This window comes from Gekko japonicus, unplaced genomic scaffold, assembly GCF_001447785.1.
Source record: "Gekko japonicus isolate JY-2015 unplaced genomic scaffold, Gekko_japonicus_V1.1 scaffold1206, whole genome shotgun sequence".
Taxonomy (NCBI): Eukaryota; Metazoa; Chordata; class Lepidosauria; order Squamata; family Gekkonidae; genus Gekko; species Gekko japonicus.
Window position 1 is genome coordinate 454,654 of NW_015176008.1, and position 71,801 is coordinate 526,454.

At 42.8% G+C, this 71,801-nt stretch overlaps 3 protein-coding genes across 5 annotated transcripts in view; all 3 read right to left on the reverse strand.

Annotated features, from left to right (window-relative positions):
- GYG2 (glycogenin 2) overlaps positions 1 to 3,856 on the reverse strand; it is a 16,328-nt gene extending 12,472 nt beyond the window's left edge. The window contains exons 1-3 of the mRNA XM_015426519.1: positions 3,721 to 3,856; positions 2,850 to 3,104; positions 502 to 643 (exon numbers count right to left, since the gene is read on the reverse strand). Coding sequence (XP_015282005.1) covers positions 502 to 643; positions 2,850 to 2,856 — 149 coding nt within the window. The 5' untranslated portion in view covers positions 2,857 to 3,104; positions 3,721 to 3,856. The remainder of the gene's footprint in view (positions 1 to 501; positions 644 to 2,849; positions 3,105 to 3,720) is intronic.
- Positions 3,857 to 9,920: 6,064 nt separating this feature from the next.
- Positions 9,921 to 46,799, reverse strand: XG (Xg blood group). Of its 2 annotated transcripts, none has more exons than XM_015426521.1 (10): positions 46,360 to 46,799; positions 35,819 to 35,854; positions 33,836 to 33,856; positions 31,928 to 31,990; positions 26,887 to 26,925; positions 22,665 to 22,730; positions 19,499 to 19,555; positions 17,504 to 17,542; positions 13,952 to 14,074; positions 9,921 to 10,290 (listed from the first exon to the last, which is right to left on the reverse strand). In XM_015426521.1, exons 1-10 carry the CDS (start codon positions 46,415 to 46,417, stop codon positions 10,274 to 10,276), a joined length of 519 nt encoding a protein of 172 aa, XP_015282007.1. In that variant the 5' UTR covers positions 46,418 to 46,799; the 3' UTR covers positions 9,921 to 10,273. The 2 variants fall into 2 exon arrangements, with proteins under 2 accessions (XP_015282007.1, XP_015282006.1); XM_015426520.1 differs by having other exon boundaries at positions 26,881 to 26,925.
- An 8,056-nt stretch (positions 46,800 to 54,855) lies between these two features.
- The window catches only part of LOC107123288 (CD99 antigen-like), a 41,502-nt gene continuing 24,556 nt past the window's right edge, over positions 54,856 to 71,801 (reverse strand). The window contains exons 5-11 of one of the 2 annotated variants that reach the window (XM_015426516.1): positions 70,669 to 70,734; positions 64,903 to 64,959; positions 62,641 to 62,664; positions 61,047 to 61,088; positions 58,953 to 59,060; positions 58,465 to 58,518; positions 54,856 to 56,162 (exon numbers count right to left, since the gene is read on the reverse strand). In XM_015426516.1, the coding sequence (XP_015282002.1) occupies positions 56,134 to 56,162; positions 58,465 to 58,518; positions 58,953 to 59,060; positions 61,047 to 61,088; positions 62,641 to 62,664; positions 64,903 to 64,959; positions 70,669 to 70,734 (380 nt within the window). In that variant the 3' untranslated portion in view covers positions 54,856 to 56,133. The remainder of the gene's footprint in view (positions 56,163 to 58,464; positions 58,519 to 58,952; positions 59,061 to 61,046; positions 61,089 to 62,640; positions 62,665 to 64,902; positions 64,960 to 70,668; positions 70,735 to 71,801) is intronic. The other variant, XM_015426517.1, reaches the window with a different exon arrangement.

Genomic DNA, 71,801 nt, shown 5'->3' on the forward strand with positions numbered 1-71,801 from the left:
TTATCTACTTGCAATTTCTTGCGTTCAAACTGCTAGGTTGGCAGGAAGTGGGGCCAGAGACTGGAGCTCACTCTACATGCGGCACTATGGTCTCAAACTGCCGAACTACAGACCTTCATGTCTGCAGCTCAGCATCTTAACCTCTGAGCCACTCCATGAGAATCTGGAAATCACTGCTGAGATTCAAACACTTTCCAGTGGTGTTCTGCAGTTCATGCAGCTATGAAGGTACATTGGCCTCTGCTCAGTTCCAGCACAAGAAGCAGTTACAAGTACAGGGTCACAAGTGGAAGGATACCTTTACAAGAGAGTTAAACCAAGCTTGCAACAAGAAAGAAAATAATCCATTCAGCCACACGCTATTTAATTACCCTGACTAGCTGGGAATTACAATATCAATTCAATATGCTGTAAGCTGTTATTTTGCAATCATGTAATTGCATAATTCCCATTTCTACTTCATTGCTATCATGTTAATTGCATCTGGGAATCTGGTTTTACCTCATTACTCTGGAGACTTGGGGTGTGATTAGTATTGCCAGCATTCTGGATGTCCTGTGGTTCCTCAAGGACTGCCCAAGAACCAGAGCTCCATGGCAGTAAGCATCATTGGTACCAAGGGTCACAAAGGCCTGGTCAGTCACTGCAAACAAACATCCAGAACAATCATCTAAATGCAATGCAAAGAGGGTTAACTGGGCATCTTCTTACTAGGGGTGCACAAGAGCAAAAAATTCAGTTGACTTCGGATTTGGGTACTTCTGACCTTGAAAATATTCAGTATTCCAGAATGTTCCCTAATACCAGTATCAATATTGTGCTGGTATTCGGGTTAATACTCGGGAAACCTGAAAATATTCAGCTCCATTACACCCTATGGGCAGCGCCATCCCCATAGGGTATAATGGAGAAGGAATTTAAAGTTTAAATCCCTGCTGGGTTGACTCATCTCGCACCAGTACTGCAGCACGACTCAGCAACTCAACCCAGCAAGCCTCTAAAGTTTAAATCCCTGCTAGGAGAGCTTCTTCTGAGGGATGGTTTAAACTGCCCCGCAGAGGAAGCTGGCCCCAGGATCTGCATGCATGGGGATGGCTCTCTCTCTCCCTGACATGGTAGGCTCCTCAAACAGCAGACGTGTATGAATGTAGACATCGAGAAACAGAGTAAAGTAAAGGTAAAGGTTCCCTTGCTCGAAAGCCAGTCGAGTCCGACTCTAGGGTTGCGGTGCTCATCTCCGTTTCAAAGCCGAAGAGCCAGCGCTGTCTGAAGACATTTCCGTGGTCATGTGGCCAGCATGACTAAACACCAAGGCACACGGAACGCTGTTACCTTCCCACCGAAGTGGTACCTATTTATCTACTTGCAATTTCTTGCTTTTGAACTGCTAGGTTGGCAGGAGCTGGAACTAGAGACGGGAGCTCACTCCGTCATGCAGCACACTCGGGTCTCGAACTGCTGAACTACCGATCTTCCACAGCCTACAGTTCAGCGTCTTAACCACTTGAGCCACCGCAGCGTGAGTTAATTCTTAAGAAAATGAACCAATTGTCTCTGTCTACAATTCAGTACAATAGTAATAATGCTACACCATTTTGGTAATATGTTCCAAGAACCTGGGCCTGAGACAGCAGTGGACACATCACACCCAATGCCAAGCCAATCACCCTGTCCAAGCAAGTCTTGGGCCTGAGCTGTAAAGAAAAGAATTATCTACAGATGGAGGACGCGTGTGCCATCAAGTCACAGCCGACTTCTGGCAACCCCAGAGGGTTTCCAAGGCAAGAAATGTTCAGAGGTGGCTTGCCATCGCCTGTCTCGGCATTGCCACTAGGGTTGCCATGTCCGCCCTGGCCATTGGCAGGGGATGGGGGCACAGGGTTGCCATATTCAGGTTGGGAAACTCCTGGAGATTTGAGGGTGGAACTTAGGGAGGACAGAGACCTCAGTGGGGTGCAATGCTATAGAGTCCACCCTCCAAGGCAGCGATTTTCTCCAGGGGGATAGATATCTGTGGTCTGGAGATGAGCTGTAATGCCAGGGGATCCCCAGGTCCCACCTGGAGGCTGGCAACCCTAATTGTGACCCTGACTTCCTTGGTGGTGGCTCATCCAAGTACTATTAACCAGGGCCAACCCTGCCTAGCTTCCGTGATCCGATGAGATCAGGCTAGCTTGGTCTATCCAGGTCAGGGCGTATATATGGTGCCAAACACCCAACAGAATGCAGAAAATATACAGAAAATGTATTAATGTCTGCTTGAGATGTAAGACAAGCCTGGGTGCTTTTAAAAAACACTTTTGGTGGACCTGTGAAAAAGTGAAATTTTACTGGAGAAGAGTAATTTCTTTTATTCAGTTAATTACATGGTACAGAACTTCTGTGAACCCACAGGTCGTTCTCTTGGGGTACCTGTCCTGAAATGAGGGATAAAAAAAGGAGCACAGGTTTTTAGTTATGATAACGTTTGCTTCTGCAAGAATAGTCTTGGACAGATTTGGGAAGCAGGTATACAAACTCCATCAGCACCTGAATGGAAAATGAAATAATGGAATGTTGTCATAATTCATAAAAGCACAGCTATAAAATGGTTCTGACATCTCTGAGTTTTAACAAAAAAAAATCCTTGTAACGGGCAAAAGTAAACCACAACCACTAAAAAAAGAACGAATTCATGCTCAGGCTATGTTTGTACCAAGTAATAGGCATACATCCCACTTGCTCAACTGTCCTCAGTATAATGAAAATTATACCTTGCATATAAAAAAAAATTTTTCTACAGAAAAAATTCTACATTCTACAGGAAATTTTTTTAAAGAGAACAGGAGGAGGGTGGAAAATCCACTTACCAGGCATCTTTTATCCTGTAGACAAAGAGAGGGGTTAGCCCTGAAGAGGGGGAGGGAGAAATTCCTCCGTGCTCCTGACTTGCTTCTAACAGGCCCGACTGAGTCAACAAATCAGTAGATGGGATTTGCCTCCTTCTTTCGTACAGAAGGCGATTAGGTGAATTATACTGGACATGCACACATTCTCCAGGTCTCCTGATTGAAGGCTGGGCAGCTCATCTACGAGTCACTTAAAACTTCCTTGAGGGGGTGATGCTGTAGGAAGAAACAAAAAAGATACCTGATTATTTATTCTTCATGCCCCACCACCTTTTACTTTAGAATAACTGGGGGAGGGGATCCTAACAATTCCATGTAAATCCTTTGCAAAACAAAGCATGCGTGTAACACACACACACACACACTCCTCCCTGCCATCCCCTTTCACCAGCAAATTGAGTCCAACAAGTAGTTTCATGTTCCCTTCTTCCGATTCCCTAGCAAACCATTAACCGTTTCATCGCGCACGCTGCTTTTACGCCTGTCGGATACGGCACTGTTTGCTAACATATTTGCAACAGAAAAGGCGGGGAGGCTGCCAGTGGGAAAAGGAGCTACTAGCGACATTGACACGTTAGAGTCAAAGTTAGCATCGATCAAGCGATTCAGAGACAGGGGGATATTAAGAATGAACAGGAATAGTAGTCTCCACATTTTTTTCCTTCTGTAGGGGTTGTATCACCCTTCTTTTGCTCATGTTCATGCACCCCCTTCTTCTTTTCATGCTTAGAGTGTTCCTGTCCCTTGTCAACCCTGCAATGCAGCTTCCACCGCGAGGGCAACAGGACGCTATTTTCCCGCTTGCTTCCCCCACCGCCCCACCCTTACAAACCATGCAAGCACTTTATGACGGCAGCCGCGGTCGGAGGCCACGCCGAGCTGCGCCCTCCATAGGTCCTCCGTCCACCCTTCAGGCTCCACATGCAGCTCAATCACAGATTCGCTTCTATAGAGCAGCCGCCGCCGCCGCCGCCGCCGCCAGCCGAGAGGGCTAAACTCAACCTTGGAGGCGCGCGTCCTGAGAGGGGGCGAGGCTGCCAGCTCATTGGCCCGGACGCGGCCCCTCCTTCGCCAGCTCTCCCAGCGAGGACGGCAACGGCGCTAGAGACGCCTTTACATTCCAGGCGCTGCGGGCTGGCAGGCTCGTGTGTGGCTGCAGGGAGGGAGGCAGTCTCGAAGAAATCGAGTCCTGGTAGCACACTTCCAGGGGGAGGAAGTACGCTGCGATGAACAGGTCGCGCTTATTTCACTTCGTTCCTACCGCAAGGTGTTAAAGGAGGCATCCGCAATGGGCAATCGCAGATGGCTGAGGGGAGGTTTGAACCCATGCAGTGGCAATTTATAACGCCTTTCTCACGACCAGACGGCACTCTGTTCGTGTAGCTTCCAGAACTGAATCCCAGTCTGGTAGAGCCTGAGTCCTGCTGCATTTTAAAACTGTGGAAGGAACTGTGGAAGCTCTTCATTCTGCTGAATTTTCAGTCGCAAATGGCTTGCTTTAGTTGAAATCTCCCAGCCCCTTGATATCCAGAATACAATTTTTTGGCATACGCTTCTGTTGCATCAGTTCACCCCTCCCAAGAGTTCTATTGAGCTTTCATGGTTTCAATTTTCCCCTATTTTTCTCTGTTTATGTCCAAAATATTTCCACAGTCCAAATGCTGATGTGAAAGCTAGGAGATTCTCGGGAGAGGGTTGACTGGTAGTGGAAAGGAGATGCAAAGACAGGACAGCCAAGGAAAAATAAGTTGGCTGTAGTTAGACAGCAACTTACAAGGATGTATCAGATAATCAGCCACCATGACTATGCTACCAGCTTGGTGAACTTGTAGAATGGACCATTGGCCCTGGTTCACTTTACACCCTGCCTCTTCACATTTAAACCACTACCATTCACTGAGTATGCAATATTATCAGATGCCCTTCAACACATAAAAAATTAGGTCATAAGCACAGCATGCCAGCCAAGACAACTTTATTTATAAAGCTATTTTTATTATACATGTATATCATACAAGACCTCAGGCATACATTTGATGAAACCCTTGTTGCCTGGTGGCCATCAGCCAAATTCTTAATGTTAGGCTGATGCCAATTTGCTGAAAGGGCCTGAAGGAGCAATCTAGGACTTCATCCTCTGGGCAGGCTGAGCTGTGTAAACCCCACCCCTTTGTGGCTGTCAGACGCTATTGTGACTGCAAAAAGAGGCTGGTGGGATCTCCAAGGCCCCCCTCCAAAGTTCTAAGTGCCTCCCAAGATTTGTAGATTGCTCTCTGAGGGAGACATATGATTCTTTTAAGAAACGCTGCTCTTACAGCAAATATCAGGTGTGGTATTTTAATGGTTATAACTGCATTGTTTTATGTTTGTACATCCCACCTCCAAATGGCAAGTGGTCTCAGGGCAGTGATACGTGGGCTGTGTTTCCTATGGATGTGAGAGCAATGGAGTTGTTTTTGAAATACAGCAAAGATCAAGTGGCCCTCCTGAGCATTAAGGAGGCCTGGCTGGTAACGACTAGGGCCAGGGCTTTTTTGGTGGAGGCTGCACTCTGGTGGAATGAGCTCCCAGAGGAGATCAGGGCCCTGAGGGACCTGTTACAGTTCTGCAGGGCCTGTAAAACGGACCTGTAAAACAGAGCTCTTCCGCCAGGCCTTTGGAGCCACCACCACTACTACTACCACCACAACCACCATTGCTATCAGTGATGACAATTGACACCTTGTGGTGGAAGTGCCCTGATCTGCTGGACCCTTTAATTTCTGCCCCAGCCAATCCCCCCCCCATGACATCTGAAGCACCTTCTCATGACATCTGAAGCTGAATGGAGCTGAAGTTATAATGTCTAGCACTTTATTATTTATTATTATATATGGCTTTAACATTGTATTTTAATATTGTATTTATATTAATTGCTGTTGTGTTTCTATGTATCGTTGAATTTTATCTGTTGTAAGCTGCCCTGAGCGAGCCAGGCCGGGAGAGTGGGGTAAAAGTCTAAATAAATAAATAAATAAATAGTTGCTTTACTTACAAAGATACAAATGAAGCACAGGCACCCTGACAAAGCAACAGATCTGCTACCCTGCATCAGATTCCCTGAGAGAGACCCTGCCCTACAAGGTTATTCACTTTCAGGCAACTCCATCTTCTACCATCTGTTTATCTCTATGTGCTGCAGTCACACACTGAATAATCCACTTTCAATCTTTCAGTGCACTTTCCAACTGGATTTTCCCAGTTCACACAGTAAAATCCAGTTGGAAAGTGCACTGAAAGTAGAGTGAAAGTATGTGTGACTGCAACCTGTGTGTTCCAAACTGTCCTTTCTTTAGTCTCTCTCACACTTTTTGCTGGGGGGGGAGAGGTGGGAGGGCTTCTGGTGTCCTGGCCCCACTGGTGGACCTCCTGGTGGCACCTGGTATTTTTGGCCACTGTGTGACGCAAAGTGTTTGACTGAATGGGCCATTGGCCTGATCCAACATTGGCTTCTCTTATGTTCTTATGTACACACATTTCCAGACTCTCAGTTCAGGGTGGGGGTTACCTTCTCAAAGCTCTGGTAGGTCCTTGAGCTCAACAGTGAAATGTAGATCATGATCTGGTAATTAACTCCTACTGAGAAAGTCCAAGTACAGTGTATACTTGATTATTCTTTGCATCCTATATATATAATTCCCTTATGTATTGGCCATTTCCAGCTCTCCCACTGGCTGTGCTGTGCGCTCCATCAGTCATTGCCCCATCAACTGCCACTTGAGTACTTGCATGCCATTGGCTGGGTGCTCTCCCCTGCCCACTGCCAGCTTGGCCACTTTCCTGTCAGAATAAACTGAGAAAATGGCTGTCACTCCTGCTTGGCTCTGCCATGGCTGGCTGGTTACTGAAGTGGGCCAGCGGCTATCAAACCATTCTCTCCAACCTCCTGCTGTGTGGCTGACTTTCTCCTAGGGTTGCCAAACTTCAGGTGGGACTTGGAGATATCCCACTGTTACAGTTGCTCTCCAGATGACAGAGATCAGTTCCCATGGAGAAAATGGCTGCTTTGGAGGGTAGACCCTATGGCATTATACCCTGCTGAGTCCTTCCACTCCCCAAATGCAGCCCTCCACAGAATCCACCCCCCAAAAAATCTCCAGGTATTTCCCTACTCAGAGCTGTCAACCTTACTTTCCTCTCAGTGCCTTTTGCTAGGCAACCAAGCTTGGTTCTCTCAATAAAAGGTGGGGGGAGGACACCCTTTCAATGCCTATTTTGGCCTTTGGGAGAAAACTCATTGGGACCACTGCTGACTAGGGTTGCCACCTCCGGGTTAGGAAATTTTGTGGTGGAGTCTACAGAAACTAGAGTTTAGAGAGGGGATGGTTGGCTGGGAAGGAGATAGGATTGCCAATTCCAGGTTGGGAAATTCCTGGAGATTTGAGGGGTGGAGCCTGGACAGTGTGGGGTTTGAGGAGAGGTGGGACCTCAGACAGTTACAATGCCATAGACTCTATCCTCCAAACCAGCCATTTCCTCCTGGGGAACCATTGTTGCCAATCTCCAGGAAAGGGCTGGAGATCACTCAGAATTACAACTGATCTTCAAATGGCAGAGATCAGTTCCCCTGGAGAAAACGGTAAGCTCTGTGTCATTATACCCTGCTGATGTCACCACAGCAAAATGACGCTGAGTGCCCAAGGCCAGGGCACCCGCTCAAAGCCCCTTTCTAGAACTCATTGTATTTATTTCCACAATGGGCCTTATTCCTAGTGTTGAATAATTCTCATGTTACAGGCAAACATGTACAGCTGAATGTGTGATACAAACCACACATGTATCCAGGTACTAGCCCCCAGTTTCATTTGTGAGGTAAACATGCAGTAGCCCTTTCTTACAAACAGATGTATGTACATTCACTGTAACATGTGAACAGGGCTATATACAACAGTAAAAAAACATTAGAATTTTAGGCTTTGATTTCCACCAGGTGTCTTTAAAATACAGTGACATTCATACTAATCAGGCAGCAAATTTACAACACTATTTTTATCCGAAAGGCAAAGAACTGCAATTATACATAGCTCCAATATCATAAAAAGCATATAAACATCTTTGTCATCTTATCTAAATCACAGGTAAGATAAACTAAGAGAAGACATTGGGTGATTCCACATGGAGGGGATTTTCCAGGGCAACCAGGTTGCCAGTTGGTTCAGTCATGCTTACAGCTGAGATTCCAAACAGCATAGGCTAATGCAGTCCCCCCCCCCCCCCATTATTAGCTATGGCTTCCTTTCATACAAGATGCAGATCACATCTGTTATCTGGGGCTATAGTCATACTGTCATGATTCTTCGCCCCTGTAGAATAGCACAATACTACAAATATTTTTTTAATGGGAGGGGGATCTCAGAAGAGTTCGATGCTAGAAGGCACACATACCTATGCACTGCTGTACATGGTTGCCCATGTGTCTCAACCTGCACCAGAAAAGTGAGATTTATGTTTTGTATTGTTGCAGTTGAAGAGCAGTGCTAAGGCTTTGCCCTGTACAGCCTTGTATTGTGTTGTTGTCAACGGTGAGAACAAGAAATCACTGGTGGGGGTGGGAAGGCAAGTTCACTATGAAAATGCACATGAGGGAGGTGTTCCTTTCATTCAAGCATAAGGTCTACCTGCCCTTTCAGACCCATGAAAAACAGCGGCCGAACAACGCCATACCTGAAAAGATGGGGTTCCTCCTCCCCCCCCCCAATTTAAAAACAAGCAAAGTTTCAGGAAAAACCAGGTAATATAGGATTCATGCATGAGTGCAGGGGGCATGGGGGGAGGGAGGACACAATTTGGGTGGCTGAAATGGGGGGAAATGTTGTGAGAAATCATCCACTTTGTGAATGATGGCCAAAGGGGAGGAAAAAGTCCATCAGTGTCTTTTCAGTGTTCTTTTAATATACAATATATTAATTTATTCAAATACTTTATTCAAGAGTTTTATCTTCCTCATAAATTTTACAGGTAATATATACAACACATGGACTAACAGTGACAATGACGATTTATTACTTATGCAAGTCCTTTAAAGAGCTAAACTTTCATTAAAAGAGACACATTAAAGGTGGGAAATGTCTGCGCTTCATATGTTAGTGGAAAATCTGTATAAATCTCAGTGGGTTGGATTCGGCCAGCTTTTTTGCTTAAGCTCACTGAGTGTTCTTCCTCTCTACAGCCCTCACAGCTTTTTTTTATATATAAATTTTTAATATTTCAGAAGACATGAACAATAAATCTTGAGACAGTCATACAAATCACTACGGTCAAGTAAAGAATGAAAGCAGTATAACATGGGGACATAGAATGCCCCAGCTTAGCTTTTACGAGTGATCAAAGGGGATTCCTCCACCTATTTTCACCAATGGAAAAGCTGGTTGGATCCAAGCTACTGTATTCCCATCTTACTTTTAAAAAACAGTGGCCCTAATCCAAAGGCCCTAATCCAATTTCCATGCGGTAGCAGGATATTTTTCCCCTCATCACCAAGGAAATAGTTATACAATCACATGGAAAAAAATATATATGATCAGCATCTCAGAGCTAGCAAGATAGGCCTGTTCACGGAGTGTCTCAATTGGATTTTTTTTTAAAAAAAATATGGCACAACATAATTTGTTCATACAAGGCTGAATCCAGAAAGGGATCTTTATACAAGAGCTTGTACTTAACTGTGCATTTCCCAAGATTACTTGGAATCATTTCCTGGAAATTAGTTTCCATGGAACTTAAATTTTAGTGTAATGGATATGGGCTTATAGGGCTACATATGTTTCTCAGAATGCATGATAAAATACAGTTGATTCAATTAAATAGTAATGTTTGCATGGACTTAAGTGTAGTGCTTGCAAGCAGTGTTCCCTCTAAGCTGAGTTAGTGTGAGCTAGCTCACAGTTTTTTAGCCTCCGGCTCATGCTTTTTTGTCTTAGCTCAGGAAGGACAGCTCCAGAGCAAACTGATTTATGCAGTAGTCAAATCTCTTGCTCACAAATTTAATGCTAGTAGCTCACAAAGTAGAATTTTTGCTCACAAGACTCTACAGCTTAGAGGGAACATTGCTTGCAAGATTCTTTTGATGAGCAGTCGTGTCCTACAGGTTGCACAAAAACAACAATAGATACAAAGTAAGCAAATTCAGTTTACCCGTACATATACAGAAAACATAAGAAAGATTAAACAGATCTTGAATTTGAAATATTCTATGCTATGTTAATAGAGAACTCCTTCAACTCTTTGCATGATTAACGGGTCTGGTAAGGTTTTGAAAGGCTAATTGTTTTTCAAATTGCACCCAAGAAACGTTTCATATTGCACAACACACCACTAGAATCTGGGTCTCTTTCTTGCCTGATGGTTTATGCAGCTGTGTCACCTAAAATGAAAGATGGTACGTCAAATTAGAAGCTAGAAACGCATGATTTAAAATGAGACATCTGCACTGAGCCGCCAGCCTCTCTCCCAGTGTGCTGCAGTGTCTATCTAGAGCAGCTACCTCCGTACCCCTATATTGGAATGCATGGCTAAGCCTTTGCACATTGAAGAATCCCAGATTCAGATCAAAGCCTAGTGGCTCATAAGGAACCATGAATTTCTGCACTGTACGCATTATAAAACAATCATTTGTTGAGGCTATGCTGGTGATTTCTGTAAATTACAAACCCTTGTATACTTGGAATATATAACTAGGAGTCTGGATGAGATGCAGCAGCCCAAGAATGTTCACAAGTGTTTAGGGATGCGTATCTACCAGCCACGCTCTCAGTGCAGCCCTAAACAGAGTTATATACCCATTGAACTCAGCAGACTTAGATGGGTTTAACTCTGCTCAGGTATGATTCAGGTGAGTAGCCATGTTGGTCTGAAGCAGCAGAACAAAGTTTGAGTCCAGTGGCACCTTTAAGAGCAACAAAGTTTTATTCTGGGTATAAGCTTTTGTGTGCATGCACACTTCTTCAGATACGTACCTGAAGAAGTATGCATACAGAAAAGCTTACACTTTGAATAAAACTTTGTTGGTCTTAAATGTGCCACTGGATTCAAACTTTATTCTTCTGCTCAAGAAGTGTGTTTATGAGAGTACTGTGGGAAACATCAGTAAACATGATTATGAATGTAAATTATACATTTGCTCTGGCTAGCTAGATTTTGTCAGCATCCCTTTCTTGTGTCAGTTTCTTTTGTCCCTTTGTCAGTTTCTATTGTCAGCATCCCTTTCTCATATGTATACATTAAAAATAAACAACATATATATTCGTCCCTACTACAGTTACTCAGTTTGCAGAAGAACCTCTTCTACATATTACAGGGTACGTTCAGACGCGGCGTTTCAGCCGGCATAAACTGTACCGGTTGGAACCGGTGCAGTTTATGCCGGCTGAAACCCGATCACACTTACCTCCATTTTGCGGCTCCCATCGGTGTATGCCCGCTCACACGCTGCGGGCGTCGGCGTTTTTTTTTTTAAAAAAAAACAGAGTTTGAGCATGTGCATAGGCAGCCATTCACAGAATGGCGATCTTTGCGCATGCTCAAAACACCCCACATTACATTTAAACTTTAAAGGTAAGGACTTACCTTTAAAGTTTAAAGACCAAACTGGCCTCCCTGAAGTCCCGGACTCCTCCGGATAGTTAAAGTAAGGACTTTTTTTTTTTAACAAACGCTCAGGGCGAAGCTTCGCCCAAGCGCATATCACTCAGTTTTTTTAAAAAATGGCGGGGGGGAAACGGAAGCCTCAGGCTTCCGACGGAAATGGCTAGACACCGGTGGAGAGCGATCAGATGGAGGAGTACATCGAAAGCAACCATTGCACTCAGTATACCACCACTTGGGGACCTAGTGGCAGAGTGCAATGGTTTAAAGGGACGGGTTAGGGACGGGAGGTTAGGGACGGGAGGCAGATGTTCGCCGTCTGAACGCAGGTAAGTACACCAGTTGGAACCGGCACCTATACCATTGTAAATCCCCCGTCTGAATGCACCCACAGTTACTCAGTTTGCAGAAGGACTTTGCTACAAAAGCATATTGGGAAGGATCCAAAGAACTGCCAGTGAAGCTTCACTTACAGAATGGATCTTTCTTGCCCCACCTCACCTAACAAGCTTCTTCAAGTGGAGATCCACAGACCCACTGCCTTTACACAATTATAAATTCCTTCCTCTTGTACAAGGACATCTTTGGACCCAATACTCAGTATAAAGTAAAGCATGATGTTGGTAACTAAATTAGTGCAAAATGCAAACAGTAAACACTCCACTGGTTTTGCTCAATGTAAAGAAGATTGAAGGACACTGTGATTATAGTTTTATTATCTCTGCAAGAAAACCTCATACTACTGCATTTTCTTTATTCTAACATACAAGGCTGCACTCAAACATGCTGGTTTGGATCCACCAGAGTTTTTCCTCAGGCATAAGGATTTCCATCTACAGAGTGTGATTTTTCACATCCCTCCACCCACAGCAGTCCAAAATGCTGTTTCTGGAGGACAGAGGACCCCCAGGAACAGGACTGGGGGAACATTTCAGTCTGCTGTGAGTGGGAAGCTAGAAAGTCATATTCTGCTAGAAGAAATTGTTGCACCCTCAGAAAAACTCCAGTGGATCCAAGCCACTGCCTAGAGTGAACATAATTTTCTGCAAATGCTGCCTATTAACATTGCCTACATTTTAAAAAGAAACTTTAATTTTTTTACTAAACAATGCATTGTATCTTAGAGGGTGTATGGGTGCTACTGAATGAAATCCTCTGGACTATAGTGTGTGACAACGCAGAGTAGAAAATAATGGTGTTGCCTTGCTATAAAATGGAAGATATCAGTATTTCCTTTTTGTTTGTTTTTTTCCAGACTTTTATAGAAGAATTCCTCCTCTATCCATTCTTCAGCTAAGAATACTGTAGGAATGAGAATTAGACCAACTGTGTTCTGGGAGAATTACATTAGAAGATGGAAACCTAAAGAATCTGAACGACAGTAGGTTCAGGACAACAGAAAGAAGCAGTAGTTCACTGAAAGAGTAATTAACTTGTAGAAGGAATTCAGTCATGAGATGTGATGGTCACTAGCTTACCAGACTTTAAAAGGGGGATACACAAATTCATAGAAAATAGGTCTATCAATCACTGTTATCCATGCTGTCAAAATGCAAACTCTGTATTCAAGGGCAGTGTACCTCTTGATACCAACTAATGAGGGGCAACAACAGGAGAAGCTTTGGCCTTCATGTCCTGCTTGTGGGTTTTGATGTTGTCATCTGGGACAACATCAGACCCTCACCCCACCACTTCTTGGCACCCCATGTTGTCATGTCTGGAATCCATGAGGCCCAGCGGAACTAGGTAGGCATCCTGTAAAGGTCCATGTGCCATCTAGCTGATCAATGGCGGCTGCCCATGTAACAGTCAGCCAGTTAAACCTGGCCGTTTGGCAGCCAACTGTCTGATAGTCAGCTGTCAAGAAGCTCCGCCCTGGAAGCAGGGAAGGGGAACAGCAGGGGACAGATTGCTTCAGAAGGTTCTATTGATTCATCATGGGTTTGGCCACACTCCCATAGTGCTTTTGGGCAGAAGGAGGCCATTCACCATGCTCCAGGCTTTAGGGGGGAGGCTGAGGAAGAGGTACAAGTGGGATACAAATCAAATCAGTCAATAAATAGCTCCCTTACAGCTCAGAAGGAAATAGAATTAAGAGAGCTCAGGTGGAGTAGTGCTCAACCCCCCATCCCAAGGCTAAGGGGGTTCAAGGCTTCAACCAAATAGGGCCCTGGCACACAATGGCTGTAGCCAGGGACCTGGCAGTTGGTCATCATGCTGGACTAGATGGACCTCTGGTCTGGTCCTCCAGGACTTTTCTTAAGGTTAGCTGCCAGGTAGAATAAATTACTAGGCTGAGTTGACTGAGTCCGTCAGGACAGCGTTGTCTCTTATAACAACCCAGTTTTGAAATTTCATTGTGGGCAGCTTCATCCATAATATGTAAGATTAGTTTTAGTACGTTACAGGAAATAATTATTAATTGCTTTAGTTGATCTTACCTGTTGGTTTAAAACAGTATCTCTTCTTCTTGTAAGCATTATAGGCAACTAGTCCCCCAACCGCACACAACACAACTATAGACACAACAGGGGATGTTATCTGAGCTGTCTTAGTAGCATCAGCTATAGAGGGAAACAACACATTTTCTTTAGATGTAACAGAAGGCTCCTCTGTTTTAGTGGATAGAAAGGGCAATGATATGGTATTTTGTCTATTTTCCCAATTTTTCTAATAGTACACATTTACAAACTAAGAAAATAATACTATAGCTCTGGATGGTCTATCAGGAAACATTTTAAACTTTTTTTCAAGATTTCCATTTGTCCATTTACAATTTCATTAATTAAATCACATTATAAAAATAAGTGATGTAAAATGTAGTAATCCTTAGCGAACATTAAAATATCAACAAAATTATCTTTCTGATAAATTTTGATTATGTGATATATAAAGAAATACAAGACAAAGATGCTCACTTTCACCTTTAGTTTCAACTTATCAGTCAAGTATCTTACAATAAGACTTAGGAATAATGGGCTGGATCCAAGAACTCCTTTCTGCTGACGAGGTCTTTCTGCATCATAGAAAGATATGAAAGGAGGTCATTGGATCCAACCCCATTATCAATACTTCTGAAAGTGTACATAGTAAATGTAGGTAAATAACATTAAAAGAATATGATATAGCCATTACAGTTCAGATTTTCAGGAACCTTTCCCATACCTTTTACTTCTTCCCTCTTTCAGCACAATTTGGGGGTATTTGGTTATTTTTAAAGAAGTTTTGGATCAGTGGTACCTGATTCCATCATAAACTGAAATTAGATCATGCTAGATGCTAGAGATGAAACACACTACATGGAGTTCTATGCTAGGATGTAAAGTTTCTTGGATAATTATGGTGTTTAAAGATAGTGCAGCTTTTTTGGGCAAACAAACTGCTTGGGCGTTCACCACCTTGCAGCCTTTAGAGATTATGGAGACTTTCTGAGTGAGGTCCCTGCCTGCATACGCAACTGGATATGAGAAAGATCTCACTTCGAAACAGGTTCCTGTTGTCTGATGATTTACTGCCTTTCAATAAGAGGATTGTCTTGTTTCTCTGAGCTCCTGACGGGAGGGCTTCAGATTTACTGTGGATTTATGTACCTTTACAGACATTTTGACATCTTTTAAGAGGATTGTTTTCTTTGACTCTATGGCTTTAAGAGAACTCTTTGCCTTAATACACCCTTGCTTCAAATAATCATTGTGCAACAATATACATTTAGCAGCTGTTCATAATTTATTGTTGTTTTTCTGTTCGGTCACAGTTTTTGTTTCTCTGTTGCTGTCTTGCCTGTGACTTCACCATTTGTTTTGGTAAAGATATTGCTATATTATGTGTCCTCTAAATAATATAAAACATAAAGTGGAAATTGTGACATGGACTTTGTAAAACCAAGATATGCACTGCACTGAATTACAGAAATTTGCCTGCTATCAAGTACTGCTTGTAAAAAGTATGGAAAGTTGCTGAAATATTGAAGCTGTCAAACTATATTAGAATCAGAGAAGGATGAGATCAGAAAAACTGGTGGAAATAGGATTTCCTCTTTTCATTATTGGAACCAGAAACACATTTGCAATGTTCAGTCCTTATTCTGTTTCTTTTTTATGTTATACATTTCTTTGTCTTCTTATGACAGCTATTTATTATAATGATAAAACAAATCACAGTTGTATAAGTACCAATTAGAAGTCAATCTAATGAAAGTCAGAAATCAGTACCATCAGGCTCCTTGAGCATGATGCAAAATTAAAGCCCACTGATTTCAACTAGAATGTTCAGTATTTGAGCCTGAAGAGCAATAATTATGAGGAGCCTAAAGACCATTATTAAGTGGTGAGATGTAGGCATAATGCAATGGTCTTCATTTGTTCCAGACTAGGAATATACTGTGTTGAAGTCATGTGACAGGAAGAGGGGGGAAATTATGACTTCTCCAGTATTGAGACCAGGTCACTTATTGCCACATTGGTGTCAGGAGGCAATTCTTCTCCAGGCCAGTTTGGCCAGGAATCCTGGAGTTTTTTTTGTCATCTTCTGGGCATGAAACACTGCAGATGTGGGGGGAAGTATTTGTGAATTTCCTGCATTATATAGGGGGTTGGACCAGTGTTCCCTCTAAGCTGAGTCAGTGTGAGCTAGCTCAACAGTATTTTAGCCTCCAGCTCACACATTTTTTGTCTTAGCTCAGGAAGGATGGCTCCAGAGCAAACTATTTTATGCAGGAGCCAAATTGCTTGCTCCCAACTTTAATGCCGGTAGCTCACAAAGTAGTATTTTTGCTCAAAATTCTCCACAGCTTAGAGGGAGCATTGGGTTAGACTAGATGACCCTGGCGATCCCTTCAAACCCTAAGATTCTATAATTCCATCCATGGGCAGCAGACCAAAAGACCTGTGTACAGAAAACACAAGCCAAGCACCAGGAGGATGCAATACTGACGAACAAGGCAAGGGTCACAGCCGTGAAGGAATTATCTCAGCCAATGAGAAATCTTACCGTAGTGTCCTACTGCTCTTCTCAGCTTACATGCAGAGAGAGGTAGGAGGCGTGGTACCCTTGCTGTCTACACAGCAAGTCCTTCCAAAATGCAGCAAAAATGGCAGATCATGAGTATAAGACCAGGGGCTTCGTGCATGTGCATTCAGTTTTTTAACTCCACTTGGAACTGGTTGACACTTCTGTGTTTGCTTCATCATAATCCCACTATACCATAAAGAAATGGTAGACCTGACAATGGTGTGAAAAACTGGAATGCACTTGCCAAATTTTTCACATGATCCCTTAATTGCTTGTCCACAAGTGAAAAAATATTAACATGTTGTGAGATGCCAGTGTGGAGTAGGGGTTAGAGTGCCAGGCTAGGATTTCAGAGACACAGGTTCAAATCCCCACTCATGCCATGGAAGCTCACTGGATGACTTTGGGCCAGTCACACACACTCAGCCTAACCTACCTCACAGGATTGTTGTAAGAATAACTTGGAGGAGAGGAAAGCATGTAAGCCACTTTGGGTCCCCACCAGTGTTCCCTCTAAGCTGAGTTAGTGTGAGCTAGCTCATGGTTTTTTAGCCTCTGGCTCACACATTTTTGTCTTGGCTCAGGAAAGACGGCTCCAGAGCAGACTAATTTATGCAGTAGCCAAATCGCTGGCTCACAACTTTTAATTCCAGTAGCTCACAAAGTAGAATTATTGCTCACAGGCCTCCACAGCTTAAAGGGAACGTTGGGGCATGGTATAAATAAATTAAATTTAAATGTTTTAGCTTTAACTGGCTTGAGAGTGATAGTCATCCTTTGATAACGTGATATTCATGGGAAGGGACACATCAGCCAGGAGCTAGATGAAATCTGGCTGAGATGCATCTCTGAGTGAAGGGGGGGAAACCCCTCAGTCTGTGCAAGCACATTACACACAGCAGTATTAGAAATTATATAAATTGAAGAATTTCCTCTCTTCATTATTCTAGTGACTGTCAGCATGAAACCATACCCAACCTTACCGGTATTTCCTCCATTCGTTGAAATATGTTCATTCCCATCTGGAGTAGAGGATGGAATGTTAGGAAAAAGAAAAGTTTAAAAGGTGAATTTTACTCAGTGAAGAACAACCAAGGTTATCGGAACACATTTCGAAATGCCAAACTCAAGGTTTCCCCATCTGAGCTGATGACAAGCAAGCCCTGCAGTGATGCCCCGGAAATGCAGCTGGGACCCGACTAGCAGCAGCTGAGCTCCCGGAAGTGATGATGCCCATTGCTTTCCATGCCACTGATGACCAGGAGCATGCTGAGCCCCTGCAAAGTGCTGGTCCCCTCCTTATTATACCGCTGCAGGAAGCTGCTAGGGTAACATGGCCAGAGAATTGGTCCCGCTGCTTCTTCCCAGTATCCCCAAGTGGTTAATCTTGCAGAGAAGGAAGCTAGTGGCAGAGATGGCTGGCTGGCAACACAAGGCTTCATCCGTAGGGCTCGATACATATACGGCTACTGAACTGCATGAGAATTTTAATTCCCAACTTTTCTGGTTTAGAGGAGTCCACGGTTGTGGACGGCATCACGGCATCACAGACTTATTATTGCTCAATCTCGAGTGGCTGAACGCCACTTGTCCCTCTAAGAAGTTGGACACTGACCGTTCGGGGGTCGCATAACTGCTGGCATTTCCTGGATAAAATATCCACCCTTGATCTGTTCCAGTCTGGCATCGGGCTTAGCTTTGGGACCGAAACAGCCCAGCTGATGATCTCTGGATAAGAGCAATCATCACCACTGAAATTGTTGTATCTGTCAGCAGCATGTGCTATGGTCAACTATGGTATTTTAGGGGGTCAGCTGTAATCAGCATTTGAAATAAAAGGGACAGAACTCTTTGGTTCTGTTCTTTTCTAGTTGTGAGGAAGCAAAGAGTTTACATCTGAGAGGCAGAGTGAGCTAGTTAGAACTGGATGTGTGGGGTGCCCCAAAAGTCCATTTTATCCCCAATGCTTTTTAATTTTTATGTTGGCTGAGATCATCTGGCGATTCGGATGGATGATCCCAGTTTTGCAGTTCACTCTCTAAGCCTGTAGAAGCAGCTATGAGCCACTGTTTTGAAGCCACGTTCAAGTGGCTGAGGGAGAGCAAACCAAATCTTAATCCAGACAAGACTAGAAGGCTGTATGTTTGGCTGGTGTTGACTTGACAGCCTTCCATGGGGTTAAGTTTTCTTCAGTAGATCAAGTTAAGAGTTTTGGGGTGCTCTTGCTGATGGATAAAGAGCTTGCTGCTGTTGCTAGCTGCACCTTCTTCCAATTAAATATAGCTCACAAGCTGCCCACCCCCCCATTTAGACTCTGCTCATTGAGCCATGCCGATCCACATTCTGCATCCTCCACACTGAACTGCCATAACACCCTGTATGAGGGGCTGCCTTTGAAGAGGTTTCAGAAGCTTCCCAAGTTACAAAACGCTGCTGTGAGACTCCTGTCTGGTTTCAGCCGCTTGGTACATATAATGCTATCAGTTCAGCACTATGATTCACAGGGGAAGTTTGTTTTCATACCACAGCCCACTCAGAGCCACTTGCAGGTTAACAGTTTTCTGCCATGAATAACTCACAAGTTATTTCTGTGAATAACTTTGTTATGTGGTTCAGTCATCTACCACTTGTCAGAAAAATACAGGAATTCTCAGCTGCTGTCACATTCCTGGCATACTCGTGTCTTTCTTCAGACAACATAAATGCAAACATTTTGCCATTCAAAACCCCAATGTGTAAAATAGTCTGAACATATCTTCAAAAACAGAGGTGTTCATGACAAACCGTGGTTACCATCAAATTTATTCCCTAATAAGTTTCAACTGTGTTCTTAATTTTTTAAATTAGATATAACAGTTCTCTGTATGTTTACAGAGCTGCAAAGAGCAGCGACCCCTTCCCACCATTCCCTAACCACATTGCTATCCTGTAAAAAGGACTGTAAACTGAAAGAAAGAATTCGGACTGATATACATTACCTGGGGCCCTGGGAGGTAGAGGTTTCCCATCATTAAGATCCAAGTCAGTAAAACTACCTAGGAAGATACAATCAGGATATTAGCTTATCTTTTCAAGATATGTCCCTTCAACTATTTTGACAGTCTTCAGAAACTGCCTGAATAGTAATGGTCTTAAGGCTAGTCCTAGTATATTGCACAAAATTATCCCTGCTTATCTACAGAAGACAAAACGATCTATCTTTGGCTACGAAGTATTCAGCTGAAATCCTTTGGAATGTTAATATTCAAAGCATTTAAACAACAAAAAATCCTTGGTATCTGATCCCTCTCAACAGAGAGTAAATGCTGTCAAGAACAAAATCCAGTATTTAAAAGATTCCTATCTAAATGCAGAGCACAGGAATTAACTGCACTTTTACTTTATGGCAGTGTTAACAGTTGCTCAGGGCTGCAAAACAGCATTCTAAGTAAGCAATGGCATTAAAGGAAGGACTCAAAGAGAGGCATCCCCCCAAAAGGCAGAGCCAGAAGGGAAGAGCTGATAGAAGGATGGATGAGGACTCCATCCCACCCAGGATTGCCTAGCACTTGGGGGGGGGTTCTTCCTCCTCTCAGACCATTCGTGCTAAGAAGAAGAAGAGATTGGATTTATACCCCGCCCTTCACTACCCAAGGGAGTCTCAGAGCGGCCTACAAACTCCTTTCCCTTCCCCTCCCCACAACAGACACCCTGTGAGGTAGGTGGGGCTGAGAGAGCTCTGACAGAAACTGCTCTTTTTCAAGAACAGCTGTGACAGAACTACAACTTGTCCAAGGTCACATCAGCAGGTGCAAGTGGAGGTGTGGGGAATCAAACCCGTTTCTCTCAGATCAGAGTCTGTGCACTTAACCACTACACCAAACTGGCTCTTAGGAAGTCTTCAAGGCTAATGTCCAATTTTTAAGAGTTTATTCATAAGCACACACAGATATGGACAAATGAGGGGAACGGGAAAAGAGAAATGCAGAATTAGAATAAGCAAATAAAAAATAGAGAGTAGGGTAGAGGCTGTGGCTCAGTGGTACAGCATCTGCTTGTCACGCAGAAGGTCCTTGGTTCTATCCCTGGCACCGCCAGTTAAAAGGATCAGGTCTGTAAGGGATATGAAAAAACCTCTGAGACCCTGGATGGCCACTGCCAGTCAGAGCAGATAACACTGGCCTTGATGGACCAGTGGTCTGATCCAGCATATGGCATTTTCATGTGCTCATGATTACTTTCATTGCCCTGATCGTTTCTAGCTAATCCAAAACTTACTAGGATTCTTTTATCCTTCTCCTGCCAGGTGGGTCAGGCATTCCAAGGTTTGTATTAGAAAGCTGACAGAAGCCTCCTCCAAGCTGCTCTTTATTTTAGGGGTTCCAAGGCACCCTCCCTTTTTCTATGCTGTATCCTTCAGGGAACTGGTTTTGCCCTCCCAAAATGTGAGCTGTTGGCAAACCTACCTAGCACTGTTCCCTCTAAGCTGAGTTAGTGTGAGCTAGCTCACAGTTTTTTAGCTTCCGGCTCACACAGTTTTGTCTTCACTCAGGAAGGAGGGCTCCAGAGCAAACTAATTTATGCAGTAGCCAAATCGCTTGCTCACAGCTTTAATGCCAGGAGCTCACAAAGTAGAATTTTTGCTCACAAGACCCCACAGCTTAGAGGGAACATTGCTACCTAGGGTTGCCAAACCTCACAGTTTGCCAGGGGTCCCCCATTTTTTTGGGGAGGGGGGTTCTACCCACCACCGGCCAGATGGCCAGCGGGGGAAGCACCGCCCCCAACACACACAGCCACCCCTCTCCCTTCTCTCTTGAGAGAGAGGGGTGACTGCCTTTAGGTGCATGGAACCCGTGTTTCCTCCCAAGCCCGATCTCCGCTTGAGATCCGGCCTGCAGGGAAATGCCAGCTTCGTGCCCTTAAAAGGGAAACGCGGCTCTTTGCTCTTAAAGGGGAAACACCGGCTCCTGCACTTAAAAGGGAAATGCCGGCTCCTTTAAGTACAAGTAACTGGCGTTTCTGGAGATCCAGCACGCGGGCGGGGGGGGCAGCGGACGTCCCCAACATGACATCATCACCCCGCCCCCTCCAGGAACTACCTCCAGGAATGCCCCCAAAGTCCCCCGCTGGGGGTGGAAGATAGACTTGGCAACCCTAACCCTACCACCTGTTTCCAATGTGCTATCTCACTCTGTGGGGACCAACATGTTTCTTGCTCTAGGGGATTTCTTTCCTCTCTTGTGTGGGACTGGGACACAATCATGGCATGGGATGGCAATGTATGCCAGTGTGCCTCTGGCACAGGCCGGGAGCAGCACCCCTGTTGCAGGCTGCAGTTTGAATGCCATCTCCAGGGCGGCCTCTTATCTCTGGCTGTTTGTCCACTCCATGCTGGCTGCTTGCCTGTCTGTGCCCAGCATGGATTTCCTTTCCCAGCAGGATGCTATTTGTGTGCAATAGGTGTGTGTTATTCAGGAGAAAGAGGAGGAAGAGGAGGCCTTCACTGGGTGGGCCAGAAGCATGTGTGCATTCTCTGCCCCCACTTCCTGATGTTCAGGATATGTGTGCTAAGTGTGGGAGCAGTCTGGATCCCTCCAGGGATTTTGACTGCTTTTCATTGCAAAAGTCCTCTCATGTGCAGCAATGGCCTCCTCAGGGGCAAGAGGGTGGAATGTCTTCTGTTCCCAACCCCTGTGCCATATTCCACATGTGGGCAGTGCTAGGGGGGGCATGCTATATTGCCTAGCTGGCTGCCATTCATGGAGACATCAGTGGCACACTGTGACATCATAGGGGCAGTGCTGCTGTGGACACCTGTGTGATAGCACCAGAGGAGTTAGCCATGTTTGTTGCTGTAAAACAGTAAAAAAGTCCAGTAGCACCTTTAAGACTAACAAACTTTATTGCAGCATAAACTTTCGAGAAACACAGCTCTCTTCGTCAGATGCACAGCTCTGTGATAGCACCACTCTGTGCAATTTTGTGAGGGGTATATCCTGATGCTGACTGGTGGCTCCAGAGACACACTCACATGCCTTAGACTGGGGCTGCGCATCACCATTTTAAACGCCTTTCAGTCTGAAAGCAGTTTGCCTCTGAACTTGTAAGAATGACATAATCAAATACCCTACGCATTTTTTAAAAGTCAGAAACTGTTCTTACCAGAATCACCGTGGCTTCCTGGTCGTGGTGGAGGACGTGGATATGGCTGAGGTTTCGGGTGATCATCTATAGTACAGCAGGTAAATAAACAGAGGACAACTGCATTTTGTGATACATAAATATTTTAATTCCTTTGCTAGCAACAGTTCAGAGATTTTTAAGTGCGCCGGAAAGAAGCAGCTGTATTTTCCAAAATGTATATGCAGAATCTTAACATATAGGTTTTTTTTTAAAATGAAAGTATGAAACCCCTAAGGCTTCATACATCTCCTTTATACATCTCCTTGGGGAAGTATAAACTTTTATCCAGAAAGGAGGCAACACTTGTACTTTAACGTCTTGGTTCCTTCATATTGCCAGTTCCTGAGATCAACTGTAACCTTGTGGTCCAGCCAGCTCAGGACTCCTCACCTCCACCTATTTACATCTCACTGCTAGGGCTGCATTCTCCACCTGGGTTCTTCTTCCAGGTCCTTAAACTCCTGCCCTGGCCACTGCACCCTTCCTACAGAATTAAGCCTCATCTGCCTAGGTCTGGCATGCAAAATTCCTCCTGGCTGCTCTTGGGACCAGGACTGCTGACTTCTGAGGCTTTCATCCAGAGGCCTGGTACCTCTGTCTTGTCCACAAAGGCCCCAATACTGCAAGCCCACAGCCTTCAGCCAGCTGCCTCCTTACTGCCTTCAGCTGGGACCTTTTATCCCTCTTCACCTGGTCACCCTTAGTTCCTGTATCCCTGCTTCTACTTTCAAGCAAGCTCTTCCTTTCAAGAAGTAGGGTTTTATCTGAGAGGAGTCCTGTTTCCCTGCCTGCTCCTATGCCTGAGCAACTCCTTCCTCTCAAGTAGACATTTATACCAGAGGAGTCCTTACTCCACAAGAAGGTAGTACTGGATGGGTCTTTTTTCTGACTGTTCTTCCCTTGCTGTTGCCACCTCACCTGGCTCTCCTTCCAGCCCTGACACAGGGCTGCTGCCCTCCTTAGGGCCAGGCCCTACTCCCCCCCACCCTTCTCCCTCAGAGTCCAGAGAGCCCTGGACTGTGGCAGTAAGTAATTTTTAAATAAATGCCTTATTCTTCAAGTTTAAGTACCTGTGTGATATTATAAAGCCAAGAAAGGACCACAATCTAATTACTTTCTGAGTTTCGATGCACTGAGTCAATAAAAACATAACAAATTTGTTGGTGTTATGTTGTTGCTTGTGTGCTAGGTAAAAATGCTATGAAGGCCATCCTTTGCAGTAAATGTGCAGCACCAAGCTCTCTTCAGGAAATATTTTAAACTCTGGCATGACCCAGGAATGACTTTTGAAACTGGATCACAGAGAGGTTAAAGCAGTGTTTGATCCTACATCCCCAGGCTACAGGCCAACCGGAGCATCACAAACCTGGAACATTTGGATTAGGTCTGGTGTAGATTGTGGTGCCTGTTTACTGAACTTTTGAGTCTTCTCAACCATTATATTTTATTCCAGCAATTTAAAAGATCCCATGCAACAAACAAGTTTTTGTAGTATGGGAGCAAAGGTAGGAAACTTAAACAGCAACAAAAAAAAGTATTTACAACAGAATTCATGAAAATTTCATATGAGATCCACAGAAATATGGACCTGCTTTCTAACTAAAATTCTGCCTTGTGGTTATAGATACATGCAGATAATGTCGTTCAAAGCAAGACAGGCAATTCTCATATTACAGTATGACAGGGATCATTCCCTTCTTTGAAAATAAAGCATGACCTCTAGCCCACATGGCACCTCACCAACTCTACTGGACACAAGATATTAGAGGCTGGGACAGTTGGATGCCATATCACACTAGGGAGAACCCCAGCAAATGACTTTTTATTTGTAGACTGAATAACCAGGGCAATTCTGAGCACAATTACCCCCTTCTAAGTCCATTGAAGACAATGGCTTTAGAAAGGTCTAAACTCCGTTTAAGATTGCCCTGGTACATGGCTGAGGAAAGAATTATCCCCACCCCCACCCCATTGGGACAGTACAGCATGATAAGCAAGACAGACAGATGAGTTTTGGAAGCAAATCACAAGGCCCTTTAAGGAAAGAATTCACATGCAATACTAATGTTGCACTGAAGAGATAAATATAATAGTATTACCTGTGTGCGGTAAAGGATTTCTGTATAGTAACAGATAGAAACACCATCTTTGGGTGTTAAAAACATGTCTTGTGTATTTTCTTGGCTGAGTATGCCTCCCAAATTACTTTTTCCCTTAAAAAGATTGTTCCTGACTCTAGATGAGTGTGATTCCCCCCCCCCCTTTGCCCTGACAAAAAATTAAGTACTTGCAGCCTTATTGCTGAATGGATTCCCTTTTTCCCTTTCAGCATGGTAATTCAACTCTGATATTTCTAGAAACAAAAACCTAGTTTGGAAGCCCAGGTTTTTGCAAAGACAAAATATAAGTAGCATCCTGTATATATTTGAATGCTATTCCCCCGTGACCCTCATTTGTCACAATTTGGCCAGGGTTTACATTGTGTTATTTGTTGACTGACCGGCTTTTACTACAGTAAATACATTGTGTTCGGCAAAGATAAGATTAAGAGGACAACAGAAAGAGTAAAAGGTAGAAAGGGACTAATTAAAGCCAGAGACTGAAGCCCAAATGGATCCTCTCCTCCCGGAGGCAAATAAAAGCAGTGCTTTTCAGGAAGACATTGAGGGGGAGACAGTTTTATGTGTTGCAATCTGCTGTTTTTCTATTGCTGCTAGTACCACATGTGTTTTTAGAATGAAGCCATTTTGTTAATATTTTTAGTCTGGTTTATAGTGGGTCTCATGAACATTAACTTTAAACTGTTTTCATTGTGATGGCATCTCATTGGGTTTATTCTGTGGCATTTTAAGCACCACAAGCCGTATTCCATACTGGATTGTTCCTGCCGTCCTGCATCCCCTGAAAAGTCAGGCACTCTCAAAGAATGGGCAGGAAGGGACTGCAGCTAGACAGAGGCATCCATAAAAATTGCTGACAGTCCCTCCTGCGTGAGTGGAAATGTCTTCTTCTCACACAAAGGCAAGAAGCTCCCAACTTCCTGGCATTTCCCATACCATCAGTTGCCTCAGAAGTCAGTTACCAAAGAAAAGGTATAATACATATGCGTTTCATATCAACAAAAATAAAATAAGTAATTCTGCTATGGATTTAAATCAATATTAATATTCAAATTAAATGTGCTTCTTGAGCAGCCAGTCTGAGGTTAGTCATGCCGGTCATGTGGTATCAAGTTGCCTGATGGATGCTGCAGGGTCTGGCCCTGATCAGTAGTCCCTCAAAGGCCAAAATAACCCTGGAAGAGGGTCTAGCCCCTTCCCCCTGCCTTTTTACAGAGAGAAACCCGAGGCTGGAAGGCTTGGAAATACTGTTGTAGTTGCCTTGCAACGGCTTCTGGGGTGTGTGTGTGATTTCAGATTTTTCTGCAAACCTAAGACTTTTTCCATGTTTGTCCACAGCTCTGGTCTTCAGATTTAAGTATCCACAGATGGGACCACATTAAGTATTAGACATATTGATATAGGTCTAATAGGTTGAAAAGCTCTCCTTTTCTTGCTTTTGTTCAGTACCCTCCCTAATCAGCACCTAGCATTGGGTTGGATCCTACAGACTCCCTGTGCAGTCAGGAGGAGTGGGTGGGTATAATTTTCCCTTCTTCCTCCAACAGTAGAAGTTGTTAGTGGAGAAAACTATCAACAGAAGGGAAAGGGGAGATGATGTCACCCAGTTCTGCCTCTTAACTGTGGCTTCCTCTGCTACATGACACTTTGTATGTGTGTGTCTCCTGACCCTTTGTATCAATTGGGGGTGTTAATCACAGTGGGTTGCTGTGAAAGTGGAATCCAGGGAAGATCTGTTGCTGTAAGCAACTGTCGCTTACAGTTCATAGCACCCAGCCCATAAATCTGAATGTGTGGTGCCATATTCTCAGGACTACAAAAGAATGAACATCTCACCATGTTGGGATTCCCCCCCCCCCCCCCCATCATAGTTTAGTACAGATTCATCCTTACTTCTAAAACACAGGCTGGCTGAATTTTTATCCAGATTACTTGGATTTAGACCAGTAATTTTTATTTCACTTAGCTTATCATAAGTCAAATATGCATTAGTGGTTTAAATCTGAGTTCACTGGTTTAAGGGTAGGGTTGGGGGGGGGGGAGGAAATGCTGCCAACACCTTAAAACATGCTTACCATTACCATTACCACCAAGGGCATCTTCTAAATCAAAATAATCATCTAAAAGAAACCAAAGTGAATTAACGTCATAAACATAGACAAAATGACTTGAACAACAAAAAATACAAGCAAATTTCTGCAAGAGTCAACATGAATAGCTTGGAACCAACAGTGCAATCCTAAACAGAATTACAGTCTTCTAAACCCTTTGACTTCAATGGGTCTAGGAGGGTGTAACTCTGCTTCAGATTGCACTGCAAGTATAGCTGTCATATGACATGTAAAATGTCCAACAGAGCATACTACATCTCGCCATTTCATTTACTGCATACTGAAAATTTGTTTATGGCACCAGTGTCCAATGCCAAATATTCAGTGTTTCAAAAGAGCCGTAATCTCATTGCTAACTAGAGCTGAGCATTTCTCCAGTTAAGTATTAAATCCTGGTTTCATTTTTAAAACATTAATTTTATTCTAACAGAAAGCATACTTTATTCATCAACAGGTTTAATATTTCTGCTGCTTGCAAAAACAAAGTAGTCACATTTTGCGTAAAACACTGCAATAGTAATTTCAAAAACGATAAGGAATTTACAGTTTAATGGTTTGCATCCTGTCAAACAGGTCCACGTGAGCAGAGGGTGGTGATTTTTGCTAATTCCCTCCTCCTGTGGCATCCCTTCTAATTCTACCTCATGTGATCCTTGGGGGTCCCCCCCCCCAGGAGCTACATATGGGGGGCATTTGGGGATGCAGAAGGAGGAAGGATGTGAGGAAGCCATGTTCCATAGGTGGAAATATGACTACTTGCTGTAAATTTTGATGAGACCTTAGTCAGTGAATGTCTCTTTAAAAGGCTCTGAAGTGGATTTTGCTGACAACAGGTGATGTGAGGAGGGGGGCTCCTTACACACACACCCCAGCTGGTTTACTGAGCCTAAAGAACCCCCAGTGAAAAGTTATTTGCATAACTTTGGAGCAGCACATGGAGTAATCCAAGCACTGGCAATCCCAAAGTTATGCAAATAACTTCCCACTAGAGGTTCATTAGGCTCAGAAAACACCTGGGAGGGGGGGAGGAGCCCTCTTCTCCACCCATACTGCTTGTCATCAACAAATGCAGCTTCCGGGGGTTAAAGTGACATTCTTGGAGCTGACCTGTGACTCTGATCCCAGAGACAACTCAGAAACCTATCATGTAGTTTAGCCTTTAGACAGATGTATCTGTGTTTAGGATTGCACTGTTAGAGAATCAGAGATTTTAGAAGTTTAGATTGCTGCTGCTTCAGTTTTGGTTCATATTTCTCCCCACATCTCCATCCTGAGGCCAAGACAAACTTCTGTCTTCCCTTTCTTGGCACCAGACAACCAGGAAATCCCCCCCCCCCCCCCCCCCCCCCCATCCAAAACCAGGAAACCCCCCCCCCCCCCATGGCCACAGTGTAGGCAGGAAAACAGGACTGCAACTAATCTCATCACACTTACTAAGGATAATAATAGCAGCTTCAGAAGGAAATAGAGCCTGGTCTGAGGCCTAGATTTTGACCCATTAATCCTGCCATATTACCACTCTTACTACAGGTAAAGGTAAAGGTTTCCCTTGCTTGAAAGCCAGTCGAATCTGACTCTAAGGATGCAGTGCTCATCTCCGTTTCCAAGCCAAAGAGCCAGCACTGTCCAAAGATGTTTCTGTGGTCATGTGGCCAGCATGACTAGATGCCAAGGCGCACAGAACACTGTTACCTTCCCACCAAAGCGGTACCTATTTATCTACTTGCAATTTCTTGCTTTCGAACTGCTAGGTTGGCAGAAGCTGGGACCAGAGACAGGAGCTCACTCCGTCAAGCGGCACTTGGGTCTCGAACTGCTGAACTACTGACCTTCCACAGTCTGCAGTTAAGCATCTTAACCACTTGAGCCATCGCAGCTTACGTACACCACTCTTACTATAGAAAGGTCTAAATCCACATTAACATCTCTTAGTAAAAGATTCCTGATTCAGATTGACCTGTTTTAGACAGCTTTGAAGTTCACAGCCAAACCCTACTCCAGTGAGGTTGTTGGAGTGAGTGACTCAGCATGCCTGGGCATGGGGGGGGGGAAGGTGTTACATCACTCTAAGGGTTTATAGGTATTATCTCCTTGAATGGGATGCCTCCCTTTGTCTTAACCTGGGATTTGACCTCTGACTCCTCCTCTCTCTTTGTCCTCTCTCTCTTCATGTGGCCTTCCATGGAGACACATGTCTCTGCATGTCTCTCCTGTAGAAACAATCCCCTCATACACCCACACACATGATGCCAGACAAGCTGGCCATTTGTGATAAAGGACTCTTTAGATTAGGCTTCTTTTCTCTCCTTTCAACAGCAACCTGAATGTGAAATGCAGGGCTTTAAAAGAAGAAGTAGTAGTAGTAGTGCTGGAACTTTCAAGAGGGAAATGAAGTTTTCAACCCGTATACTGAAAACTCATGAACTTTTAAACATTTTAAAAATAATTTTGTCAAAGAGATTCTGGAACTCCGTTCCGGCATGTACCCCCAGGAAAAAAGCCCAGAATATATGTAAGTTTACCTTTTTTGCAATATACTTCTTGGGGGATTTATTTACTGTACTCAGTACCATGCTTCTATGACTGGGCAAACTCTGTTATATTAACCAAATATCCCAGTAGAAATAACTGAGACAGCCTCCAAATTCACTCTCTTCCTGAGCACAGACAGCCCCTGCTTTCCCCTTATTTGACAATAGTAGGAGGACCCTTGCTCTACTCTCTTCCTCCTCTGGATTGAATGGCATACCTTATAAACCCACCTTCTTCATTCCCTGCCCATTTCCCAAGCCTACAAATCAGGTGGAGTTAGGTAACTATACTCCCTGCTTTATCCTCTCACTTAACCTGTTTTGCTTCTTGGCTTCCCCTGGTTGTGTGTCGCATACTGCAGAGTGTACTTGGAATAGGTGGCTCTTAATGTGGGCATTCTAATGATTGTGATAGCTTGAGTACATTACTTATCCAGGCCAGGGGCTTCTGACTTCAGTGTGCCTGGATTCTCAGTATTTTTTTTCAAGCTCGCAGAGGAACTTCACCACTCCCATTATAGCCGGTTCCCTTCCTTTTCCATTCCCTTATATGTGTGTGTTGTGTTATTGCCCTGATGGGGGCATTCCTTTAAAATGGGATTAGTACCTCAGCCAACAACTTTAGCATGGGAGTGGAAGGTGACAGGAGGGTTTCTTCCTTATGCTTAGGTATGGGCTATGCTGGAAAGTCAGGTACTTTCACACTGATATGTCATGGGTCTCCATAACCACACACAGTGAAATGCTTGTGTGGTGTAAATGGACTCTAGTTCACTGAAGTACATGCATTCAGACAGCACAGTGAAGCTTGACTAAACTGGGAATGTCTGGGTGCAAAAAGGGGAGCATGTGCACATAGCATTAAAAACTGTGCTTGTTCCCAAATGGACTTTACGGCTTGTCATGAGGTCTGAATGCTATCCCTCACTCTTGCCCTCATTTGCTAAAGAGCAACTGAGGCTGTGATCACATACACTAAATAATTCACTTTCCAACTGGATTTTACTGTGTGAACTGGCAACATCCAGATGGAAAGTGAATTGAAAGTGGGTTATTTAGCGTGTGTGATTGCAGCCTAAATGTGCAAGCAGCACTCGTTCCTGCCCTTGCTGACACATCGCACCATTTAAGAAGTCAATTGATTGATTAATTAACAATATTTGACATAAATGGATAGCTGTGTTAATCTGTCTGTGGCAGTAGAAAAGAGCAAGAGTCCAGTAGCACCTTAAAGACACAAAATATGTGACAGGGTAGGAGCTTTCGTGAGTCACTGCTCACTTCTTCAGGTATGAGCTTTCATGAGTCACTTGAAGAAGTGAGCAGTGACACACGAAAGCTCCTACCCTGCCACACATTTTGTTAGTTTTTAAGGTGCTACTGAACTCCTGCTCTTTTCTACTGCAGCATTTGATCTGTCAATCAACCTGCATATTAAACATCTCACCAACAGATACATTAGGCAGATGAGGTCACCTGCTTCCCAGCCTCCCTCTTCTGTTCCTGCCACCATTTTGCAGGGCAGTAGGGGGAAAACAGCATAAAAGCATGGTGTGATGTCAGTTCTAGCAAATACCTGGAAGTGTTATCGTATCACTAATATGACGCTGTAGGATTCAGCCAAAACTCAAGTTTTGATGCATCCAAGAGTGTCAGGTTGGTGTCACATAGCTGGTGTCACATAGCAGTTCCAGGTAATGACCAGAAGTGATGTTGCATCATTGTCTCAACATCACTCCCCCCCATCCCCACCTCCTCCTCTCTCCCATTATTATAATTAGGGTTGCCAAACCCCCCGGTTTGCCAGGGGTCCCCTGTTTTGGGGTGGTTCTACCCGCTGCCGGCCAGATGGCCGGTGGGGGAAGCCCCACCCCAACACCCACAGCCACCCATCTCTCTCCCTTTAAGTGTATGGAACCCGTGTTTCTTCCCAAGCCTGATCTCTGCAAGCTTGCAGGGAAATGCCAGCTTCGTGCTCTTAAAAGGGAAACGCGGCTGCTCTTAAAGGGGAAATGCCGGCTCCTGCATTTAAAAGGGAAACGCCGGCTCCTTTAAGTGCAGGGAACTACCATTTCTGGAGATCTGGCGCATGGGCAGGTGGGGAGGGCGGACGTCCCCAACGTGACGTCATCACGTCGGGGATGCCCCGCCCCCTCCAGGAACGCCCCTAAAGTCCCCCGCTGGGGGTGGAAGATGGACTTGGCAACCCTAATTATAATGAATTCTTATAAATCTTTCAAATGCTGCTTTAATGTATTTTAGGGTTTACAGCCAATTGATACACTAAGAAAACATTTTTTAAAAAACTTAATAGCATTTCCCTAACACAGTTTATACATTCCTACAAACTTGTTGAAAGGCTAAAATGCTGACTACTGAAATAATGAATAAAAACAAATCCATGAGCACAAACAAAATTTTCAGAATCACCAGAATGAAGACCATCTTTGTAGATTATAACAATGGAAATAAATTCATACCTCTATTTCCATGGCCTCCTGGTGGTGGTCTCAGAGTTGGATATAGAGGTTTAGGACGATTCCCTATAAAGGATATATATTTCCAGATATTTACTCTTATCAGCTCAACAGGTATTTCCTTTCTTTTGAAAGAAATGCATATCATCCTACTTAGGATCACGATGGGAGTGATCTTCAGGCTTGTTTTTTTTCTGACTCAGATGTGGCAAACACATAATGAAAATTGCAAACATGTTTATGTTAGCCAAAGTTTTCCATATAATTTGGCAGGCTGGGGAGGATGTCAACACAAAGTTATTCAGGTCAGAGAGAAACAATATTCTGTTACTATAAAACAAGAGTTCTCCAGAGTGGCACCAATGAGTGCCATGGTACCTGCCACTACTTCCCCTGGCTCCTGTAGAGCTTTTCAGAATGCGGATAGGGCCTTTATAACGGCAGGGCTTGTTATTAACTGTCCTCATTCAAGTGAAATGGTTTTCCATGGTTGCAATAGTAACTACAGCCAATCAAAGATTCTGAGGACTTGTAAACTCCCAGGTTTTCCTTAGTCAATGCAGGATTCCCCCATCAGACCTGAGCAACTGTTGCCATGGAATTATTTTGCAAAGCAGAGAGGGAGCTTTGTTCTAGAGTCTAGGGAGCTGGGTTGTTGCATAAGGGGAGATGAGTGTTCAGGAGTAGAAGCCCAACCAATAATACTAACCTTGACAGATGGATAGCCCGACTCTTGATAAGGCAGCTTCATGTGTTCAGTGAGTCTGCCATGCAATTCTTTTGCAAAGTGAGGAGGGGGGTATTGCATTTGGCTCCACCTTCAGTGGCAGCCATTTTGGGGGAGGCACACCACCACGCCCTCTCACAAGTTAAAAAAAGGATGGGGATATAAAAAGTATAGGATTTGCTAGGTAAGCTGAAGGACCAAAGGTTAACATACTGGGGCCTTTCAGTCCTGCCAGGTGTGTTGCTTTCAGGAAGGGTCTACGTTGCAAACCTTTCGATTTGCTCTGGCAAGGCTGCCTAAATATATCATTTTACTGTTGGATGCTGTATGTTCTTTCTACCATATAGCTTTGTTTTATTATTTTGATTTTTAGATATTTTTACATTTGTGAGATGTCTTGAGTTTTTGGAAAGACAGCATAAAAATGTTTTAATAATAAATTTGAGAGATACATCATTCCGTGCCTTATCAGTACTCTAAAACTGATACATGCACAATTGTTATTTGTTCTGTTTCCCTTAATTAGTTCACATCTCTCCACTCATGCCATGTGTCTCTCTCACCTTCAGGCTAACCAGATGTCTACATATTTATGTATTGCCTACACATACAAAGTAAAATTTGGGGCATCTGGCGGTTCTGAAATTGGCACAGGTATGTGATTCCACTGCCAACCACCCAGCTAAAGAGCAGCTGCTTCTTTTATGGCTAGGTGCCCAAACGTTTCACCTGTGAAGAGTAGTTTGTTTGTTTTTTAAAGCAAAAAGGGATTTTTCATATACTCCTATCGAAAGGGAGCAAAACATACAGCATCACTGCTTCCCATGCCCCAGTTCCCACTGGGAGTTGATAAAAAATTTTCACTCAGTCTTTCATGGCTCCTATCAGTAGTGAATTATTCTTTTTGACCTTTTCCAGAATTTTATATCTCATAAGCCAGAATGAGTACAGCTTATGCTGGAGATAAGCAAGATGGGCACTTCAAAGTCAATATCAAAATTCAGTACAAAATGGACAATTTGGAAAGCCCAAAATAGAAATCTGGAATTGATACTACTGTCCAAAAGCTACTGGAAAGTCCCAGTTATAGGCTTGGAACTTGTATGTATGAACCTCACATTGTGGCTTCATTCACTGATATATGACATGTACGTTTACTTGGACAACTGAAGTCTGGTACTCACCCCCTGGAGGCTTCTTGGTGACTGCGTAAGAAAAACCAGAATTAGTGCATCTTTCCGTTGTTACCTAGCCTATTTTTATCCTGCTCTGTCTCCAAATAAGCTCAGGGTGAGGTACATGGTTCTTCTCCCCTCTATTTGATCCTCATAACAACTCTGTGAGGTACGTTAGGCAGAGGGAATGACTGACAGAAGCTCACCCAATGAACTTCCATGGCAGTGTGGGGACTTAAGCCATGATCTTCCACTCAGATCCCAATCAACAATCCCAGTTATAAAAAGAAGATATTTCTTTCACATTGACCAGATATTTCCCACCCTTACTAATTAAAATATGGTTTTTACTCCCCTTTAAAGTACCAAGAACTCAATGAGTCCCATGGGTTTGTATTTTGGTAGCAGGAGGCATTTTGTCAGGCATTTTTAAAATTCATAAGCCATTAATGTTGGATAACCCTGGAGTCAACAAGGACAATTAAGTTTAGAGTTCAGGGTTTCATATCCATATGAATGCACATGCATGATCTGGAGAAAGAACAGTGGATTTTAATGAATTTTAAAAAGTTGCTACACATGAGTGCTTTTCAAAAGAAGAAGCCATGAAGAACAGCATGTACATGTTATGGCATATGGTTCCACTTGAAAACCTCTTGCAACCAATTGTCAAACTGGTTTTGGAACATGGAATTTAAAGAACCTCTGGGAAGGCACCTTCTGTACCTCTGTAGTCTTCAAGAGCAGCCAAACTTTTATTTAAACCTCAAATTAAAAAGGGGGGAGGGGGAAGCATGTACAGAGTACACATAAACATCTTAGGATCCCTGTCTTAGAGTCTCCTGTGGTCAAAAACAGAAAAAGTAGCTTTCCAGTTAATTAACCTGAATCATTATCAGTTGATTTAATCAAACTGATTATGTTTTGCATTGTACCTTTGCATCCTGACTCCATCTAGCCCTTTTTGGTTACACCTCTCCCACCTTCAGACCTGACTAGAAGGGCTGAAGGATATCCATTCTTATTTGTATCTGACAGAGTGAGCTTTGACTCACAAAAGCTTATACCCTGGAAAATTTTGTTGGTCTCTAAGATCTCTACTGAACTTGAATTTCGTTCTATTACAACAGAGTAGCATAGGAACCCGCCTGAAACTATCTATAAAACGTGCAGAAATTATCATCAGATATGGTAAATATTATTTTGAATAATATATATTTAACTTCATTTGCTTTGTTGTTTGACTAAATATAATTAAAAGGGCTTTTTTACAAAAGAAAGAAAAAAATTGTATTCAGGATTTCGTAGTGACCTTTGTGAAATTAATGGCTATTGACCCGAACAAAAAGTGAGTCCAGTGGCATCTTTAAGACCAATGAAGTTTTATTCAAGGTATAAGCTTCCATATGCGCACACATGTCATACACCTGAAGGAGTATGCATACAAAAGCTTTTTAGAGTTGCCAGGTCCCCTCACCATCGTGGCGGGGGGGGGGACTTAGGGGGGATGTTCCAGGGGTGGGCAGGACATCGTGCTTGACAATCTGGTTTTTGGGCAAAACTATGGGGTTTTGGCTTCAAAACCATAGAGTTTGCCCAAATACCTGAATGGCACTGTGCAACGTCCCAGCATGACGACATCACCTGGAGGTTTGGGGGTGGGGCTTCCCCCACCAGCCAGCTGGCCAGTGGCAGATCAAAGTGGAGGAACCCCCACTGGGGCCTGGGGGATGGTAACCCTAAAGCTTATACCTTGAATAAAACTTTATTGATCCTAAAGAGCCACTAGACTTGAACTTTGTTCTGCCGCTTCAGGCCAACACGGCCACCCACATGAATCTGGCTGTTGAGGATTGTGCTATAAATTTGTTCAAGTTTTTATTTGCTTAAAACCATAAATCATCAGTATTCACTAAAGGAATTTACAGAATAAATCAATATTTACATCTGTATCCCATGGTTTGGCTGAATAGCTTCTCCAGTTATACGTACCTGAATCTAGAGCATCTAACAAGTCAAAGTCTTGGCCTATCATGAGAACACAAACATCACATCAGGGGTTTATAAATACCATGTGCTTTAATTCCTTTGTTAGTCTTTGGGGATTATTGTATATTTTATACTTTTCACATGGAAGCTCAGTAAAAATTCCTTGCATGTTCCACATTGGCAGCTTCAGTGTTTAGAGAGTTGCTACATCAATTGCCACCATAATGTGAACTTATTACTACAACTCACCACTACAAGATCGAGGATAGAGAGCCTCCGTGCATTTGTAACTGAATTGTTTAAATGTTTTTAATATGGATTTTAATGATTATGTACCAACCAATGTAAGCCGCCCTGAGCCTGTTTCCAGGGAGGGTGGGATACAAAGTGAATAAACAACAACAACAACAACAACAACAACAATAATAATAATAATAAGTTGTATCAGTCCATTCCTGAGCAAAGTTCCCTCCTTCTAAATCTATTGAAGTCAGTGTACTTAGAAAGGTGTAATTCTGGTTAGGATTGCACTATAAATCTTTCAAGAAAGTACAGCTGCTGGGTATAGAACTCTTATTGCGCATAGTGAGAGCAGCATGTTTCTCAGCCCTGATGGATGCTAGGATGCAAGTTTTTAGTCATGAAAGCTTCAGTATAAATTTTCCCCATCACAATACCCAACTGACAACTTGTCAGGAAATATGCTACATTTGAGACAGTTGGGCCACTTGACTGTAAATTGAAATAATAGAGCATTTATGAGTCTTATTCATAAACCCACCCTAAACATAGTCAAAAGTATGACTCTTGAAACATGGGATGCAACTACCAGCATCTAAAACCCAACTAGCGTACACTTCTTAAATGCTTGTGGGTAAATTCTCAAAGCAAGGTTAATGGAATTGTTCACAAGTAGTTTTACTTGCAGTATAACCAATCCCAAAGGAAAACAAATACATTTTTCATAGTGCCATTAGGAACACATTATTTGTTCTTGCAGTCCTGACTTTCTCCACCAATTTTTTTGTTTGCCCCTATAAGATCCGGCTCCCATCCTTAAACAAGTTACACATTTCAAGCCGGAGTGTGAATTACTTACCAAAACCTATTTCCCCATGCTATATGGTAAGTCTCTATTGAAACTAAGGCAGTGTTTATAAGCAGTTTATGATATGGAATGTCGATCTGCTGGCCAAGGAAGAAAAAGTGAAAAATTCCATTGGGTGTGTCCAAGACCTTGGGAATATGTAAAGTAGTTCTTTGAATCCTAGCCATCATGTTTCTGATTACTTATCACACGGATCATTATCATCATGTTCTCACTTTTCTAGACCTACTGCACATTTCTAGTTGTTATGAAAGGTGCACGGAATTTCATGTGAAGTCAGTAATCATATGGAGCTGCGGTCCATCAGTGGCTATTAGCCACAAGGTATAGGTAGGAACTCCTGGTCTGGGGCAAGTGATGCTCTGTCTTCTTGGTGCCTGGGGGGGGGGGGAACAGTGGGAGGGCTTCTAGTGTCCTGGCCCCACTGTTGGACCTCCTGATGGCACCTGGTATTTTTAGCCACTGTGTGACAGAGTGTTGGACTGGATGGGCCATTGGTCTGATCCAACTTTGGCTTCTCTTATGTTCTTATCCATGTAAGAAATGTTTGTATACATTATGGTAGGGAATCGGGATCACAGACCACAGAAAACATATTTTTGACTGCATTTCCATGATCAGGGTAATTGTGTGTTCCAGTCCTGGCTTGGGTTGCCAACGTTCAGGCGGTGACTGGAGAACTCTTAGGATTTACAACTGATCACCTGGAGAAAATGGCTGCTTTGGAAAGCGGACTCTATGGCATTATACCTCAAGGCCCTCCCCTCCCCAAACCTGCCTACCTCCACTATCCAAATCTCCAGATCTTTCCCAACCTGGAGCAGGCAGTCCTGGCTCTTTAAAAAACATTTATTTTTGCAGATTTTTGTGACAGTAGCAGGATCTGAAAGTCTTTTTTTTTTCCTTCAGAAAAAAGTATAATTTATATTTTTATCCTTTGAATTTATTTTTATTTCTGTTGGGGGGGAAATGAAGTACCTACTACTGAAAATGAAAATGTGTGGTGGTAAGTGTAGGTTTGCTCAGCTAGAGGACTGACAGGAGACAGAATTCACAATAAACTAAGAAGAAAGGGGCTGATAAAAAGATATACAGAAAGGACAGAGACATGAAGAAGACTGAAGAAAGAAGGGAGCTGAGAAAAGAATGGAAAAGTAAATAGAAACTAGAGGGGAGTCTGTTGATGAGATATCTATACTGTTGATAGAGAAGGAAACCAGGCAGGAAAGGTATGGAGACACGAAGAAGTGGACAAGGGCAATGTGAATAGTGGGAGTGGGCTATTTTTTCCAGGACGATCAGTTGGAGAACCCTGGCTACGCATCTCTAGTGAAACAGGAAGTGCGAAAGGTGGGATCAAAACTGAAATAATGGTGATAGATTTAATTCATACCTCTTTCTTTCTAAAACTGTATTCAGTCTATAGTCTATCCATTACAGAGCTAATCCAGAAAAACGAGACAGTACGAATGATAAATACTGTGACACGTTATATGTTTAGAATAAAATAATTTAACTTTAGATGACAATAGAAATGCTATGGCAGAAAATCTGATTAATGTGCAGTCTTACAAAAAAAGAACAACAACCAGTAACACAGAAACTTGCTTTTAGCACTGTTGCTGACCGAGAAACAGACTTTTTAAAAATCCCACTAAAATTAAAAGGTATAATATAAATATTCTGATCGGTGTCTTGACATTCATGCTGCTTAGCTCATTGTTGTGACTCTTCTTGAGTTAATTTTTTTAAAAAAGTCCATCAGGATAGATACTTTTGATCCAGAAAAAACACCAAGGCTTTTCTCAAACACTTCTATATCAGGACAATCTCTACTGGATTGGTAGGATTCAGAATTCAGTGATCAATGTCAGATCCCCCCATGTGGTGGAATCCGGTATTTACCAAGTGTTGACAATTTGTAATTGTTCTTCAAGACATTGTTAATGACTGCTGCCCAAGAACAGGCAAGATGCTATGTGCAAAACCACCAGTTTTGCCAGGGGCAGGGGATAGGATATCCTGTCACAGCACACCATGATACACTATGCACGCATGGTGAAATCACAGTTCTCCAGTTGTGAAAAGCATATGAGTTAAGACTGGAAATAGTGAGCCATGGCCTTAACGCCCTGACCTGGATAGCCTGATCTCGTCAGATCTCGGAAGCTAAGCAGGGTTGGCCTTGGTCAGTATTTGGAAGGGATATACAAGGAATATCAAGGTTGTGACTCAGAGGCAGGCAATGGCAAACCACCTCTGAACATCGCTTGCCTTGGAAACCTCACGGAGTCACCATAAATAGGCTGTGACTTGATGGCAAGAGAAAAAAGACATGTCATAATACTATAAACACAGCCACCACAACCATAATCCATTATGTTTACATATCTTTAGTCAGGGGTCTTGTTGTAGAAAAAGAGCTGCCGGAGCTCATTAGCATAACTCATTAGCATAACTTATTTGCATATGCCACGCCCCCTGACATCACCGGAAGTGACAGAAGGCCACACCCCCTGACATCACCGGAAGTGTGTCAGAAGGCCCGGCTACTTACCCTCCTGCTTCATCCTCATTCCCAAACGGAATGAGGATCGAAGCAGAGGGCGGGGTAAAGAAGGGGGCGGGGCTTCACCACGTGACCGCCCCGCCCCCTAGAGGTTCTCTTCCGGAGCTCCGTACCTGAGAGCTCCCCCCCGACTAGAGCCCTGTCTTTAGTTGTCCTTCTGAATCTACCTGCTGAAGTCCTAAAATTAGATCTGTCTAACAAGCTGGTTTGACCGCTGATATAATATATAAAGTACCATTAGTTTGGAAGACTTCAGGTCCTGGCCCAATGCCAAGACAAATTACACTAGAGGAAGCACATTATATTTAAAGACTAGGCCAATCACAGGATTGAGGCAAACAGATGGGTAAGCAGAACCTTTTTTCCTACTAAAAATGGTTCCTTATGGTATCCTTCCTACCCTGTTTCCCCGAAAATAAGACCTACCCCAAAAATAAGCCCTAGCAGGATTTCTATGCATTTGTGGTATAAGCCCTAGTGTGTCTTCTTGAGAAAAAATAAATATAAGACAGAGTCTTATTTTCGGGAAAACACGGAAGTTGAAACAGGGCAGGGTTACTAATATTTGTACTGTATAGCTTTGTTCCAGTGAGCGTGCCCAGCGTCATGACGTCACATCCGGGCAGCGCTCAGGACGCCGGGCAGGAGCCCCCCACCTCCAGGTAAAAAAGATTTGGCAACCCTACTTTCCCCAGACTATTTCCTCTTTCTTTTCTCCTAGCAGTCTCTATAAACTCTCCCCTTCCCTGCTTCCTTCTCACCTTTCCACCCAACAACCAGCCTTTTTGAATCAGCACTCAGTTTTCAACTTTATTATTTATTTACTTCATTTATGCCCCACCTATGGGGATTCAAAGCAGCTTATATCATTCTTCTCTCCTCCACTTTATACTCACAACAATGCTGTGAGGTAGATTAGGATGAGAAATAGTGAGTGTCCTATGGTCACGCTTCAGATTATTATCTTCGTTTCAGATATCTTCTTCCAGAATATCATAATATTGTAAAACATCAAGTTCAGAATATCTGAGTTCTTCAGTCAGCTTCTACATTCATTCCAAATTGTTGCAAAGTACTGAAAGAATGGTATAAAGTTTCACACAGCGGGCTACCAGTTCATAATTCCAGTCTCTGGATGTAAATATCCACTAGGGTTACCAGGTCCCAGCAGAGGTTCCTACACATTGGGGGGCTTTGATCCACCACCAGCCAGCTGGCCAGTGGGGGAAAACCCACCCCCAAACAAGGACATTGTTGCACAGTGTCTCCATTGTGATGACATCACTTCCAGGGATGTTGCATGGCAACACTTTAGTTTTTGGGCAAACTGTATGATTTTGTAGGCAAAAAACCCATAGAGTTTTACCCAAAAATCAGAGCATCGTGCACAATGTCCCACCCCCAAATCCCCCTGCCATGACAGGGGTGCTGGCAACCCTAGTATCCACAGAATTGGTAATTTAATTGATTTTGTAAATTATTGATAGTTTAAATTATTTTGTAAAGTGGAACTGTCTAGGAAATCTGGTAGGGTGGGTTGCTTTCTAATGGCACTGGGAGGGAAAGCTTCTGGGTAGACACATACATAATCAAAGGGAAACCAGAAAGGAAAGCTGCTATGCCAGTTTTAGTGGATGTGTCCGGCAGGCCCACTTAAGTTCTCCTGTCATTTCCCCCCAAAGTACCCCTCTAATAAGCATTTTCACCTTAAATGAGAGGCTATTCTATGCACCTGCCATTTTTAGAGGGTGCTGATACCTCCCTCAATGACCCACACATCTTTTGAAGAGTGTTTATATAAGCTATCCTTCCTGTTAGCATCTATGCTGTAGTAAACAATTACAGTAGTCATACTAATAACATCTTGAGGCACACATTACTATCACATATTGAATGCAACATCTAAAAGGCAAGCACTCACCAACAATCTTCAGAAAAAATTATTCTTATGAAAGTCTGCAGAGCATATCAAAGTACTAAGCCATTATGTTCACTATATTTCAGAGACAAGTAAGAATGTAGCCTCAATGTATTATGTTTACTAAGAAATCTTATAGTATCCATGCTAGTAACATCTTAAAGGCATACACTCACAGTGTGTCTATCTGTATATATTCTGTAAAGACTTACTCAAAATATTAAACCAGAATGTCAGTAGGTAACCTGTAAGGGCAATAAACCATATGTCTACAAAAAATGCAAAAGCTCCATCGAAAGATTACGCCCATAAGGATGATACGTTTTAAGCCTATAAATCCAAAAGGCTTCACATTGTAGCAACTGCTTATGAACATCAGTTTGATTAAACCTGTTAGTGGTAACAATTTCTAATACTAAGAATCTAAAATCTTCAGAGTTATGGCCCTTGTCCAGAAAATGCTGGACCAAGGGCGCACATCCATATATTTGTGTTTTATGCGGGATTTGTGTCCTGTGATCCGTGTTCGAAGGGATCAAGTTGACATACCTACGTAATTTAATTCACAAGAACATTGTAAAAGATACACAACCCAATTGGTAGAACAGTTCGAAAAGAATTTGATTTCACTTTTGAAATTGACAGCCAGAGTCTTAGTTTCCCATGATTGGGCACAAACGGAGCATCTAAAACATTTGTGGTGCCCTGTAATGGCGGGCTTAGGGGCACTATGTGGAAACAAATCTGGAAACAATAAGGGTGTTCCGTATGCTATCTGTTTTATGAAAGCCTATGTAAGCTGCGGTGGCTCAAGTGGTTAAGATGCTGAACTGCAGGCTGTGGAAGGTCGGTAGTTCAGCAGTTCGAGACCCGAGTGTGCCGCATGATGGAGTGGGCTCCTGCCTCTAGTTCCAGCTTCTGCCAACCTAGCAGTTCGAAAGCAAGAAATTGCAAGTAGATAAACAGGTACCACTTCGGTGGGAAGGTAACAGCGTTCCGTGCGCCTTGGTGTTTAGTCATGCTGGCCACATGACCACGGAAATGTCTTCGGAGAGCGCTGTATCTTCGGCTTTGAAACGGAGATGAGCACCGCAACCCTAGAGTCGGACCCGACTGGCTTTCGAGCAAGGGAACCTTTACCTTTACTTTTTATGTAAGGTTTATCTGAACAGCCAGAAGCATCACCCAAAATATGCCAGTGTTTGAAAATAATATTACTAATAGAATAAGCCAATGGTGTATAGTCAATTGTGCAAAAAAAAAAAATAGACTCCTTCTTCAGTGCTGTTTCTTTAAATTAAGCTAGCCCGTTGCACAGAATAGGCATGACTGAAAGCTCTGGTGGCCACCTGTTGGGGATAACCCTGTAGAAGAAACTGGTTGTGCAACTTCGTGCATTCTCCTTGAAAATGCTCAAAAAAGGTAGAAATATGGCTACTATAAGACCTTTTAGTAGAAGTAATACACTGAGGCTACACTCTTATTTGTCTTTGAAATATGGTGAACATGAGAATTTGACCTTAGTACTTTTATATGCTCTGCAGACTTTTACAAGAATTGTTTTTTTTTAGGATTGTTAGTGAGTGCTTGCCTGTTTGTATATGTTTTAGATACTGTATTAAATATGTGATAGTAATGATTATTATTTTATTCTTATAGACTTGTTAACTGTATACAGCCTCAGTCTACAAATGTTAAAAATGATTCTTGCAGTTTGAAGTTATACATCAGTCCTGTTCAGAAGAAGACTCACAAAACAAATACTTTATCCAGAATTTTCACCTATCTATTATTTTGGACCTTTGTTTTGGACTTCTATCTCCTTTATATATAAAAGCCGAATGGTGGTGGCACTTCTCTAGAACATTCCATACGCTCCGGAATTGGTTGGCGCCCTGGTGTGTCACTCAGAATCTGTCCCTATCCACTGGCTGCATTGCTTGAGTCTCACCTCCAACATTCTAAACAGTTTGCTGTTCCTCTCCCCACCGTAGCCAGTCAGCACATAGAGGTTATTTGCATATGCAGCCTCATTGGCCTTTCCCTTGGAGATCACTCAGAATTACAACTGCTTTCCAGATGGCAGAGATTTGTTCCCCTGGAGAAAATGGTGGGCTCTGTATCCTTATATGCTGCTGAGGTGGCCCCCCTATGACAGTCAATGTGATGTAGCAGTCAGGGCTTCAGAGCACGGGAGAGGCTGCAGGTGTGTGGGGGGTGGAAAGCTGAAAAGTGAGGGGAAAATAAAGGTAGGTTGATGATTGGCTGGGAAGGAGAAAGGGTTGTCAACTCCAGGTGGGAAATTCCTGGAGATGTGAGGGATGGAGCCTGGAGAGGGTGGGGTTTCAGGAGGCGTGGGACCTCATACAGGTACAAAGCCATAGACTCCACCCTCTAAACCAACCATTCCCTTCTGGGGAACCATTGTTGCCAATCTCCAGGTGAGGGCTGGAGATCACTCAAAATTACAACTGTTCTTTAGGTAGCAGAGATCAGTTCCTCTGGAGAAAATGGTGGACTCAGTGTCATTATAACCTGCTGATGTCGCCACAGCAAATTGACACTGAGTGTCCAAGGCCAGGGCACCCGCCCAGAGCCTCTTTCTAGATACCGTTGTATTTATTTCCACAACGAACCTTTTTCCTAGTTGTTATATATTATTTTGTACCTTACATTGATTCATATTGCATTGTTATTGTCATATGTTACACTATTTGAACACAATTCATGAGTAATTGTTTACTTTAGTGTCTATACACAGCTTTGTGTTTTCTCTTTCTTATTGTTAATCTGTGGCTGTGGTTCTCTGTTTTTTTGAGCTTCTATGCTGTGCCAACTTTAAAAAAAAGCAGTGTGCACGAGCAATACCATATGAAATTATATCTGTGGTAGCAGAGCTTACCAGCACCAATAGTGGGTATCCCCTCCTATGGCTGTTACAGTGAGGGTAAATCATTTCAGTTTCAAGTACTAAATTTGGTGACCACCCCTGAGGCATCAGTTCAATAGTGAAGGGGATGTTCCTTTCATTGCTGCACTGATGCCTCAGACCAGGACCACAGGGCTAGTGTGACTTCAAAGAACTAGGACAAGAATGCCCCTTAGGGTGGATATGATACATGACTCAGAGTCTTTGTGACTAGGGACAAGGGATCTGGCATGCATCCCTCAAACATTGTTAAGTGTCTAGCAGGGCACGGCCTGAACAGAATATTTTCAGATGGAAACTGCAGTGGAGTTGCTGGGATTTGGGGGAAGCCTATGTAGAGGAGGCCTGACTTTTTTTGGCATCAGATTGTTACCCACACTGAACTAGAGTTTGAATCACTTAAAGTTACAATGACAGGAATTAAAGACAATGACAGATATTCCAAGGCTATAGTTCTGGTTTGAAGCTATGATACTTTGTTTCTTAGATGGACTTGTCTTCATAGATTTTTAAATGAACTTAATGGCTGTATTCAAAAAAATTTATCCTTTTCTCCTAGTTGTAATACTTGACAAAACACGTGATTCAGTCAAGCTTGGCAGTTTCTCATATAACAAATCAAGAATCAGACAATGTAGCCTAAAGAAGAGAGAGCTTATTCAAGTTTGGCAAAGAAGGATAATCCACACAGTCTCATTAAATCTGGTATGTGGAATTTCTTGTTTGGGAAAACCTACTGGGAGTTGCCTCTTTATCTCTGAAGCACTTAATTTCCACATACACAGGCAGTCTTGTATATGGAGCAGTGTGTTTTATATACGTTATGTTCCCTGCAAAAGTGACACACAGAGTGTATATTGGCAGTATTTTACTACTGGTTTCCATTAAAGAATAGTAGAATTTCATTGTGGTTTCTATTTGCACATGGATGTTGTTTTACCATTTTACATCTAAAAGAAACTAACACATTAAGATTCCTTTTTATCTCCTGAAAAAGTGACAATTGTTTGGTTTAATTGAGTATGGTTAGTTTCAGCCAAGTAAGAAGAACAGTTTATGTAACAATGACCAAAATCCATCTAACTACACAGAAAGTGTTTAAAATACTTGAAAAAGCTATGTAAATAAAGCAGCCAGATGTGTGGAAAGCAGTTCAGAGCCTAGTGAATGCATGGGGCACACTTGGCAGGCTAGAGTAGACACCCGAGGTTCCTACTGTTTCTATATCTGGTAATAATAGAACAGCTTTACTTATATCTAGAACTTACTTTCCGGGATAGCCTCCTTTTCTTAAAACTCCAATCTTTGTTACGTATTTTACTATATTAGAGAACAGAGCAAGATATACAAAGCTACCGCATTAAACAACAATCTAATTAAAACCCACCAGATTCTTTTAATTCACCTGATTTGTATTGTATTGTTTTGTTTTAAAATTCTAACTGATCCCCCTTTATAAGGCTTTACTTATTTATCAAGAAGTCTGTTCACAAGGTGAGTTATAACTATTTAAGTAAGGCTGGAGCTGCTACGTGGCAGTGGCAAACCAACTCTGTTCCCCTCTTGCCTGGAACCTGTGCCTGGACCCCATGGATGCAGTCACCATGACTTAGTTCAAACTCAAAGGTAACTTCTTCTTCTTTAACTCGTTTTATGATCTATGTTTATAATTTTGTTTTTAATTCTTAGTAACTTTGCTGGCCCTGATTGGGTGGAAAAGTAGGACCTAAATTTGGTAAATAAGTACTAATAAATGCCAGGATTTGACCTGGAATGCATGAACAACAGATTATCTCTGACCATGCACAGAGTGCATTTCAGTGCTGAGTAACAACAGCCTGATCACAAATATCTAGACCTGGAGAGCAAGGCTTTGTATCAAGCTTGAGCCAGCCACCTTTCATTTTAGAACTAAAACTTTGAAAATAGGAACAGCATTTAAAAATAACCGTTACCATAAGATTGAAAATTTCAGTTTAGCCCCACAGCCCAACTTGAACAGTGTTCAATAGCTTCTTACCTGACACATGGAGCAGAAAACATCCTGTACACAAAAGGGCCACTGTTAACTTCGCCATGATCTCGTCTTCCACTCTTTCAGAGGCTTTGTCTGACAAAGGTGTTAAAGCACTGCTGGTTCTTTCCAAGTGTTAATTAAAAAAAAAGACTAAGCAGGTAACAATATAATTTCCCATTCAACCATGTGCTACTTCCATTCTGCATTTGTCTGAAACATCCGTATCATTCAAACAAGAAAAGATTTGGAGGGGAAAGTCAAAATCCAGACACAAATTAACTGAGGCAGACTCTGGGCTCTGTCATAATAACACCCACATGTCCACATTCTCCTTCTTAACCAATCAGTGAGATGCATGTAGGTTAAGAAAAGGGGTGGGGGAAACTGCTTATATCACAGCCAGTAACACCATCCAGCACTTCTTCCAGCTCACTTTCCTTCCCACAGAGAAGACACTCAGCCTTTCAAACTAATTCTCATATGACTACGAGTCAAGTTGGGTGTGGCATAACCTTGCTTCACATTAATCCACAACAGATTTTTTCCAGCCGTGTGATGTAAAGCTACTTGAGTGCTATCGTCCACATCTTTACTGGTTGGAAGGTAAGGAGCCATTGTGGAGATGACTGTTCTCATTGGCTTTCCCGTCTGTAATTAAAAAAAAAAATTAAGGCAGAGAAAAGACAGAATGGGTGCGTAAACTTTGTATACACTACCAATTAACAACTGCCAGACTTGTCCTCAATGGAGAGCTATAGACAGTGCAATGCAATTTAAACTTTTTTTTTTATTCCAGAGTTAACTCAAATGCTTGTAAAAAAACAACTTTTCTCCAGTTCAGTAGTAGGTTACTGTATTAGGCAACCTCATTAATCAATAGTGCCTTTTAAAATGGAAGGTCTGAAAATGCTGCCATCTAGAGAAAGTAGATTTTTGTGTGGAGTTCCTGTGAGCTACTGCATCGCAAAGGGCAGGCTTCTGAGATATAAACACCCTGTAAGAGTGGGTGAAAGTGCACCTGTTGGGGAAATGTCTGTAGTCTGGAGTGGGCCTTTTTCCTCCCAGTACCTTGTGGCATCCAACTGGAAACCAAGAACAGCCGCCCCAGAGCTGCCAAGGGAGGTCTTCCATCTGTGTTAAGTTTGTAGAACAAAATTGGAGTCTGGTAGCATCTTTCAATACCAAGAAAATGTCCAGGGTGTAAGCTTTAGTGAATCAAAGCTCACTTTGTCAGATATGAGGGGGAAAGACATTCACAAACCAGATCAGGAACTCCACTGGGGACACATCCACCTGGATCCTGAAGAAGAGACAAGCCTGACTTCTCACAGGGTGGTGATGAATGAGAGCTAAAGAGCCCTTCCCCCCCCCCACACGCACACCTTGGCCCTTTCTGCACTAACAACTCACTGTAGCTTACTCCTGAGAATCCAAGCAGTCACAACCTTTAAGGTTAACTTCATATTTTGTGTCCTTGCCCTCTGCACTATTCTTTTTTTCTCCAGCTTATTTTTGTGTATGCATTCTTCATCTACGACTAAACCTCATGTTTTTTGCTTAACTGTCGTTAACATCACTTGTGACCTGTGGAGGAGGTGTCCAATTGCCACTGACTTAGCCAAGTGTGTGAGCAAGGGATGGGGCACACTGCATCCTCCCCCTGTCCTCCTCGCTCTCCTACCCCCTTTGGCTAGCTGCTGCTGGGCTACTCCAGGTATGCATGACCCATAGAGGAATGCCAGCTTGGCAGCTGGCTGGCTGATCTGTCAGGAGGGGTGGTGTCCCAATTAAAAAGGGGAGGCCCTTCAAGCCTCTCCTATTGTTTCCAGGATCCGGCATACCTGAGGGACCAGCTTTCCCCATACAGGCCCCAAAGAGCACTTTGGTCGGGGTCACAACACCACCTAGTGACCCCGGGACCTAAAGAGGCCAGGCTTGCTGCCACAAGGGCCAGGTCCTTTTTGGTGGCAGCTCCTACCTGGTGGAATGAGCTCCCGGAGGAGATCAGGGCCCTGCGGGACCTTTTACAGTTCCACAGGGCCTGCAAGACGGAGCTCTTCCGCCAGGCTTTTGAGTAGGAGCTGCCGCCGCCACTATTACCACCATCGAGTACTGCAGAGCAGTGCCGTCGGGGTGGGCTGATTAGCCATCCGGAACATCTCGGCCCATAGCACGCCCCCTTTCTTCTGACCTCACTGTGACATATATAACAATGAGTATTTTAATCACCGATGCATTCTGTAAGATTGAATTGTGTTTTAAGTGGTTAACTGTGTAATTTTATCGCACTTTGGGTGCCTAAATTGTTTTAATCGTGTTGTATTTTATTGCACGGTTGTGCCTATGTAAGCCGCCCTGAGCCCGCATGCGGGGAGGGCGGGGTATAAATGTAATAAAATAAATAAATAAATAAATATTGTTTCCCATGGGTTATCCTGTCGTCCCTTTTAATACATCTCCCTCCAAGTTGTGTGCAGATTGGCTTTGGGGAAGGGGGAAAAGATCCTTCCCTAGGGTCCAATGTGCAAAGGATGGAGGAAGCGTCAAACTCCCAGAAGACCTCCCCAGGTTGCCCCTCTATCAGTCCTCCAAGTTGTATGCTAGGTGAAAATTAAAAAGAAGCAGAACTAGGGACAGGGGAATGGTGGAGATGACTACAGCCGTTGTCAAGTAGTCTGCTTATTATTCCCTCTGAATCAGAAGCTGATGACTGCGAGGTAACCTCCGAACAGCCATAAAACAATGTAGAATCTGGAAAGAGCCAGAATGCAGGAGGAAAGTGAGAGCGGGATGCAATGCAGAGGGAGATTCTGCTTCCAACGTGGCTGTGCACAAACTGCGGGGGAACAGACGGGTGCAGAAAAGACCCTTGACTGAGGGAAATGACTGTGGGATTAACCTTTATCCTAACCCAAGTATCATTGTGCCCCAGAGACTGCAATGTTCCCTCTAAGCTGCAGAGTCTTGTGAGCAGAAATTCTACTTTGTGAGCTACCGGCATTAAGGTTGTGAGCAAGTGATGTGGCTACTGCATAAATTAGTTTGGTCTGGAGCCATCCTTCCTGAGCTAAGGCAAAAATGTGTGAGCCAGAGGCTAAAAACCTGTGAGCTAGCTCACACTAAGTCAGCTTAGAGGGAACACTGCCAGAGAGCCTTGTGCTCATCAGATCAGCATCTGCTGGTTGTCCCCGGCCCAAAGGATGTTCATTTAGCCTCAACCAGGGCCAGCGCTTTTGCTGCTCTGGCCCCAACCTGGTGGAATATGCCCCTGTTGGAGATCAGGGCCCTGCGGGACCCTATTACAGTTCTGCAGAGCCTGTTAAACAGAGCCGTTCCTCCAGGCCTTTGGGTGAGGTAGCGGGCATCCAATTATTTCAGCTACTGGCCTCCCCTACTGAACCTTCCACCTTCGAATGGCTCATCAGGTGAAGACCCATAGTTTGGTCTATGGCCTATCGGCTCATTTTTGTGGCTACCATATCAAACTGCTGTGCCATCTGTCTTGCTCATAGCTTTGTTTACATCTGTCTTAACTATTTATTGTGGAATATTTTTATGAAATGTTTTAATCATTGTGAAATGCTTTAATTCCTGTTGTCATCCGCTCTGAGCCTGTTCACAGGGAGGGCAGAATATAAGCTGAAATAAATAGTTTTTCAAATATTAATCAGTTGCTGTCCTAGGTTATTGTGGACCATTTCCAACATTTGAAACAAACCAGTCAGGCAAGACTGGGGATAACTGCCCCCAAGTGTCTGCCATAGATGACTTTTCAGCCACTGTCCTCTCTCATAACAGGCACAAATCTAACTGTCCTGCTGCAGGGGAGTAAGAGGTGCAGTTGCTGCATGCTCTCAGTGCTACAGTTCCAGTTAGAGACCCGGCAACCCTGTTCAGGCTGGCTAATGACGCAGATGGAAATCACCTTCTGTAGTATGTGACGTCCTCCTTCAGCACGAGCAATTGGACAGTGTAACACATTTATTCTGTATCTGTCATTGTCGTGTTGTCTTTTTTAAAGATAATACATATATAGCATTGTATATTCTTCTATAAACTCAACTGGCTCAGAATTCATTTCTCCATACCTCCCTTTTTTGGGGGGGCCCTGCCCACTGTTTTCATGGCCCAATTTTACATTTATATCAGTTGATTTTAGGTTGTAGTGTAGTATTTGAACCACCTTAAGCTAGGACGGCAAACTGAATTAGGAAGCATAACGAGAAGTCATTGTGAGATCAGAGTCCATGTTAACATGGAAAATTCCAAAATCATGGTATGCTGAAAGTCCAGGAGATTATATTGAATGTGAAGTTTTAGAAGTTGACCGCTGTTCATTTTTATAACAAGTACATTAACAGTAGGACAAACTATATTTTTCTGCTGTGTGCACTAAATGCATTCTTCAAATACCAAATATGGTCGACATGATATGGCATAGAGGATTGTGTAGATTGCTGATAAAATAGCGCAAAAAAGTATAGCTCATGCAGTGAACAAGTTATATAATTTTAGGTCAATATAACCGGAATCAGACCCTGAGGAGAGAAGAAATGAAAGGGCATAGATTTGGAGGAAGAATAAGGAAGACTGAACACAGGCAAAATTTTGTCAGACTGATGGTGTGATAACTTTTCATCTACCCAGACATGATTAACAGGCCATGCGCACAGACAACTAACAGGGCCATCCTAAAGCAGGTACACCTTTTTCACTTCCATGGGCTTAGAAGGATGCAATTTGTTTAAGAGGGCACTGCAAGACTGGTGCAGGCAAAAATTTTCAGATTCTGTCCACAACTGTAATTATGTGCTTATAGTCAGACTTGTCACAGCCTCACTGTCTAACCAAATCTTCAGTATCTGTCAACAGAGAAGCCATCTTCAGATGAAAGTTCCACTTAACTCCCCCCCCCTTTTCTCTGGTCTGCTAGCAGACAGATGGTTACTAGCCAAGGTCACTTTCCAAGCCCATTTAACTGACACTCATATTCCAGCAGATTCTGGTGGGGGGGGGGGTGATCTGCTCTCATCCAGAATGTTCTCCAGGGACAGCCCTGTGATTGGTGACTGTCAGGAGGACATGGCTTGCTTTTCTATAAAGTATAGGCTATGATAGATGGTACATCTTTTCTTCTGCATTTCTTGTTTTCCTCCCCTTAGTCTATCTGTGTTGCCTATGGACATTTGCTGTATGCTCTGGAACACCCTTTGCTTTTAGTTATAAGCCAATATCTACACTGTAGAACTGATTATGTAGACAGATGGCTTTTTTATTTTTGTGTGCTTGAACTGCCACTGGAACTGTCTGTATTGCTTCTAAAGCCCTTTTTTTGAATTTCTTCAATAAAGCTTTCTTTTGTTTTATGGTGTGTTGTTGAAGAGTTTTCTGAACCAAACCGTTTAAACTTGGTAACACTGTCACAGAGAATCTTGTTCCAGGATCTTGGTCTGAGGTAGGAGATACCCCCTATTATGTGGGGTCCCTCAGGGGGTGCTTCTCTCCCCGATGTTGTTTAACATCTATTTGCACCCCCTTGCCCAGCTGGTTCGGAGCTTCAGGCGTGGGTGTCACCAGTATCCTGAATTCCTGATGACACCCAGCTATATCTGTTATTGGATGGCCACCCGGATGCTGCCTCACATAATCTGGCTGTCGGTTTGGAGGCTGTGGTTGGGTGGTTGAAACAAAGTAGGCTGAAAAGGAATCCCAACAAAGACGGAGGTTCTGTGGCGGTGGTCGGGGCTTCAGGATTGTGTCACAGGTTACCAGCTCTTGATGGAATGCCTTTGACACCGCCACATTCCGTCAGGAGCCTGGGAGTGATTTTGGATCCCTCCTTAAGTATGGAGGCCCAGGATGCCCAGACTGCCACTCTAGCATTTTTTCATCTATGCCAAGCTCGGCAATTGGCCTCTTTCCTGTCACGCCCTGATCTGGCCATGGTAATCCATGCAACGGTCACCTCCAGATTAGACTACTGTAACTCGCTCTATGCTGGCCTACCCTTGAGATTGACCCGGAAGCTCCAACTGGTCCAGAATGCGGCAGCGTGAGTCCTGATGGGAATGTCACGAATGGCACATATACATCCAGTGCTGCACCAGCTACACTGGCTCCCAGTGGAATACCGAGTCAAGTTCAAGGTTTTGGTATTGACCTATAAGGCCTTGAGTTGTCAGGGACTGATGTATCTATGGGACCATCTCCTCTGTTATGTCCCCAGGAGAGCTTTGTGCTCCTTAGACAGCAATCTACTGGTGATCCTCAGCCCTCAAGACATCCGGCTGTCCTCAACCAGAGCCAGGGCCTTTTCGGTCCTGGCCCCAACCTGGTGGGACTCTCTACCAAATTCCATCAGGCCCTGCAAGATCTGATGCAATTCCACAGGGCCTGCAAGACAGAGATGTTCTGCAAGGCTTTTGGTTGAGGACAGCGATGGTTCCATCTTGGCTGACACCCGTCCTGTTCCCTGTTGTTTACCTCTATTTTGCCCCTCCCCCCCCCCCCCGTCCATGAAGTAGCTGGCAGTGGGAGTTGGAATGAGGATTAGTAATTCGCAGTCTGTTTTTAATATTGTATTTATGTTTTAATTTTGTGTTTAATCTCTGGTTGTACATCGCCCAGAGCCCTGCAGTAGTGGGGTGGGGCGATTCATAAATATAATAAATAATAAATAGCCTTGACAGTATCCTGTTTTTCTTTAGTTGTGTTGAACTTGCATTCCAAGCCATAAATATTAAAATCATTGTGGTAGGCAGTGTTTGGTGAATTCACAGAAACCACTAAAAAACAAAACACACATATTTATCTCACAAACTGCTGACTGTACTCCAAATCCTTTTCTAATGCATCCAATCCAGATTATCTATACTTGAATAACCCTATAAAAACATGCAGACAAACAAAAATAGGGTGTTTTATTATTGGTTTATTTTAAAAAAAAGAAAATCACAATTTTTTCTAGATCACCAGTTCTCAGAGGTTCTCACAAGCTAAAGATTCACAACTCCAACTGAAAGTTTAACAACCCAAACAGCTATTAATCTATAAATTGTTTTAGCACGTAACACTATACATGAAATACCAGTGGGAAGAGTGTAGACAATGTTTGTGATTCGCTTAGAGCCTGATGCCCCAACCGAATGCAGGTTTATGGAAAAGTAAATCTCACTGAGTTCATACATATTATGATCACCTGACTTTCTTCCAAGGAATTCAGGGTGGCATTCATGGTCACTTCCCCCCATTACACCTTGACACCAGTCCCATGAAGTAGACTAGGCTGAGAGTGAGGGACTGAGCTAAGGTCATCCAGTGACTTTAATAACTGAGTAGGCATTTGAGCTTTTTCTACCTAGTTGTAATCCAACACACTAACCACTATAACATACTGGCTCTCTCTCCATGAAGGACTGAAGCAAATCTGAAGCACACCTACTAGGAAATATGCCACACTGATTTATTAGCCACCTCCACACAGGATTTCCTATTGCTTCCATGACAAAGTGTGAGTGAATGTGTTTTGGACTACTTGGACATGGCAACATCTTCAGAATCAAGGACACTCAAGTATTCAGTAAAAAAAAAGTTAAGGCATTGCTCTTGGTTTACAAAATGAATTTTACAATTAAAAATAAAATATTGCCACTAAATAAAAGCTCTTTGCCATCTAGCTTGTAAACTTTGCTTCATCCCAAAATATTCTTAGTGGAGTCACAACAGCACAATCCTATGCACCACTGTTCTCAGTCTAACCCCTTTGAAATTAATGAGCTGTCTGAGTAGCTCTGCACAGGACTGAACTATATGGCACATAGTTTGAGGGGAACATAAGTAGTACCCCAGTTTATAGCATGACTGCAAGCTGGTATTTGGTTTTCTGTACCAATGAGTTATTGGAAATGGAGAAATGATTAGTTTGTGGCTTATTCCTGTCTTTGAATAGAAAATTGTCATTCCATACTGGTTTTCTCCAATACACATACAGAAATTCTTACATCATAGTCTGTTTTAGGATTTGTCCAATCTGCATTGCTTAGATAAGGCTAAATTTCAGAGCACAAAAGCAGGCATACTTTTAACTTAGATTTCATCCAATGGAAATAGTCCTTTATATTACTCTCCATTACCATCTCAAGGTATTCCTCCCCATTAAACAAACCAATGTGGAGCACTCCGTGTATTCTGGTCAGTTGTTTGCTAGTGATTACTTGTCTTAAATAGCACTTCAGGATGAATTATTTAAGGCACCTGCAACTGGGCACAAAAACTCTATTACAGGAATTATATATATTTGGAACAAATAGCTAATCAAATTAAAAAGTCACAAGAATATAAAATTTGACGGGAAATACAGAGTTGGCATGTCATAGGCAAGGCTCCCTCTAAGCTGTGGAATCTTCTGAGCAAAAATTCTACTTTGTGAGCTACGGGCATTAAAATTTTGAGTAAACGATTTGGCTATTGCATACATTAGTTTGCTCTGGAGCCATCCTTCCTGAGCTAAGATAAAAATATGTGAGCCGGAAACTAAAAAACTGCACTAGCTCACACAAACTCAGGTCACTTATGAATAATAAGAAGGCACACCCTGCAGCACAGACACAAGATGTTGGGCAGTTCCAATGAAAGACTGCATTCACCAAATTAATTTTGGTATTCCAACATGATACAGCCTCAGGAGTAGTGGCTGCACAAAGGACCAAGTCTTCAAATTATTTTTAATTTGCCAGTGTATACAGTTGGGATAAGGGCAGAATCAGCATTATAGAGCAGAAATATGCATTCTGAATTATCATCTTTGCATTTTAATTGTAACAAATACTAGACAAAATTATTTAAAAAAATATTTTCAGAGTGACAAATATTAAGGCAGTGTGTAATTAACACCTCCATTTCCTGGGTACTGAATAGGAAGATAAATGTCCATGGCAGAAGGGGTTTTACTGACTTCCTGAAGAGCAAATATCTAGGTTTAAAAGCACATTTCCAACACTCTCTCAGATTCTAGTGTGACCAAGAAACAGGATGTGGCCATGCAAAGCTGGGTTGACTCCTAATAAATGGGGTTTTCTCAGGGCCACCAGCACAAGGAAAAAGTTAATCTTTCATTCCCAAATGACATTTCCAAGCATATCCATAGTTATTTTTTACCAATGGAGGAAAGTAAAGCAATACACTTGAGGACACGGAGATGGCAGAGAGCACATGAGTGGGTCAGACTTCCTTGACGGAGGACTACTACTTTACCATGGGTGCAATGTGCTTCTCTGCATGGAGCCTGCAGGCACACACTGCATAAGTAAGGAGTCCTTGCAAGATACAGAGGGCAATCCAACATGAGTGACTCCAGCCTAAGCCCACTGAAGTAGACTGGAATAACTCCTCATAGGATTGCATTCACTAGACCTCTTTCAGTTACTTTTGCCTGTCAAACAATGGGCGTTTTGCTGGGGGGGCGGGAATCAAAAGAGAATTCAACAACCATCTCACCTTTAGCATTCTTACGACAAAAACCAGAGATGAGACTTCTGACAAAAGCTAACTATTTCAACAAAAATGTGTTAAAAGCCAATTATCAGCAACCCCATTGCTTCAGAGTTTGCCACAGATGACACTATTTTGATTTGTTAAAGCTCCCTCTCAAGACATTTCAGCACAATTATTTTAAGTCTCTTTTACAGCTCCAAGTTCTGTTGTTGGCACTATGTGGTACTTGTCGGGGGAACATGCGCATTTTCTATCCAGTTTTGCTGGTCTTTCCTTTATATTCCATTACGATTTCTGCAAAAGAGTGCGTTGAACTAAAGAAAGAAAAAAAGTTTATTAAATATAGGGTCAGTTGATATAAATACCAGTAAATATATTGTCAATTGATATAATTACCATTAGAGGCATCAGAAATATAGAAGCGACAATTAAAATGCCTTATAGCCTGACTCTAAACATGTTTATTCAAGTTCTGTGGAGTTCAACGGAACTTATCTCTCAGTATGCTGGGGGCGGGGGGGAATAGCCCTAGATGTCTGAAATTCTTTTTGCCCTCTTCCCAGAGTATTAGATAGTTAAATGGGATCAGATGAAGTTATTTGCCCTGTGGGGAAACACCAGGAGGAGATCAGATGATAGATTTCATGGGTATCTTGCTTAATTGGCTTTTAAGCAGAATTATCCCCAATGGGTTGGATCAGATTTAATTCCATGCAAAGGAGTGCAACTTCCCACCTCCACCTGCCTGTTACAGCCTACATATCTTTGGGACCGCGTCTCTTAGTATGCCCCTGGAAGAGCACAACGCTCAGGAAATAAGAACTTCCAGGTGGTCCCCAGCCCAAGAGAAGTCTGGCTGTCTTCAACTAGGGCCAGGGCTTTCTTGGCCCTGGCCCCCGCCTTGGGGGACCTGCCAGAAGACATCCATGCCCTGCAGGAGTTGTTACCGTTCCACAGGGCATGCAAGGCAGAGATGTTCCACCAGGCCTTCAGTAAAGGACAGCGACGGGGCATCCTTGGCACTCTTACATAATTCCCTATCCTTTGTACCCCCCCACCCCCTGGGAGGCTGGGGAGCTGGCATTCCTTCCGCCATCTTATATACTATGTGCATGCTGTTTTTATTTATTAGTAATTATTGGGTTATTTTAACTTAGTTTTAAATTGAGCTTTGTACATTATTTTGTAGTAAGCCGCCCTGCTTCTAGGGAAGGGTGGCCTAGTAAATCTAACTGAATAAATAAATAAATAAATGTTTCTCCTCGACGAGCCCAGAAGCAGCATGAAAGAAGTGTAAAAAGCTGTTGTGATGGGTGTGTGTGTGTGTGTGTGTGTGTGTGTGTGGAAACAGTGCACATAGATTTTTTTTTTTAACATAACCCACTGATTTGAAGTCCAGTTACTGCTTAAAATGTCAACTCTGTCTAGGATTGCTTTGTTGAATCCTAATCATCCTAAACCCAAGAATTCTTAGGGGCTGACATTGCCCTACACTATGGCGACAGAACAAACCTCTTTCACCATTATCATGAGCATAAATAAAAAGGAGAACTTTTTGCATTGTTCTGTCTTTTACAGGAAGCTTCTTTGTTCCATACAACAGTATGTGAGCCAAGTTAATCTTTCCTGCCTCCAGCTTCTTTTATACAGCCTCAGCTCTGTCCAAATGCTGTTAACATTTCCCTTGTGCAAATTCTGACTAAACTTTGTTTTACTGGTCTAATCCAAGGTCCAACAATGAGGGGGCTGCTGTCAGACTTCCAGCACATTCCAGTACGATGACAAACAACTAATAACAGCTGATACAATTTTTTCCCCAATCAAGCTTTGATTGTTTCAGCTCTGTAATCTTTAGATTACTTAATAACCCATATCCATCATATACATTCATATTCCATTATTTATAACCCTAATTATTCAGTAAATGTATTATTTAAAGGTTTTTAAAACTATGAATTACTGTTGGCACAGGTTTTGCAGTTTTGATCATGAATCAACATATAAAAGAACATATAAAACTGACAGATTTCACAGTTATCTAATTTTTACTGTGCACTGTATATGCCCAAAGCTGATGCATGCACAAACACACATATGCATTCCCCACCAAATGGATTCTCTAATCTGATTCAGCTGGCCGAACAAGGATTCCCCAAATGGATGCCATATATTTGGCATTCATTCGAGGAATCCCTTTGCTGGGGAGGGTAGATGTTTAAACTTAAAACTTGCTTCTGGGGCTTGTACCTTCCCTTGGCTGGGGAGTCGCCCTGCAGAGGCAGCAAAAGCCCCAGAAGGAAGGGAAAGTGTTTTAAGTTTAAACACCTTCCCTTCACTAGGGAGTTGCCAGGTGTGAAGCGGGCAGGCTGGGGAAGGCACAGGGAGGCAAATACCAAAATTGGGGTAGATCCAAACCTGAAAATAAATAATAAATACTGGAGATTCTTAATGGCCTGAAGGCACATAATGACATTCTACTGCTGAAGTTAAACCAGCCTAGCTCTACTAGGTTCTTCTATGAAGATGACTTCATAGCAACCTAATCCTGATTCTTTCTTGAGAGAATCATAAGCAGTCAAAATTAAGTTCTGCATTTGTATCGAGCGCTTTCCTTACCAGGTGGCTCAGCATGTGCTCCTTGTTGGCTTTCCATATTAACATTCTCTTGATCTGCAGACATAAACAAGAGTTAAGACACTTACCATATATATGTCATGGATGCATACACACACAGTACCAAACCGTAAGTCTCCGGTTAGGTTAGGAGTGCAGTGTTTAGGAGGAGGCGATTCTATGGTGGATTTCCCCTTCTTAATTGTCACACAGGGAAGGAGGGTGGCACGGTATAGGCTGATCTCATCAGATCGTAGAAGCTAAGCAGGGTCAGTACTTGGATGGGGGAACCACTAAAGAACACTCTGAAGAAGGAGGCAATGGCAAACCACATCTGCTTCTCACTTGCTTGAAAGCCCCTTGCTGGTGTCACCATATGTTGGTTATAATTTGATGGCACTTACATACTTGTTACATGACAGCTGGGTTAAGCAAGGCACCCTGGGAAACATCTCAAGGCAAGAACAACAACAACAAAAAGATAAACTCACCACTTGCTTTAAAGCAGAGCTTTTTCTTCTGGTAAGCTATGAAACTTGACACAGCCCCAACCACTGCCACTGCTACTGAGCTAATAATGCCAGCTAGCATTCCACCGCCTGCGAAAATAACATTTCCCTTCCATTAGAAGGCAGATTTGACCTAACTTGGGAGTGATTCTCAAAAACCACTAATACATATGCCAATCCAATGCATATTTTAATTATCAATAAATTATACTCTATTCAAGAGATTTTACTCTCAAGTGCACATAGAACTGCTGCCTTCAATATTAATTTCCACTGGAAGACAAGGTTAGGTATATTTACTTTCTTCAGAAACAGACTACTTCCACAGTTGACAAATACTGCAAAACTAGAAATAAGATCTTTACACAGCCCATCAAACAGGCAAGGGAGGTCCAACTCTCCATGACTTGGCTGTGCTGAACTGCATCATTTCTACTGTAGCCTCACTTTTCTACTGAAGTCTGAAGTGCTGCCTCCAAAATCATTACATTATTTATCCCAAGAATCCATATTTGTAAGCAAAGCCACAGTGACTTGCCAATGGCTTCAGCCTCCATCCCCATGCCTGCTGCAGGTTTATGGAAAAGTAACAGAGGGAGGGTGACTTCAAGAAGAAGTGAGCATGTGAAATTTGGGAACATCAGAAGAAAGTGGAAGGTTAAGTAGTTTATTCCATTTATGCCCTGCCTCATTTATATTTACCTCATTCTCTCAGCATCCATTTTAACCTCACAACAGCCCTGTAATTAATTTTTCTTCCGCCTTTAAAAAAATGTTCAAAAATTGCTCAAATGAGAAGAGAATCTCAGAGTGATGAGAAATTCCTGATAAGTGTGGAGTACAGGTGGAGTTAACAGGGATTACCTTAGCCTTCCTATAAATGCGATACCAATAAAGTCAAGTCAGTCTTCAATCCAGAGTTCGTAAAATAGAGAAAAACTGGCTGGAAGAACATTTTTTTTTAAAAGTCTGAGGGCAAAAAAGGGCAGGGAAAACTTCCATTTCACTGTATCTGAAGAAGTGTGTGTGCACATGAAGCTTATACCTTGAATAAAACTTTGTTGGTCTTAAAGGCGTCACTGGACTCAAACTTTGTTCTGCTGCTTCAGACCATTACTGCTGCCCACCTGAACCTATGAGGAATTTCAGACAGACGATATAATCCGGAAGAGGAACGGTTCCCAAACGGTTTCTGGTCTGTCATTTCAGACAGAACCATTTTAGAACCGGTTCCTTACCGGAATATATTTGTAATTTCAGACACAAACACTTCAGTCCCATTTAGGAAACGGGGCTGAAGCGTTTTACCTGTCAACCGCTTCCAAGTACTCCTCAGTTTCCTCTCCCAGTTCCGATGCGCTTTTCCCCTGCCGTTTTTTGCCCACACGGGCGATCTCCAGCTTTTTTGGGGGACCCTCTAACCTGTGCTTTTTTGGGGGGGGGGGGAACATTTGCTATAACGCAACAGCATTATATCAACCTCATTGAAATGCCTGGAGTGTTTTGTTAAAGTGCTATAGCGCTCTAAAGCGAATGTTTTTTTTAAAAAAGCTGGAGATCGCCCACACAGGCGAAAAACGGCAAGGAAAAAGCAGTGCAGTCTGAAATGGCAAAATGCTTCAGATCCAGCTCTTTACCGGAAGGGGAAAGCTATGTGTGAAATGGCAGCCCTATATCGGTTTACTCCATGACGGATCAAAAACGGCTTCAAAACGGGTTAAAAAGGGTAATGTGAAATTCCTCTATGTTCTGTAGACAGACTTTCAGCATCAAAACACACGTCTGGGATGAGGCATACAAACCACTGCATGTACAGTACGACAATATGCACAGACTGAAGCGAACAGATACTATCTTTTAGGCAACGGGGTAGAATACAGATGATCATTAACAGAAAGTTGCCACTTGGCAAGCTGGTCATCTCAATACTCCTACCAAATAGTGAGGATTTCACCAAGGATCATGTGCTTATGTACGCTAATAATATGCGGTATAAAATTTGATCAGTTTCTGTAGCCAACCTAGTTTACAATCGATTAGGACTTAAAATACCATTATAAAAACATATACACTTACCTTCAGCACTTTCACCAGTTTTAGAATCTCCGCCCTGCCCATCTGTGAGAACAGTTTTGTTAGAACATTTTTCTTACATAATACAAATCCTATTCTTTCCTGCAATGCCTCAGGAAAAGAAAGAATACCTTTTGGCCAGTGTTAGCAAAGTATAAGATGGACAACAGTACTGCTTGCAAAAACAACCATCCATGCAGGGCCAGTGCTTTTATCAAGATGCATCTTTACTACAAAGTCTCAGTTTTTGCTCACTCTTTAAATAACAACCTTGAGGACCCACTGGGTGGAAAGGTGCTTTATTCTAAATCAATCAATAATCAATCCCTACTACAAGCACCAGACCATATAGCAACAGTTATTCCAGTATAATATAGCAAAATAGAACACTCAATGGATGTTGCACATAATTTTAAGAATTAGGCTAGCATTTAGACAGAAAAGAGTCAAAGAGCTGCTGTTTGGGTTACAGTTCAAGTTAATGCAATTCAGAAGCAACTTAGTTTACCGCATTTATTTGGAACAATTTATGACCAGGAGTAAAACAAACACACCACACGGATTAAATCACTGCATACAGGGGAATAAGACTTTAGTAAATATTTCTAGGTATAAACTTTCCGAAAAATTCACACTTTTGAAAAAAACAGCCTTCCTTATGAAGCATACTGATGTGTATGTATTGTAGCATTTTTTTCTGAAGAGGTCTAAATATATCACCAATACACTGCAGTAGCAGAAAAAGGAAATATTCAAATTACCCTTGCTTTTTCCCTTTTAGCTTTAATTATCTTCATGCACAGGTATGCCCTTACCAGTCACCAAACATGTGGTGTGCTGCTGCCTAACTATGCCAACAAGAATGTAGCTTAGACCAAACAAAACAGGGGTTGTTTTATTTTGGCTTATTCCAAATGAAGCAGTTTTGATATGGTATGATCAATGGTTCTTAACAGTTCACAGGAAATGCCGAGTTAACTTGATTCTGTGGTGATGCCCCCAAAGGGAGATTCCTTGAGCACATTAAACCAAACGTAATCTAGAACACAGGATGGCTCTTTCCACTGTTTGTGCTCCTTTCAGGGGTTTCTAGAATGGCTGCTTATTATTACTCTAGGTCATGGTTTTCCCGGCCTCTGTACATACTTGAAAAAGCAGGCAGGCGGCAACCTCCAGTATTAGTCTACACTCTTTACTGTGCAATCCTGAACAGAAGTAAACCCTACTGAGTTCAATGGGACTCCCTGCTTCGGCGGGGAGGGTGGGGTATAAATCAAATAAATAAATAAGTATTCTTAGGGTCGCAACCTTAGCATTTGAACAGGATGAACTGAATAGCTTTATGCAGTGTAAAGTTGAAAGGCAATAAGCCAACATACACACAGTTCTTTTTTAGACAATGTAAGTGTCTCACAGAACATCACACAATCCTGTAACAAGGATTTTAAAGGAAAAAAAAGAGAGAGAGAAATATATGAAGAGCTGTACCTAGTAGACCTGTCTTGGTGACAAGTCCGTACAAAGAAATACAAGGGTACACCCAAACTGAAGACTCAGCAGTAACTAATTCAATTAACTTTGACCAAAGCCCACATACCTGCAGACGGGTTAGAAGCACGGCCTACATTAAGAAACAAAAAGTTGTGCATAACTGTGTTCACAGCAGAACTGAGCCACTAAATTATCACTTAGAAAACACAAGATAATCAATTAGTCAGTTAGTCAGTTACATACACCAAGCCCATTCTAGCTTTTCAGGGTTGCCAACCTCCAGGTGGTAGCTGGAGTTCTCCCGGGATTAGATATCCAGGTGACAGAGATCAGTTCGCATGGAGAAAATGGCCACCTTGAAAGCTAGACTCCATGGCATTATACCCCACTAAAATCCCTCCTCAAACCCCACCCTCCTCAGGCTCTACCTCCAAAATCTCAAGGTATTTCCCAGTCTGGAGCTGGCAACCCTACTTTTTATACTTTTTTTAAAAAAAAAAACAGACTCTGCCAGATGCAGCCTAATGCATGTATCTTGCATAATCAGCCCAAAGCTAAAGTCCAAAAATCATCAAGCCATTTATCATGCACAAATCCATTAGGAGCACTGGGGAAAATAACATTCAAGAAAAATCATCATGAGGATTTCCATGCACCATTCAGATAGATAGCCCTGTTTCCTTCAGGTTTGAGCAGCAGAACCACACCCATCTAGGCACACACACATCAAGAGCATAACTCATTTTCAAGCACATGATCAACACCGATAAGCTATTAAAGGGAATAAATATGAAGTGTCTTCAGAGCTGGCCACAGTAAACAGCACTTTTGCTCTGAAAATAAAGCCTCAAGGCAACAAAGCAGAAATGCTGTGTACAGAAAGAAATCGAAGGAAACACAAATGAACCTCTCTTAAGAGTGTGAAAGCTAAGAGAATCTGATACATCAACAACTGCTGTAGAATTAGAACCTATGGGTTCCACTGATATAGTGTGGGGACTCTGATGCTTCTCCACTCATACATGTAAATATTCTGAAGGACAGGCAGACTGTACCTCAAAAGGCAAAACCACTCGACTATATTGTTATAGTCTGCTAAGCTTGGCAGGGATTTTCCAAACCTACTTTAAACACTGCAGTCAGTAGTACATCCTACAACTATTCATCCAAAAGACTCAAGGGAAAGTACTATAACCAGCTAGTTCTGCTGAGACTACTTGGCTAAGGGCATACCCCCAACTGCTCACAAATTGGGACTCCAGTTTCCAATCTGATTTATTACATAAGCTGGGGGAGGGGGGATCTTGCTGGCAGCAGATGAATTTCATCTGGAGCAAGTTCCCCTCACTGCGGGTACTATAAAGGTTGGGTATGGTCAGAGGTGTAAGCCAGAGGGTGGTTTGTTTATGTATATTGTATTTTTTTCCTGTTGTTGGTAACTTTAGGTTCCTTTAGGGAGAAAACTGGGATGTATGTGGTTTGCTAGGAACAGTTAATCCTCCACAGGGATATGGTTTGGTGAATAAAATTAATCAAATCCTTAAGAGGATGCTAAAAATGTTCTGTTGGTGCCTGGAGAATAGGGATAAGAGCCTCAATTTTCAACAGGCTTTTCTTCCTGAATGTTCATTCATTATAATGTGGGAAAAGTGTAAAAGAAAAGAGTCCGATTTATAGAGTTCAAGGGAATATGGGGGGATAGATATTTTAAATAAGCAAATAGTAGACAATGTAAAGGAAGCCCAAAAGAAACAGGTTAAACAGCTATCACTTGAAAGGGAGTGGGGTTACTGTTTTACTTTGAGGACAGACTGCATAGGTTTCATGATAAATAGCCTAGAAGAGATAACATTGTCAGAAGGAAGGATATATCAACCTGCTAAAATCTTGGGTGGACAAATAATGCAGATGTGAGCCCAGAAGATTCTATAAGAAATGAGATACTTGACTAGAAGACAAGGAGGAATATTTTGAGAACCTTTGACCATGAAACAACAACATAATTTTCTGGCCAGATTTACAATAATCTTAATACAAGAAGAAATGAGAAAAATATGATTTAACTTGTATACACAGTATCTTGTACGCTTTCCTAAATTATCTCATGAAGTACTTATCTTAAATCTGAAGCAGATACAAAAGTAGAACATGTAACTGAAACATCACCAAGTTCACCAGTAGTGACCGTTCCAGCTCCAATCAAAACAAAATGAGTTTTAAGCCTCCCTTAGTTCGTAGCCATTGCTGTAACTATATACTACTCAGAAATGGGAAAGATCACAATTTCTTTCAGGCCACTCCTTAAACCAATTCCCCTTAGAAAAGAAAAAGCTACAAATAAAGAAAATAAAGTCTGTCAAAAACTTACCCCCTGGTTTTTGTGGAGGCAGCGTCCCATCAATCAAGTCAGTATCACTGAATCCCCCTATAAAAACAAATTTTTGCAAACAAAGAATTTAAAATGAAGAAACTATTTATAGCTTCTAATTCTTTCTGTTTTAAGTTTTTCACCATGGAATCCTTTGCATCTTTCCAAGAAGCTTTAATCATATCTATTAGCAAATAAATTTTATTGCTCAACAGGACTTGTTCCAAACAAGTTTAAGATTCACTTGTAAAAATCTGTTGCATGGACTAGCAAAGCATTTATTATGGTTGGGGAAACAGTTATATCAGTGCAGTTTCACAAACACCTTTGTATCCTGCCATCATGACCAGATCTCTTGAGAATGGCATATACATTTTCTAAATAAATAGTCTTGCATTTAGGTGATACCTTTGAGCATTTCTTTTATCACACGTTTGCTCTGTAATATATTCTCAATTCATTCAAAAGTTCAGAGGTCATGGTAACTCTGCTTTAACTGGGCTTGCTCAACATTCTGGTTACAGAATAACTATGTCACACTGATCAACCATGGTTAGCGCTCATCCAGATATAACTCCACTATATAGGGTTGCCAGCTGTAGGTTGGGAAATACCTGGATGTTTTGAGGGGTGGAACCTGAGGAGTGCGGGGTTGGGGAGGGGAGGGACTTCAATGGGGGTATGATGCCATAGAGTCCACCTTTCAAAGTGGCCATTTTCTCCAGGGGAACTGACCTCTGTCACCTGGAGATCAGTTGTAATAGCAGGAGATCTCCAGCCACAACAAAATACAACCTTGATATAATAATTTCAGACAGGTGATACATTCTGGAAGAGGAACGGTTTCCAAACGGTTTCTGGTCTGTCATTTCAGACAGAACCGTTTGAGAACCGGTTCCCTTCCGGAATATATTTGTCATTTCATACACAATCGCTTCTGTCCCATTTAGGAGACGGGACTGAAGCGTTTTACGTGTCAACCGCTTCCAAGTACTCCTCAGTTTCCTCTCCCGGTTCCGATGCGCTTTTTCCCGCCGTTTTTCGCCCACACGGGCGATCTCTGGCTCTTTTTTTTTAACATTTGCTTTATAGTGTTATAGTGCTATAACGAAATGGCATTATATCAATCGCATTGGAATGCATGAAGTGTTTTGTTATACTGCTATAGCGCTATAGCGTTCTAAAGCAAACGTTTAAAAAAAAGCCGGAGATTGCCCGCGCGGGCAAAAAATGGCAGGGAAAATGCGGTGCAGTCTGAAATGGCAAACCGCTTCAGATTCAGCTCTTTACCGGAAGGGGAAAGCCATGTGTAAAATGGCAGCCCTATACAGGTTCACTTCAAAATGGATCATTACTGGCTTGAAACCGGGTGAAACTGGGTAATGTGAAATTCCCCTACGTCTTTGTATTAAACACCATGGTACCTAATGGTTTGAATTCAGCTCTAGACCTAGCTATTTGTAAGACATAAAATACTATTTTTGTAAAGTAAAATTCCCTGATGATTGGTCTTAAATTTTGTAAACATTTTGTACAAAATTTAAAATTCAGTGTATGTTGTAACAATGTTGGGTCTTTTAAGACGTACAAGCACCTGCAGCCAATTAGAAGTGCTGAGTCAGTAAAATTTGGTGAGAGTTTTTGAATAGATACCACTGATGATCTAGCAAACCGGATGCTACTTAATAAATAAGACAGTATTCAGCAGAAAGCTGGGAGTCTGTATAACAAATAACAATGGAATATTAAAACCTGGAGAAATCAATGTATGACCAATGCACCAAAAAGGCTGGGGAGGCTTTTTAAAGAACTGCATATTCTGATAAGGATATTGTACTGTAGCTATACAGGATCTGCCTTGATGAAGCATTTTTTTCCTGTAAGTAACCCTTGAGGAAATTTTATTCCATTTGTCTGAAGAAGTGTGCTTTGCACATGAAAGCTTAAAGGTAAAGGTTCCCTTGCTCGAAAGCCAGTTGAATCCGACTCTAGGGTTGCGGTGCTCATCTCCGTTTCAAAGCCGAAGAGCCACGCTGTCCAAAGACGTTTCCGTGGTCATGTGGCCGGCATTACTAAACACCAAGGCGCACGGAATGCTGTTACCTTCCCACCAAAGTGGTACCTATTTAACTACTTGCAATTTCTTGCTTTCGAACTGCTAGGTTGGTAGGAGCTGGAACTAGAGACGGGAGCTCACTCCATCATGTGGCAACTCGGGTCTCGAACTGCTGTACTACTGACCTTCCACAGCCTGCAGTTCAGCGTCTTAACTACTTGAGCCACCACAGCTCCTACATGAAAGCTTACATTCTGAATAAAACCTTGTTGGTCTTAAAGGTGCCACTGGACTCAAACTTTGTTCTGCTGCTTCAGACCAACACGGCTACCCACCTGAATTTTTCTTTGTTTGTTATTTGTTTATAAAAAGTCCTATTACCTAAAAATAACTATATGAGATACATTTCTTACAGTTGAACAAAGTTGGAGTCCAGTGGCACCTTTAAGACCAACAAGGTTTTATTCAGAATGTAAGCTTTCATGTAGGAGCTGTTGTGGCTCAAGTAGTTAAGACGCTGAACTGCAGGCTGTGGAAGGTCAGTAGTACAGCAGTTCGAGACCCGAGTTGCCACATGATGGAGTGAGCTCCCGTCTCTGGCCCCAGCTCCTGCCAACCTAGCAGTTCAAAAGCAAGAAATTGCAAGTAGATAAATAGGTACCACTTCGGTGGGAAGGTAACAGAGTTCCGTGCGCCTTGGTGTTTAGTCATGCCGGCCACATGACCATGGAAACATCTTCAGACAGCGCTGGCTCTTCGGGTTTGAAATGGAGATGAGCACCGCATCCCTAGAGTTGGATTCGACTGGCTTTCGAGCAAGGGAACCTTTACCTTTACTTTACATATAAGACAGAGGATGCTTCGGAATGACACGGCTACCCACCTGGATATTTCTTACACTTATGTATCTGAAGCTCTACCCCCTTTTAATTAAACACTATGGGTCACCTGGGCTAGCCCACTCTCATCAAATCCTGGAAGCTAAGCGAAGTCAGTCCTGGTTAGTACTTGGATGGGAGACTGTCAAGGAAGTCCAGGGTTGTTACACTGAGGTAGGCAATGGCAATAAAACCCCACCTCTGTTTATCTCTCATCTTGAAAACTCTACAGAGTTATTGGGCAATTAAATGCAACTGGGGATGGTTAAAAGGGTTAAAAGATTGACACAGTTCATAAGAAGTACAAAGATGAAACGTCTGAATGAAGTATAAAAAGCTAGTTGGAGATCTCCTCTCTTGGGTTTTTAGTTAGTAGTGGGTTCTTTACTTTCTCCCTTATATGTAGTTTTCCCTTTCCCTTTTTTCTGTTCTAGTTTTTGTAGTGTTTAAAAAATCAATAAAAAATCCCCTCCGGGGGCTTAAGAAAAAAGAAAGAAAAGAAAACTCTACAGAGTCACCGTAAATTGGCTGCAACTTTACAGTACTTTCCACTACCACATGACTGCCCCCCTCCATTGTTTTGATATAATTTCTGAATGATTGGTCTTTGCATAGAATTGTATTCGTGGCAATCATTCCAGAGATCCCGTTCTCTCCTCACTTTGCCCAGTATTCCCAATCTGACTTCAGTCACCACACTGGGATGTTTTAAAGGTCAGAGATTTGGAATTAAGTGTAACTAAGACATGGGCCAAACTAGAGGTGATGGGTTCCTCGTGACCGCCACAAGGATACCACCATCATTTTAAAATGACACGTGGGCTTGATCTTGATTAGGCCTGCAGCGCAGCTGGCTGAAGGTCCCTAGTCCCCCCCCACCAGCACACTCCCAGCTGTTTTGGCACCTGATAAGATGCCAGGGATGACGACGATGACAATGACAAGAATGCCATGCATGTTTAAATGATTTTAAAATAGCAGTGGCCTCCTCATGGCAATAGAGATCCCAGCCTCCAGGTGGGACCTGGGGATCCCCTGGAATTACAGCTTGTCTCCAGATAACAGAAATCAGTTCCCCTGGAGAAAATGGGTGCTTTGGAGGGTGGACTGCAGGGCATTGTACCCCACTGAGGTCCCTGCCCTCCCCAGGCTCCAACCTCAAATATCCAGGAGTTTCCCAATCTGGAGCTGGCAACCCTACCCCCCCCCTACCCTTCCAGTGGCCGGGGAGACCCCGCAGCCCTGTGTGGCAGCCATGAGGACACTGTCATGTCTAGTTTTGCCCTGAGTGACTTCTACTCGTATGCTTGAGGAAATCTTCAAAAGTTTAATGATACTACAGGCTATCCAGTAAATACAAGAGAAGAAAATCTTATCCCCTCCAATGCTGTTAAGGTTATGTTTTTGGAAAAAAATATCTTATACCTATAACCAGACATAAATTAAGAGGTTGGCACAATTTACAAATAAAGTTTATTTCCTCCTTTAGAAGGGGTTAAAAGATAGCAATTGGTTTCAAGTCTCTTTGCCAAACAATTATATTGGAGTGCTTTATGATGGACATAGTGAGTCGGAAAATGATACCGTGAAAATGTACAAGCCCAGAGGCAGAAAACATGTATCAGCCAAGCTTAAGAGTCTTACTGTAAATTTTGAAAGGTAAGACCTCCTGTAATGATTCCTTGAGTTATGTGTGTGTGTGTGTGTCTCTTTAAAAGTTTGGTTGCATGGCTGTGATAGACTAGTGTGGTTGAAGAGGCAAGTGTGGTGTGATTGGTGATTGACAGAGAGAAGGAGGGGTTTTGGAAGTGATTCTGAGTGGATGAATATGTATGTCTGTCAGGAGTGACAGTTACAGGAGACAGTTGATAAGTTCTGAGGTCTGTGAGAGAGAGAGAGTTAAGTTCTATGTATGAAGGAAGTCAGAGAGAATAAGAAAAAAGTAAATGAAAGTTTAAATTGAAGACAAATTATAGGAAAGGCTGTATGTCCTGATAACTTGGAGAGAAACAGTGAACTTATAAGTCCTTGAGTTAAAGTGTTACAAAGTTAACTTAAAGATCCCTGTCAGTAAGGGAACAGATCTTGTTATACCAGCTCTGAAAGGAATACTTCCTGAGGACCACATAGTCCTTCATGAGGCTTCAACTCGACCTACCTACCCAGTAAAGAGCCAAAGTAAAAGCATAAAGGTTTGGAAATCCTTAAAATTTCCTGGTGGCAGCCAGATATACCCAGCAGAACAAAACATAAAGAACACTTTAAAAGGGAAACCAGACCTCCCCATTAAAAGGGGTCGTCACACCTCCTTTTTCACTTTCCAGGAGATATACTTCCCCCTGGCCCCTAGGGTTGTCAGCCTCCAGGTGTTGGCTGGTGATCTCCTGGGATTACAACTGATCTTCAGGTGACGGAGATCACTTAACCTGGTAAAAACGGCCACTTTGAAAGATGGACTCTATGGCACTATACCCCACTGAAGTCCCTCCCCTCCCCAAGCCCCGCCCTCCTCAGGCTCCACCCCTAAAATCTCTAGGTATTTCCCAACCCAGAGCTGGCAGCCCTATCCCTAGATAGGACTCCTAGTGATTCTTAAACAGACACAAGTCTTATCCTTTTATGAATCTTTTCATAAACTTAAAAAGGCTACGTTGTAAGTATCAGCCTTTCTCAGTAACCACATGCCAACAGCCTGCCTCCTCAGAAGCCAGACTCTGCAAGCTAGGATTTCTTAAACCTAACTGAAAGAAGACTTTTACAAAACCTGTGCTTAAAGGAAAACCATGATCCTGTCAGATAAGGATTTCAAGAAGTGCTTCTAGAGACTCTTACCTCCAGGGTTGCTGTGACCTCCAGAGTTGTCGTGACCTCCAGGCTGCTGAGGTTGACTGGGTTCCTCTATTGACAGATAGTGATAAGAACAAACTTCAAAAATGTGTTAAAAACAGAAACGAGGTCTAAAAACACAGGAGCGCTACCAGAGCTGGACTCTCTACTTTGCCTGTCTTCTTCCTAAACTCTGCACTACATAGGTTGTTCTTATTTATCAAGCAGGATAACATCCTATAGTTAACAACCAACATTTATTAATTTCTTTTTTAAAAAGGGATCCAGATTAAGACCAGGAAACAGACATACATACACACAGACACCATATTATTCAGTTGGTTTCTTCCTTTCTGGTGTTTTTGTACTTTTGTGTGTGTGTGTGTGTGTGTGTGTGTGTGTGTGTGTGTAAGTGTGCATGTGCACCTGGAAGTCATGGCTACTTCAAGGATATTCAGAGAGGTGGCTGAATAAAGCCTACCCCTGCCTCCAATCTCTGGTATTCCAAGGAGGTCTCCCATGCAAGTACTTCCCAGAGTCGGCCCTACTTAGCTTCCGAGATCTGATGTGATCGGGCTTGCCAAGATCTGATGAGATAGGGCTTGCCTGGGCTATCCAGGTCAGGGCCTTATTCAGTCAGTTTCCTGTTCAGCAGTGTCCACAAAAGCTTCCCTCTTGAATCTAAATAGCTTGGGGATTTGGCACAGGGATCTGCTCAGCAGACAGCTGTCAAGAAAATAATTTTAAAATATATCATGATACTAAAACTCCAGCCTATACAGATACTTAAATATTAGTCCAGTCTGAATTTCTCAAAATGTCTTTAAATATGTACAGAAAATAATCTTCCCTGAGCTGAACTGAATATTTATTCCCGAATACCACCTCCAACGCCTAAGAATTGTCTCATGCTAAAACATACAGGGCCAGGGCAATGGCTAGATGGGGGCCCTGGGGGTGGTGCCCCCTCCTGAATCTGCAACACCCCCGCCCTGGGAAGATGCCAGGCCCCCTCACCCCCCGGTGCGCCGTGCTCCTTACCTCTGCAGGCAGTCGCCATAGCTATTCCTGCGCTGCTTTCTGCTTCCTACTATGGTCAAGCAAGAGGTGGGGGAGAGGGGGGCAACATCGCTGGGTCT

What these genes read in the sequence shown, in the direction of transcription:
- XG (XM_015426520.1), bottom strand. Translation starts at nt 46,417, where the DNA reads ATGGCGAAGTTAACAGTGGCCCTTTTGTGTACAGGATGTTTTCTGCTC. An exon ending in AGGAGGCCATGGAAATAGAG is followed by an intron (nt 26,926 to 31,927) that starts GTATGAATTTAT and finishes GGTTTCTTTTAG; the next exon opens with ATGATTATTTTGATTTAGAA. An exon ending in AGGAAGCCACGGTGATTCTG is followed by an intron (nt 19,556 to 22,664) that starts GTAAGAACAGTT and finishes GTATCTTCCTAG; the next exon opens with GTAGTTTTACTGACTTGGAT.